General features: G+C 45.9%; 1 protein-coding gene and 1 pseudogene across 2 annotated transcripts; both read left to right on the forward strand.

The window, feature by feature from the left end:
• Positions 1 to 13,373: 13,373 nt before the first annotated feature.
• EIF3D (eukaryotic translation initiation factor 3 subunit D) lies at positions 13,374 to 47,728 on the forward strand (the record flags this gene model as incomplete). The annotated part of the gene is made up of 18 exons (XM_082265634.1): positions 13,374 to 13,512; positions 20,918 to 21,019; positions 24,549 to 24,681; positions 24,932 to 24,977; positions 25,173 to 25,309; positions 26,449 to 26,534; positions 26,623 to 26,695; positions 26,774 to 26,889; positions 30,082 to 30,214; positions 30,335 to 30,482; positions 33,677 to 33,807; positions 33,894 to 33,979; positions 35,031 to 35,160; positions 35,276 to 35,418; positions 35,623 to 35,819; positions 37,586 to 37,675; positions 44,726 to 44,763; positions 47,639 to 47,728. The coding sequence occupies exons 2-18, from the start codon at positions 20,964 to 20,966 to the stop codon at positions 47,726 to 47,728; spliced, it is 1,833 nt and encodes a 610-aa protein (XP_082121760.1). The 5' UTR covers positions 13,374 to 13,512; positions 20,918 to 20,963.
• A 12,250-nt stretch (positions 47,729 to 59,978) lies between these two features.
• On the forward strand, positions 59,979 to 60,875 carry LOC309561637 (lamina-associated polypeptide 2-like; annotated as a pseudogene). The gene has a single exon. The product of its transcript is annotated as a lamina-associated polypeptide 2-like (transcript).
• The last annotated feature ends 11,214 nt before the right edge of the window (positions 60,876 to 72,089 follow it).

Here is a 72,089-nt window from a genome sequence, read left to right on the forward strand (position 1 = left end):
TCATAAGCACGGTAAAAATTAGTCCATATAGCTTGTACACACACCTGGCCCCTTGCCCCTCGTGCCCTTGGCTGCCATTTTCTTCGTCTCTCCCTGGACCTTTCCCTGTTAAGCAGCTGCAGCTTTTATGTACTGATACCCTCTTCTTCCCTGCTTTTCAATGCCTGATAGCAGAGTACATATCATAATCAAGGTGGAAGGTTCCCATCATTTTACAGAACTGACTGGAAAACTTGCGTTGCCATGGGCAACCTTCCATGTGCACTTCAATCTTCATCCCACTCTCCCTGCCTCCCGCAGAGCTGACCTCACACTTGGCTTGAGATTTGAACAAACAGTTCTGGGCACAAAAATGGAGATTTTTGATATTTTCTTTGGCTGTTGCCAGGGGCAACCAACCCAGTAACCCATGGCATAATCCCAGACGAGCCCCCAAATGTAGCAAGATTCTCAGCCATTGTGCTGGATGTGGGTCTGCCAGGGTTACCGCTAGCAACAACAGCACGTTTAAGCATGTTCTCAAAGTGTGAGTACTGAGACAGGAAACAGTCTTGCATCTTTGGGTTTTGTATTTATTTAGGAACTTGGATGGTAAAATGGAATGAGTGGGATACTCCTCTGGCTCAACTATTCACACGGTAATGGGACAACTGAGAAAATACCTATGGAAGCTGGCTTGACGCTGGCTGAATGCCGGTCAACACCAGTTGGCGCTGCTTAACGCTGACTTGCTATCCGTTAACTCCGAACTGACTTTGTCACTCCCCATTGGCACAAAGTCCTTTGTACTGCTGCCTTTTGCCCTCCTGGCTGAGGTAGCTACTTGTAAGCACTGCTGCAACTCTTAACACTTCAGGGCCCACACTGGCACCCTCTCTCACAGACTTCTCTTCAGGGCTTAGATTCTGGCACCCCCTTCCCTAAGCCCTCTCTCCCAGTTGACTGGCTCCTGGATCCCTCTGACCTTCCGGAGTGGTCCCCTATCCTAGGGGACCCCTGGGCAGTTTACAGTACTCACGACACTGTTTTCCTGGAAACTCCCCCCCAACAGCTCCACTTGGTCCTCAGCACTCTGGATCAGTCTCTGCAGCTCAGCTCAACCTTTTGTCCTCTAGGCCGGCCGCCAAGGACACCGTTTTCCACACTGACAGGAGAAGAGATAGCCGTAAACCCCCCTCCTGGGACTCTGCTTCCTGCCAAAGATGCCCTGTCATGTGCTCCCCTCAGACTTATATCCCAGGATGCATTGGGGCATAGTCTGCCCTCTGGGATAGATACAAGCCCTGGTGTGCTATCGGTCAGGTTTCCTCCACTGTCCAATGAGAGCCCCCATTGGACACAGTGGGGAGACTCCCCTAAGCTCAACAGGCACACCTGGGAACACATGACAGCCTGCTGAACAATCAAGGCCCATCTGATAAGCAGACAAGGCCAAATAAATGCTTTTCCTAGCACCCACCTAGGAGGGTGCTACATATATATATATATATATATATATATATATATATATATATATATAAAACATGCAATATTAACCACTTGCCGACCGCCCCATGCAGATTTTCTGGGGCAGGCTGTGCATAATCACATAGTACTACGTGATTATGTGCACTCGCGCGCCGCCGAGACCACGCCCCTGCGATCGTCACAGAAACTGACAGAAGACCCGCCTGTTTATGTAAACAAAGCAGGCGAGTCTTCTGTCACACAGGCTGAGAGAGATTATGAGTTTCAGCTAAGCTGAAACCCCGATCTCTCTGTGCCTGTCACAGAGCCCTCCCCCCCCCCCCCCCCCCAGTCAGTAAGCATTATTAGGCATACATTAACCCCTTTGATCACCCCCGGTATTTAGCCCTTCTCTGCCAGTGTCATTTATACAGTAACAGTGCATAATATTTAGCACTGAATACTGTATTAATGTCACTGGTCCCCAAAAAGTGTCAAAAATGTCAGTTAGGTGTCAGATCTGTCCCCCGGCAATGTCGCAGTCTTGCAAAAAAATCGCTGTTCTCCACCATTACTAATAAAAACAGAACAATAAAAATAAAAAGTCCAAGAATCAATCCTATAGTTTGTAAACGCTATAACTTTTGCACAAACCAATTAAAATACACTTTTTGGAATTTTTTTTTTACCAAAAATATGTAGCAGAATACAAATTGGCCTAAACTGATAAAAAAAAAACCTTAGTTAGACTTACCAGTGACGGTATTTTTAAGAGCCTTTCAAGGACAGCACCTGGAGAGAGTGCAGCTCCACCCAAAATCAGGAAACACTGCAGACTTTAATTCCCTCCTCTTCCACCATGCCTTCAGTTATAAAGTATCCTCCGACATGCTGGAAAACAGAGCACATAACAGAACAACCAACACATAGGTTATAAGTTTTATAAAGCACAACATTCTAGGGAGGGTAGTAGGCTGCTGTCCTGAAAGGCTCTTAGAAATACCATCACTGGTAAGTCTAACTAAGGTTTTCTCAAATCGCTTTTCAGGACAGCACCTGGAGAGGATATCAGAGTAACTTACCCTAGGGCGGGACCACTGCCTGCAGGACCTTCCTCCTGAAGGATTGATCTGCAGTAGACAGTAAGTCCAGCCTATAGTGCTTGAGAAAAGTGAAATAACTGGACCAAGTAGCTGTCTTGCAAATTTGTTCAGGCAAAGCACCGGCCCTTGCAGCCCAGGACATAGCCACCGACCTGGTAGAATGGGGCACAATACCTTCAGGAGGAGTCTCTCCTTGAGCCACATAAGCTACCTCAATTACCCATTTGATTCACCTTCTAAGGTGCCATTTGATGCCTTTTCACCCTTACGAGGTCCTGTGAATATTATAAACACGGCATTTGACCTTCTGAACTCTTTGGTGACAGACAGGTAGTGTAGTAGACACCGTCTCACATCCAGGGAATGAAAGGCTTCCTTTTTAGCGTTAGCTGGTGTTGAGGTAAAAGTAGGCAGCACAATTTCTTGAGTGCAGTGAAAGGATGTAGCTATTTTAGGGAGAAAAGCTGGATCCGTCCGAAGAATAACCCGGTCTGGAAATATAACCAAAAAGGGGTCTGTAATAGACAGGGCCTAAATCTCACTCACTCTTCTGGCAGAAGTAATTGCCACCAAAAAAAGTGTCTTCAAGACCAAATGTTTCAGAGATGACTCTGCTAAAGATTCAAACGGAGCATTAGTAAGTCCTTGTAGAACTAAGGATAGATCCCATTTGGGAAAATTCTTAATAGTTGTTGGCCTGCTTCTAGCTAAAGCCTTAAAAAACCTTATGCTTTAAAGTCTCTTCTGATAAAGTCTTTTCAAAGAAAACCGAAAGAGCCGCCACCTGTGTTTTCAGGGTACTTGCAGCTAATCCTTTCTCCATTCCTTCATGGAGGAACTCTAAAACAGAAACAATATCTTTTACTTGAAATTTGTTAAAGGAACACCAGGAGTTATACTTTTTCCAAACTTTCATATAAATAGCCCTGGTCACTTTTTTCCTACTGGACATCAGTGTGGAAATTAGTTTTTCTGAAAGGCCTCAAGAGATCTTCCTCAGAAACCACGCCGTCAACTGAAGCCGCTCTGGCTCTGAATGATTCATGGTCCCTTGTGTCAGAAGATCCTCCCTGACCGGGAGTTTCTAGGGTGGTTTCACTGCCAAATTCAGGAGAGTCGCAAACCAAGGTCTTTTTGGCCAAAAGTGTGTGATCAGGATTAAGCTGGTAGATTCCTCCCTGAACTTCCTAAGAACCAGAGGAATCAGATGAAAGGGGGGAAACGCATAGCACAAGGGGAAGTCCCAAGGATGAGCAAATGCGTCCAGGCCCAGCGGTTGATCCTCCCTGTGGAGGGAAAAGAATACTGGCATCTTAGTTTTTTGTTGGTTTGCAAACAGGTCGATCTGGGAAAACCCCCAAGTCTCTGAAATCATAAGAAAAATTTCCTGATTCAGACTCTGATTCCAGAACCTTCTTCCTGCTCAGAAGATCTGCCAGCAGATTCTGGGAGCCCTTCAGGTGGAATGCCGTCAAGGATGCCACATTCTGTTTTGCCCAGTCCAGTAACTACATGGCCAGCTCTAAGAGGCTTCTGCTTCTTGTCCCCCCTTGCCTTGAGACATAGGCTACTGCCGTCTTGTTGTCTGACAGGATCTGAACATGCTGATCTCTTATGTTTTGATGGAAGGACACAAGAGCCAGAGATATGGCCTTTAGTTCTCACCAATTTGTAGACTTCCCGGCCTCTGCCTTGGACCAAGTGCCTTGAACTGTCTGACTGTCCAGGTGGGCTCCCCACCCCCAAGCACTTGCATCTGTGGTCAGTCTCTTGTTCAGAGGAAAGGACCAACCTAGGCCCTTTGTCAGATTGGCTGGGTTTCGCCACCACCAGAGGGCCCTTTTTACCCTTGCCGAGATCTTGATAGGCTTTACTAGTGGCTCTAGGTGAGACCACTTTTGCAGGATCTCCATCTGCAGAGGGTGAGAGTGTAACCTGGCCCACTGTACTGCTGGAATAGAGGAGGTGAGAAGGCCCAGGGCCGCCATTGCTGTCCAAACTGACAGTTTTAAGTTGGACTGCAACTGAGCTACTGCAGACTGAACTTATACCATTTTTTCTCGAGGCAGAAAAACTTTTTGGAGAACAGAATGGATGTTGTAACCCAGAAACCGAATCTCCTGCGAAGGAGTCAGATTGGACTTCTCCAGGTTTAGGAGCCACCCTAGGCTCTCGAGATGTAACCGAGTCTCCTGAAGATTCTCTAGCATCCTTGCCTCGGAATCTGTGAAAAGGAGCAAGTCGTCCAGATACGGAACCACAGAGATCCCCCTCAACTCAGAGGTTCCAGGGCTTCTGCCATCACTTTGGTGAACACCCTGGGGGAGGAGGACAGTCCGAAGGGGAGAGCTCTGAATTGAAGGTGCCAAACTGACTTTCCCAGATTGATTGTTAGTCTGAGAAACTTTTGGCCGGACCAAGGTATTGGGATATGTAGATAAGCATCCCTCAGATCTTTAGTCATCTTGAAACATCCCGGAGATAGCAGTTTAGTTACTGTATCAATGATGGCGTCCATCCGAAAACGCTTGTATCTTATTGATTTGTTCAAAACCTTGAAATTTAGGATCAACCAAAACTTTCCTGAAGGTTTCTTTACCAAGAAGACGTGAGAAAAAAAACCCCGGCCTTCTTGTTCCTCGGGGACCTGGATGACCACTTCTTGTTGCATCAGCTCCTGTAAAAGAGACATCATAACTGAAGCCATCTCCTGATCCTTTGGAAGCGGGGTGACAAAGAACCTGCTTGGAGGAGTTCTAGAGAATTCCAGGTTGTATTCTGACAACACTATGTTTCGGATAAAAGGACTCGCTGGTATTTGTTCCCATTGAGGGAGGAACAGATTTAACCTTCCTCCCACTGGAGGGGTACTGTCATTTGGCCTTATAGGGCTGCACTGGGGGCTTAAAAAGCACCCCCCTCTGCCTTTGGTTTTTTGACCAGACCATCTGGACTTGTTTCCTTGTTCCCTACCCCTGTGGGACTATGGAAAAAGAACAAAAATTACCCATGGCAGGTTGTTTTTTCTTTGAGGGGAAGGCCTTCTTTTTATCTGCTGTCTTATCTAGGACAGATTCAAGTTCTGGGCCGAACAAAAGATCCCCTGAAAATGGCAGCCCACACAATTTTGACTTAGAGGCAGAGTCCCCAGTCCAAGTCTTTAGCCAAATTGCCCACCTGGCAGAATTGACCAATGCTGAGGACCTTGCAAACATTTTAATTGACTCTGCCGAGGCATCAGCCATGTGCTTTACTGCTTTGAGCAGCAGAGGAAAGAATTCTAATAAGTCTTTTCTGGCAGTACCAGCTTCAACGTGTGTCTTTAACTGTTCCAACCAGCATTCCTGGTTTCTAGCTACTACCGTGGATGCCATAGCTGGTTTCAGGCTAGATGAGGTAGAATCCCAAGCCTTTTTAAGGAGTACATCCGCCCTTTTGTCCATGGCATCCTTTAGTACCGCCATGTCTTCAAAAGCTAGGTCTGTGTGGCGAGATACTTGGGAAAAGGCCGCATCCACTTTGGGCCTTTTGTTCCAGACCTGAGACTCCTAATCTTCAAAAGGAAACCTTCTTTGAAGACTATTAGCAAAAAAGGGAGCCTTTTCAGGATCTTTCCACCCTTTTTCACCCTCCCTGTAAGGGTATTGTGTACAGGAAAGACTCTATGTTTAGTCTCATCCAGGCCTTCATACATTTTGTCATGAACTGACAGTTGCACTTTTTCCTCCTGGATACCCAGGGTAGTATATATATTGCCTTGAGTAGATCTTGTACTTCTTCTAAGGACAATTTATACTTGGAAGGCCTTTCCAAATCTTCCTCTTCCTCCGAATCCCTGAGGGAGGGAAGTGCGCCTTGCTCCTTCACCTTCTGAGTCACTACACTCTGTAGACTTTGAGGTGGATGCATAGGAGCTTGACAAAGCACTCTGCTGGGAGTCTGTCTGTGCAGGTGGGGCTTTAACTAACAAGGATTTGACTGAACTCAGTGTATCTGTCAGCTCTTTCACTGAAGGAAATAAATCCTTGCACTGCTGCGCAGATTCTCCTTTTACTAAGTCTGCAATACAGATCTTGCATAATGGCTTAGGCCATGTATCCTTTAAACACTTCCCGCCCGCCCTATAAGCAAATGACGGCGGGAAGGTGGTTGCATTATCCTGACAGGACGTCATATGATGGTAGCAGGATAATGCGCTCTGCACGCCCCCGGGGGGGGGGGTGGGGGGGTCGGCGATCGGTGATGCGGCGTATCACTCTGACACACCGCATCTCCGATCTCGGTAAAGAGCCTACTGACTTAGGCTCTTTACAACGTGACCAGCTGTGTCCAATCACAGCTGGTCACATAGTAAATAGGCAGTGCCGTTGATCAGCTTTCCTCAGTTCGTGCCTGACAGGCACGAGTAGAGGAGAGCCGATCTGCAGCTCTCCTGACAGGGGGGGTCTGCACTGGTAATCAGAGCATTTATTACCAGTGCAGACCCTTAGGGGGGTGCCACTAGAACCACCAGGGATGCCCACCCATGACCCCAGGGATGCCCACCCATGACCCCAGGGATGCCCACCATGGCCACCAGGGATGGCAATCAGGGCTCAGGGAGCACGCCAGTGTCCTCCCATCAGTGCTGCCCACTAGTGCCCTCCCCATCAGTGCTGCCCACCAGTGCCCATCATTGCCATCTATCAGTGCCGCCCACCAGTGCTGCCTATCAATGCCACCTATCAGTGCCGCCTATCAGTGCCCAGCTTTCCCTTATATCAGTGCCCACCAATGCTGCATATCAGTGCTACCTATCAGTTCCACATGTCAGTACCGCCTATCAGTGCCGCAATTTAGTGCCACCCCATCAGTGCCACCCCATCTGTGCCTCCTCATCAGTGCCTCCTCATCAGTGCCTCCTCATCAGTGCCTGTCAGTGCGGCCTCATCAGTGCTCATCAGTGCAGGCAAATCTTATCTATTTACAAAATTGTATGCCATAAACAAAAAAAAAAAAACGTTTTTTTTTTTCACTTTTCGGCCATTTTTTATTTGTTTAGCAAAAAAGAAAAAACCTTGCAGTGATCAAATACCACCAAAATGAAGCTCTATTTGAGGGGAAAAAATTACCTAAATTTGGTTTAGGTACAGTGTTGCATGACCGCTCAATTGTCATTCAAAATGCAACAGCGCTAAAAGCTGAAAATTAGCCTGGGCAGGAAGGGGGTGAAAGTGCCCAGTATTGAAGTGGTTAAAGGAGACTCGCAGGAAGCACACTTCCTTTTCACTGAGGGGGACCTGGACTTAACTGTGGCTTTCCCCTGAAAACTAAACAAATACTCCTATTACCTACCTATCACACAAGTGAACAGCCCAAATAAACAGACACCTCTGTTACTTAATTAACACCCAGGTGAACTACTTGACCTAAAGGAAAAAAGGTGCACCCACCGCAGAAAAAACAACAGACTCCACAACATAACACTGTAAGGCTGGAGCATTTAGAAATCAACTTAAACAGTGGCAGGCTCAAATAGAGGCAAAGAAAACAACCACCATAGAAAGCCCAACAGTAAAGTTAGAGGGTCCCCTGCCCCCTCTTACCTGGGCCTGGCCGGTGCTCGAGGCGCCTGCATCCGCCGTTGCTGCCGACTTCTCTTCCATCCCTATGGAGAACACAGCGAGAGCAGTGAACCGATCAGATTCAAAAATACCGCCACTGGCGTCCTCAAGACCTGAGGACCAGAAGCGGAAGCACTAGCCCTTGACCCGCCACTGACCCCACGTTTTCAGCGGCCTGGAACCACGCCGCCCGCCCTCGCCAGAGGTAACGCCCACCATGCCTGCGCCCTCACAAGCGGGGACCCAGGACCAACATGCCGGGAAATTTAAATTAGAAAACCGGCCCAACTACTCACAAGCGGACCCTGGGCGCACAGATGGGACCACCAGCAAGGCCCAGCTCCCCTGAACTATAGGAAGGCCAGCGAAATCCTCGGTACCTCCCCCTGGGGAGGATTGGGACAGTCAGTATCATCACAACCTACTAAGGTGACCACCTTTCCCCCCACCTGGAGAGAGCGCAGCCACCCACAAGAGGTTCCTCGCAGTGCTTCCACCATGGAGGAGGAAACACAACAACTAAAGGCATGGTGGAAGAGGAGGGATTTAAAGTCTGCAGTGTTTCCTGATTTTTGGGTGGAGCTGCGCTCTCTCCAGGTGCTGTCCTGAAAGGCGATTTGAGAAAAATAGATTTTTAAATTTTTTATTGGGAATGTTTTATAGCAGAAAGTAAAAAATATTGTGTTTTTTTCAAAATTGTCTCTCTTTTTTGTTTATAGCGCAAAATCTAAAAACCACAGAGGTGATCAAATACCACCAAAAGAAATCTCTATTCTATTTGTGGGGAAAAAAAGGACATCAATTGTATTTGGGTACAGCGTCGCATGACCGCGCAAGTTTTCATTAAAGTAATGCAGTGCCGAATCGCAAAAAAAATGGACTGGTCATTAAGGGGGTAAAACCTTCCGGAGCATAAGTGGTTAATGGGATCCACATATGCATAGAGAATATAAGCTGCCTTCAAGTAACTGAAAAGAAAATAGAAAATAATTGTAGGTGTATGGTGTTATTATTGTCTTTTTATAGGAAAAATGTTGTGCACTTTAGTAGCATAACATTACTGAGCACACACGGTGATAGTTACTCTCTGGCACCATTCACACCTGAGTGTCACGCTAATGTGTTTTTTTTTTTCGTTGGCATATTTTTCATCATAGGGTAGCTCATTCACTTATGCATGACAAAAGCACCAAAAGAAGCTGCTGCACTATTTCAGGCGGTAAGTTTCACATGTTTTGTCATGTTTGGGGTGCCATTAACAATTAGGCTCCATTCCCACCTGCACACCATGTGTTTTTTCCCGGTTCACTTGAATGGGCTGCCCTATGTACAACAAACGTGGGAAACGAAGCTCCTGCACCTTTTCAGGCAGTAAACTTTGTTCGACAAAGCACACATTTCCTAGCTGCATTTGGCATGCCATTTACATTACAGTGGGGATCGAAAGTTTGGGCACCCCAGGTAAAAATTTGTATTGATGTGCATTAAGAAGCCAAGGAAAGATGGAAAAAAAAAGGCATCAAATTACAAATTAGACATTCGTATAATATGTCAACAAAAGTTAGATTTTATTTCCATCATTTACATTTTCAAAATAACAGAAAACAAAAAAATGCCCTCTGCAAATGTTTGGGCACCCTGCAGAGTTAATATCTTGTACTGCCCCCTTTGGCAAGTATCACAGCTTGTAAACGCTTTTTGCAGCCAGCCAAGAGTCTTTCAATTCTTGTTTGAGGTATCTTTGCCCATTCTTCCTTACAAAAGTCTTCCAGTTCTTTGGATTTCTGGACTGTCTGTCACACACTGCTATTTTAAGGTCTATCCATAGATTTGCAATTATGTTGAGGTCAGGAGATTGTGAAGGCCATGGCAAAACCTTCAATTTACGCCTCTTGATGTAATCCCCCGTGGATTTCGAGGTGTGTTTAGGATCATTATCCATTTGTAGAAGCCACCCTCTCTTTAACTTCAGCTTTTTCACAGATGGCATCAAGTTACCATCCAGAATTTGCTGCAATTTTATTGAATCAATTTTTCCTTCTACTCGTGAGATGTTCCCTGTGCCACTGGCTGCAATACAACCCCAAAGCATGATTGATCTACCCCCATGCTTAACAGTTGGACAGAGATTATTTTCATTAAATTGTGTGCCCCTTCTTCTCCAAACGTACCTTTGCTCATTCCGGCCAAAAAGTTAAATTTTAACCTCATCGGTCCACAGAACTTGTTTCCAAAATGCATCAGGCTTGTCTATATGTTCATTTGCAAAGTTCAAACGCTGATTTTTGTGGTGAGGAACGTAGAAGAGGTTTTCTTCTGATGACTCTTCCATGTAGACCATATTTGTACAAGTATCTCTTTATAGTGGAATAGTGTACCACAACTCCAGTGTCTGCCAGATCTTTCTGGAGGGATCGTGCAGTCAAACGTGGGTTTTGAATTGTTTTTCTCACAATCCTGCGAGCTATTCTGTCTGATATTTTTCTTGGTCTTCCAGATCTTGCTTTAACTTCCACTGTTCCTGATGACTGCCATTTCTTAATTACATTTCGAACAGAGGATATTGACATCTGAAAACGCTTTGCTATCTTCTTATAGCCTTCTCCAGCTTTGTGAGCGTCAACTATTTTCAGTTTCAGTTTTCTAGACAACTGCTTAGAAGATCCCATGGTGCTGATTGTTGGGGCAAGGTCAGATGAGTCTGGGCATTTAAAACCTTTGAGATTGACATCACCTGGTCTTCCCAAACGATGATTGAGAACAATCCATGACACTGGCAGGTCTCAGCCTTGCAAAGGGGGCAGTGCATACTATAAAATCTGCAGGGTGCCCAAACTTTTGCAGACGCCATTTTTTTGTTTTCTGTAATTTTGAAAGTGTCAATGATGGAAATAAAATCTAACTTTTGTTGACATATTATAAGAATGTCTAATCTGTAATTTGATGCCTTTTGGAGATTTTTCCATCTTTCCTTGGCTTCTTTATGCACATTAATACAAATCTTTACCTGGGGTGCCCAAACTTTCGATCCTCACTGTAAGGCCGCATTCATACTTTCGCAACGCATTGCCTTTTTTGCGCATTTAGCCCATTCACTTAAATAAGCTGCCCTATGCACATGCACCAAAGTAACTCCTGCACCTTTTTTTTTGGCAGTGAGCCAAGCGCGGGTTGCGAGGAAAATTTTAGCAATTTTTTCGTGCCACAAAATGTACGATTGCTGCCTGCATTTGGGGTGCCATTAAAGTGGATCTCCACCTGATTTCCCCCTTTTTGTTCCCCCTCGCCTACCTGAAGGTGGTATCTGCACATTTCAGATACTCACCCATCCAGCGGACCCATCGTTGTCCCACTGAGATCCACTCATGCCCTGCCACCGCTCTGTCCCTTGCCACCATGTTCTTTCTGACCTCATTGAGAGGCCCTTCGGCTATTCCAGGTCCAGCGGACAGGCGTCTCGATGACACGCTGATGGGCCCACCCGTGAATGAAAGGCTATGCCTCCTGGAATATGTAAAGAATTTAAAATATAAAAATATCCGTGCTATACAATTGAAAAAACCCTTTTAAGAACCATAAAGGTTCACAGAAAAAAGAGGCTCAAGCAGCCAGCTAAATGCATAGACAAGAGCATAAATAAAGTATAAAAGTTCATAAGCAGTGCTTGATAGAAGGGAAAATGCACCACCTTCAGTGCGTCTGATCGCACACACCACCAACATGTGATGTCTCAATCTCCTTAATAGAATGAAGATAAAAAAAGCATGTAGCCAGTGTCGGCAGAGATTCAACCCAATGATATGTAAGTCCCCAATTGCAGCTTTAAACCAATCAACAGGTATGGTGTAATCCGATATAACTCTCCAGCCAGTAACTCAGATGTAAACCAAGAGGGATAAAGGAGATCTCATAGTGCAGTATGTTCAATAACTTTTTACATTTATTTGCAAACATACTTACAAAAGCAGATAAAATCAAAGCCTTAAAACATTTCAGATGTTTTAATCAGGTGGGCACGCTCACACGCACATACTGAATGACCCAGATTTCTGAAATGTTTTAATGCTTGGATTTTATCTGCTTTTGTAAGTATGTTTGCAAATACATTTTAAAAGTTATTGAACATACTGCACTATGAGATCTCCTTTATCCCTCTTGGTTTACATCTGATTTGCTGGCTGGAGAGTTATATCAGATTACATCATCCCTGTTGATTGGTTTAAAGCTGCAATTGGGGACTGATATATCATTGGGTTGATCCTCTGCCGACACTGTCTACATGCTTTTTTCATCTTCATTCTGGTAAGGAGATTGAGAGATCACATGTTGGTGGTGTGTGCGATCTGACGCACTGAAGGTGGTGGATTTTCCCTTCTATCAAGTGCAGCTTATGAATACTCCTGGGATATGTGATGTGCATAGGCACAGCAGGTAGTGTGCACGTGATTCGCCTAAGGCAGTGATGGCGAACCTTGGCACCCCAGGTGTATTGGAACTACATTTCCCATGATGCTCATGCACTCTGCAGTCTAGATGAGCATCATGGGAAATGTAGTCCCAAAACATCTGGTGTGCCGAGGTTCGCCATCACTGGCCTAAGGCAACACAAGCACATGGCGCATTTCAGAAAACACAGCCAGAAATACACATTTCTGCCCACGTTCCCGGAAAGCTTAGGTGTGAACGCAGCCTAAGGCCCCATTCACACCTGCGTGGCACGCAAACGCCTGTTTTTCGCATGACAACATAGCACAGCCGTTTACTTGAGTAGGCTGCCCTGCGTGCGCCAAAAGCTGCAGCGCCTTTTCTGGTGGCGAGTTTCACGTTTGTAAAACAACAAAACACACATTTTCTAGCCATGTTTTTGCGGCACTATTACCAATTAATAGTGAATGTGAAACACGTTTTCATGCATTTCTGTGCGTGTCCCACAATGCCCCGATGTGAATAGGGCCTCAAAGCTTTTTTATTCCCTGGATCTCCCTGTCTCCTTTACACTGCCGCAATCCCTGTGCTATCGTGTCCAGGATCATTCCATGAAATACATTGTAATTGATCTCCTTCTATTGAACGCTCAGCTGACATCACACCAGCTCCTCCTCCTCCACACGATCCTCAAACTCGATGGTTCTCTCAGGCCGCTCTAGCACAGAGCTACGTTGTCTATTGTTGACACGTAACGTCGAGCGTAGCATTTTCTCACGACACTCCTGGCACGTTTTCCAATTGTGCGACAGTACTGGCACGTCTGCCGACGTAGAGCGGCCTCTTTTGGGACTTCCTGTGTAAAGTGCCCGGTATCAGGGACACCGGCCTAGGGAGAATCTACGGCCATCCGTGAGAGAGGACGGTGGGGAAAGGTAAAGGAGTCGGTAGGGAATGGTGGGGGAGGCTGGGGCAGTGCTCTGAGTGGATATTATTGTGATATGTGTGCTCTGAGGGGATATAGGGATACCGGAGGCCTGGTCCTCCTCACAGGGGCTAGAAGCAGCCATGTTTCCTCTGAAGTAACAGATGTGAGGGAAGGAGTCCGCATTGTGTGAGGACCGGTCTGGGCCATACGGTGTAGGTGCCTCAGATTTCTAGGGACGGGACTAGTAGATTTTGTAGGGATGGGCTGAGTTGTGTCTATATGGGGATCACTCTCTGCTCAGTCATTATTATCTGTATAGGAAGTGTGTACTTTAGGGGTGAATCTTTCAGATGCATGTGATAGTTTTATGTATCCAGGTTTACATTTTGTCCTTACTTTGGGAGCTTTGCTCTCCTGCACAGGCGGCCATGTTTTCACTGCCTCCTTTTTCCTGTCAAGTGGGCAGGGTCCTAGGGTGACACCTGTGTGTGGATGGGGTGCGATGGCACAGTGGTGCTTGGCATCATGGGACATGTAGCCCTGAGGAAGAGACATGCAGATTGTGCTAAACTTCCAGCCAAGAGCGCAAACATAGAGGTTGGGCTGGTGATCACTTGTAGGGCCAATTCACACATCTGTATGGAAATGTTCACAAAATGGATGTGCCTTGGTGTGCATTTTTATGTGCGTTGACACATTTTTATGCTCATTGCAATGGATCCTTGTAAGAAAATGTACTTTTCTCAGTAGATTTGTATTGAGTTGGTCATCTATGTGTTGCTTTAAAGTGGTATTAAACCCAAAAGAAAAAATTGTATTATATTGCAGCTCACGCAGGTGGCTGCGTTTTTGTTTTTTCTTTTAACCACATCCAGCCCGGCCTATAGCAGAATGATGGCTGGTCAGGAGATCAGTTATCCTGACTGGGCGTCTTATGACGCAGAGCAGGGATCAGTGGTGCGGTGTGACACGCTGCATCTGCCATCTCTGTATAGAGCCTATGATGTAGGCTCTTTACCACGTGATCAGCTGTTACAACCAGGAAGTATCGGTAATCGGCTTTCCTGAGTTTGCACTGACAAGGTGTGAGTAGAGGAGAGCAAATCAGCGGTGGTGCTGTGTTACATGCCACATCTCCGATCTCGGTATAGAGCCTATAATGTAGGCTCTATACCACCTGATCAGCTGTTACAACCAGGAAGTATCGGTAATCGGCTTTCCTGAGTTTGCACAGACAAGACAAGACAGGCGTGAGTAGAGGAGAGCCAATCAGCGCCTCTCCTGAACGGGAGGTCCCCATCAGAGGGGTTGACAACAGATGCAAATCAGTGCCTATCAGTCAAGGAGAAAAAAACTAATAAAAAGAAAAGCAGTTGCAAAATATGGCTCCAACAAAGGTGAGGTATTTTAAACAGCGCAAAACTTTATTAAAGAAAAATAATTGAATAAAAGATCAAGCAACAACATCAACACTATGTGAAATAGTATTAACAATAAACCCACTGACATGGAGATAAAATTCTGTATTGGGTCCTGTCTTGTGAGATGCCGCTACTACGCTATTATCAGACTCCACCCACCACCCAGATGGCACATGAGGAAATCAACCTAATTAAGATCAAGGGATTATCATGAGATTGACCACCCTACAGTTGGTAACTATATGTATGTATATGCAGGGACCACTTCTATGTATGTGGAGTTTCCCAGCTGGGAATAATGATCAACTTAGTGGTGTAAAGGTCTCAGTCCGTCATAATACAGGGATTTCCATAAATGACCGCTGGATGCAGGGTCCTCGCACCTATGTCGGTGTAAAAGGCAGTTGCTCTACCACAATCTCACTCTGGCAAATGGACATTTATATGGCTGCACTTTCCAAAGTCTTCCAACCTCATATAGACAGAGACACAGCAGTAGACACCATATAAAGCAGCACGGACATGGCGCAAAGCAGGCAGACAAATAGCTTGAGGCGATGATTCAGCATATACGATCTATTGAGTCTGTATCTGTGTCTGAGCGATCAGAGCACCTATAGAGTGGAATGTCCTCTGGTCTGTGGATATAACAGTCCGGGATAGGTGACTGTGCTCACTAATAGACACATGTGGTATATCTCAGATAATGCGATCAGCCTTTCGTGCAGTATTGCAGTATTGTCTGTTATGTGAGTACCACCAGGGCTGACAGGTACACAGACATATAGCGACAGGAACAGAGCTGATTACTGACCGTATGAGTCGTGTAAGTCCATATGGTTTGCGCTGCGCACAGTCTGTCAGTTGCTTAAGGATCAATCCATAGGCAGGTCCGGCCATGGTGGATCCGTTGAGGGAGCAAGCCGTAGTGTCCGCCAGAGGGTGTGGGAGCTTACCATCTACCAAGTAGGATTTGGGCGCCAAGCAGCCAGTCCGTGTAAGCGGTCGGTGTCCCAGGTAGGGTGGAGTCCGTGAGCGTAGCAGCGTGTGACGTTGACGCGTTTCGCGTGACGCAGCACGCTTCTTCAGGACGTGAAGGAGAAAACTTACTTACAAAATTTTATAACTGAATAGAAACGTGTTTTTTTTTTTTTTTTTAAAGTTAGGTCTTTTAATTTTGTTTAGAGTCGGTTCACACTACTTCAGGGGCGACTTGTGCATTACCATGCACCACGACTTCGGAACTTGCAGGGATTTCACATAATGGAAGTCTATGCAAGTCGCCCCGAAGTAGTACAGGGCCCTTTTTCTAAGTCGGAGTGACTTGTGTCGCTCCTATTAGAATGGGTCCTGTAGCAGTCAATGGACCGCGAGGGAGCGCAACTTGTCAGGCTGACAAGTCGCGCTAGTGTGGACCGGCTCTTGGCAGAAAATAAACCCAGTGGTGATCAAATACCACAAAAGGAGAGCTCTATTTGTGGAGAAAAAAAGTTATAAAATTGTATTATGGGCACAGTGTAGCATGACCGCACAATTGTCATTCAAAGTGACAGCGCTGAAAGCGGAAAATTGGCCTGGGCAAGAAGGGGGTGAAATGCCCTGTATTTTAAAGTGTTTCTAAAGGTAGATTAAAAAAAAAAAAAAGGGGGGGTGTTTAGTTAACCACTTCTGGACCGTAAGGATTTTTCCCCTTAGTGACCAGGCCATTTTTTTGCGATTCGACACTGCATTCCTTTAATGGAAAATTACTCAGTCGTACTAAAATAAAGTTGATGTCCTTTTTTTCCCACAAATGGAGCTTTCTTTTGGTGGTTTTGCGCTATAAACCAAAAAAGAGCGACAATTCTGGAAAAAAAAAAACATTTTTCAAATTCTGCTATATAACCTTCCCAAAAAAAAAATTAAAAACAATTTTTCATAATTTTAGGCCAGTTTGTATTCTGCTACATATTTTTGGTACCAAAAAAAAAAATCGCTATAAACGCAAAAGGGAAAGTCATGTGTTTTTTTAACTAGTAATGGCGGCGATCTGCCACTTTTAGGGGGACTGCAACATTGTGGCGGACAGATCGGACCCCTAAGGGCCCTTTCACACTGGCGCTCTGTATGTCCGCAAATCATCCTATTTTTTTGCGGATGATTTACGGACATAATGTAAGTCAATGGCATTGTGGATGTCAGCGGAATACCATCCGCTGACATCCGATTTCCTTCCTTTCAGTTCTGTTCTGTTTTTTGGAACGGAAGAGAACCCTATTTTTCCTCCTTTCAAAAAACGTAAAGGAAGGAAAATCGGATGTCAGCGGTGTCATCCGCTGACATCCGCAATGCCCATAGATTTACATTATATCCGCATATCATCCGCAAACGGATGGGATGATATGCAGACATACGGAGCGGATGACACCAATGTCATCCGCTCCGTGGAAAAAAAAAAAAAGTCCCGCAGCGGAGAAAAACAGCGGAGCGCCCGTGTGTAAGAGGCCTAACTGACATTTATTACACTTTGGGGGGGACCAGTGACATTACTTCGGTAATCAGTGCTAAATAATATGCACCGTTACTGTAATAATGACATTGGCAGGGAAGGGGTTAACCCAGTGGTGATCAAAGGGTTAGATGTGAGCCAATGGGGATTGTTTACTAACTGTGGGGGGAGGGGCTTGTGAAATGACCATAGAGATCTGTGATCCTATATAGAAGGATCACAGGCGCTCTGTGATCATTTCATAGAGAACGGTCAGCTGTGTTTACAATAGCTGACCGTTCTCTCTCAGCGGGGAGCGATCACAGGTGCCCGGCGGCAATTGCGGCTGCTGTCCCCATGCATCGGCACCCCCGCTGCCTAGTGGCGCCTCTCAGCACCAAGCACACGACCGACGTAGGTCTACGTCGGTTCACGCAGGACGGCCAGCCTGCCGCAGTAAATGTGCGGCCGGTGGTCCGGAACGTGTTATTATGTAAAGTTTAAAAAAAGGCAATTTATTCTTAAATCTCTATATGCAGTGGTCAATTTAAATAACCAGCTATATGGTTGGGGAGTAAAATCTCGACTCCATACTGTATATTAGTGGTGCACCGAAATTTTGGCAACCGAAAATGGGCCTATCCCATTTCGTCCGAAAACAGGTGATGTATGCCAAAAATCATAGCTGCCAACTCTCCCGCCAAATAGGACCTTGTCCCGGCTAACTTACTCTGCCAGGACCTCTTCTAAAAGCAATCTCAGCAGCTATCCCCCTCCTACCGCCTTCCACTGCGCTCTGTGCATCAGCCAGCTGGTTGGACAGCCAAACAAAGCCAGGATTGGCTTTGATCGGCTCTCCACTATGGTAACCCGGAAGCAATGACCTGACATTACTTCTTGTTCATTCAGATGTCAACGGCGCCACAAAAAAAAATCTAAAACATTTAAAAACTCAGATCTTGTTTGTGTGTTTTTTTTTTTTTTTTTTTTTTTTTTTAAGGGCAGAGGGGAGGGGTTTGGGTCTTATTAAAGAGGTTGTTACAACTTTTTTTTTTTTTTTTTTTTGCAACCTGTAAGAGAAACACATAATGAGCTAGTATGCATCGCATACTAGCTCATTATGAAATACCTTAGAACGAGCCCCCGCCGTGCCGCCCGCTTACCTGTATGACGGGCGACATGTCCAGTCGCCCGTCTTCCGGGATGGCGGCATCCGGCCATCTGATTGGCCGGAGCCGCGGTGACGTCACTCCTGCGCGCGCGGGAGCCGACAGTCACGGCACGGGGCTCTGAAGAAACGGCACTAGCGGCCGTTCCTTCAGAGCGCATGCGCCAGTGACGTCACTGGCTGCATGTAAGGTAAATATCTCCTAAACGGTACATGTTTAGGAGATATTTACAGTACCTATAGGTAAAAGTGTCAGGAGGGTTTACTTCCTCTTTAACCCCAGATCTCTAAACAAAGAGTACTTATCACATACATATTGCTGTCACAAAGATGTTTACATTTCTTGTGACAGCAATAAAAAAGTACCGTAATTCGACCATCGGTCCCACACTCAAACAGCGTTTGTCCCACTCATGTGAGGTATCAATGTGAACATCAGATCATGGCCAGGGGCCGCCTCTGTACGGCTAAAGTGGTAACCTTTTAAACATTGGCTATGGAGATAGTAAAATGTATGTTTGTAGCCATTGCACGGGCATGCGCAATTTTAAAGTGTGACAAGTTTGGTATCTATTTATTCAGCGTAACGTTATCTTTTATATTTTACAGAAAATTGGGTTATATATGATTTTTTGCAGTAAAATTTAAAAAGTGTATTTTTTCCAAAAAAAATTGTATTTGAAAAACCGCAGCACACTGTGCATACACACAGCAGCATACTGACATAAAAAAAGTTGCAATGACTGCCATTTTATTCTCTAGGGCCTCTGCTTTAAAAAAAAAATATATATATATATATATATATATATATATATATATATATATATAATGTTTGAGGCTAAGTAATTTTATAGCAACAAATACTGAATGTTACATGTAAACAAAAAGGTGCTTGAAAAGGCCTGGAGCTGAAATGAATTAAATTGGTTGTAAAGTCAGAATATTTTATCTTGATGCATTCTATGCATTAAAACAGAAGTAAACTCTCCCTCTCCTATGCTGACTTTCAATTGGGCCAGTGAATTAAATTCTTCTGACTTGTAACACAATATAATTTAGCCGCCATCGCATGTTCCTTGCTGTGTTTAAGATTTTTATCCATTTGTTTTTCCTGGGATAAGCCAGCACCATATTAAATGTCATTTACTGTGTCTGTAGTATAAAATACTTCTACACTTCATATAGACCTTGCTATGATCTCACATGCGCAATCGTTTCTCAGCCAAGCCTTCTAGTCCCCGAGGTTGAGAATGAATGTAGTGTCGTGGTATTGGAGCGCAGTGCTGCAGGGAGCGGATATGACGGTCACTGCACACTGCTCAATGGACTGACAGCACAAAGAGCATGCCGTGAATCGCACGAGAGATCCACATGCGCCGATGACGTCATTACAGATAATGGATTGGGTTACAACTTGAGCAAAAAGGTGACATCTGAGTGCAGCGATTAAAATCACTTTAATGCTGATTTATATGTGCTAAAGTGATGGGAGAGAGTTTACTTCCACCTTAAGATAAAAAAAAAAAACCTGTAGCAGCCCCCCCCCCCCCCCTCTCTATCCAGCGATGTCCACAAGTGCCTCAGCTGTCCGGGACTCTCTCTCCTGATTGGCTGAGACACTGGCCATTGGCTTCCGCTGCTGTCACTCAGTCAGTTAGCCAAGCATGAGAGGGGGACGGGGCTTAACCACGGCTCCATGTCTGAAATGAACACAGGGAGCCTCGACTCGGGTGCCACATAGCTAGCTGCTTGCTGTGGGGGAACTCAACAGGAGGGAGGGGCCAGAAGAGCTGAAGAGAAACCTGAAAAGAGGATCAGGGCTGCCCTGTGCAAAGCTACTCCACAGAGCAGGCGAATATAACATGTTTGCTTTTTTTAAGGGGGGGAAAAGACTTTACAATCACTTTAAATGCACATGAATTAAGACGAGATAAATTACATTAAAATGAGTGCGATAGGGACTGTTATCCCCTCAAGGAGCTAATTGGCTTCAAGTACACTGTAAAACAATATAATGGTGCAGTACAAATGCAAAATTGTCCCCATCTTTATTCAAAGCTGTGATCCCAAATGGAAGCAGAGAAATATTTCTTTGCACAAAGAAGCACGAGTTTGGGCCCTTGTGTGAGTATTGAACATTCTAATTATACACGTGGCAAAAAAATGTGGTGTAGAAGAGGTTTATGGGCAAAGCAGGTAAAGGGACCAGCAATTGAAAGGGATATAGGGACTGTTTACTGGTAATCGCTACAAACTATTATTGGTGAGATAAAAGGACAAGGAATAGAGTTGTGCTAATTGCTAACATTTTGGGAGACTTTTTAAAAAAAAAAAAAATCACATTTTCTGTCCTCAGATTGTCAGGTAAAGTAAGCTGCAGACTGTTGAAGTGACAGGCAAAAATGCATCATATCGAGGAGACAAGTCCTGATTTTGAGCTTAAAAGAGAAAGTGACAGGTGATTATTGTATTACACACGTTTAATGGGAAGTTTGACAGTGAACAGGATAGCACAGATGGAGAAAGATTTGCCAAAGTAGTATAGTGGAGTCTCATAGTGTCAGAAAGTGAGTGCAATTTCTGCAGGTTTTGTCATCATGTAAATACGATCATGTTTTCTTCGTTCATTAGCTAGATATTTCATTAATTGTTAAAGAATATTTTTAACCAATGGTTTGGCAAATTATTAATTTGTCCATCCTGTGAAAATATCTGTTGGTTTGTGTAGTTATTGGCTGACTTTGAGTCGATTTAGAAGCTTAACTCCATCCAGAGATAGATATATACAAGAGAGAGAGAGTGCCTTGCAAAAGTATTCACCCTCCTTGAGTTTTTACTTATTTTGTTAAATTACAGCCTTAAGTTCAATGTTTTGTTAATCTGAATTTTAAGTGATGGATAGACTAAGTCGGTGAAGTAAAATGAGAAAAATATATACATAAAACTTTTTAGAAATAGAAAACAGAAAATTGGCATGTGCGTATGTATTCACCCCTTTGTTATGAAGCCCATAAAAAGCCCTGGTGAATCCAATTACCTTCAGAAGTCACATAATTAGTCAAATGATGTCCAGCCGTGTAAGTGTCATTACATATACACACAGCTTTTTTGAAAGGCCCCAGAGGCTGCAACACCTAAGCAAGAGGCACCACTAACCAAACACTGCCATGAAGACCAAGGAACTCTCCAAACAAGTAAGGGACAATGTTGTTAGATTATAAAGTACAAGGGTTAGGTTATAATAAAAAAAAAAAAAAAAAAAAAAAAAAAGAAATATCCAAGTCTTTGATGATCCCCAGGAGCACCATCAAATCTATAATAACCAAACGGAAAGAACATGGCACAACAGCAAACCTGCCAAGAGACGGCCGCCGACCAAAACTCACGGACCGACCGGGCAAGGAGGGCATTAATCAGAGAGGCAGCACAGAGACCTAAGGGAACCCTGGAGGAGCTGCACAGCAGACTGGAGTATCTGTACATAGGACGACAACAAGCCGTACGCTCCATAGAGTTGGACTTTATGGCAGACTGGCCAGAAGAAAGCCATTACTTTAAGGAAAAAAACAAAATGGCACGTTTTGAGATTGCGAAAAGGCATATGGGAGACTCCAAAAATGTATGGAGGAAGGTGCTCTGGTCTGATGAGACTAAAATTTAACTTTTTGGCCATCAAAGAAAACGCTATGTCTGGCGCAAACCCAACATATCGCATAACCTAAAGAACACCATCCCCTCAGCAGCCGGAGCTGGGAAACTGGTCAGAGTTGAGGGAAAGATGGATGGTGCTAAATACAGGGCTATTCTTGAGCAAAACCTGTACCACTCTGTGCATGATTTGAGGCTAAGACAGAGGTTCACCTTCCAGCAGGGCAATGACCCCAAACGCACTTCTAAAGCAACACTTGACTGGTTTACGAGGAAACCTGTACATGTGTTGGAATGGCCTAGTCAAAGCCCAGACCTCAATCCAATAGAAAATCTGTGGTCAGACTTTAAGATTGTCGTTCACAAGCGCAAACAATCCAACTTGAAGGAGCTGGAGCAGTTTTGCAAGGAGAAATGGACAAAAATCCCAGTGGTAAGATGTGGCAAGCTCATAGAGACTTATCCAAAGTGACTTGGAGCTGTGATTGCTGCAAAAGGTGGCTCTACAAAGTATTGACTTTGGGGGGGGGGGGGGGGGGTGAATAGTTATGCACGTGACATTTTTCTGTTATGTCCTATTTGTTTGCTTCACAGGAAAAAAAAAAAAAATCTTCAAAGCTGTGGGCATGTTCTGTAAATTAAATGATGCAAGTACTCAAACAATCCGTGTTTAATTCCAGGTTGTGAGGCAACGAAACACGAAAAATGCCAAGGGGGTGAATACTTTAGCAAGGCTGTGTGTGTATATGTATGTATAATAAATACACATATATATATATATATATATTATATATATATATATATATATATATATATATATATATATATATATATATATATATATATATATATATATATATATATATATATATATATATATATATATATATATATATATATATATATATATATATATATATATATATTACAAAATTGTTTAAACCTGGGCTTGACAAATTTGCTTGAAATCTAGGAGCCAGTCTTTTTCCGCGCATGCCGAATGGCCGGCTCCTGTCGGACCGGCTGCCATATACACCCATACATGGACCCAATGGCGGTTTTTAATGAACAGGCAGATGTTGCCCAGCATTCGACCCGTGTGTATTTTGTTTACTTCTAAGAGAGATATTAAAGGAATACACCAACCACCGTGACCACTTCAGTGATTTGAAGTGGTCATGGTGGTAGGAGTCAGAAACACTGCACATGCTGGGATATTTACAATTATGGGCTTGGTGCTAGTTGCACCCCTAGCACATGTAACTTACTGCTGGTGGGAAATGCTGGCAGAGAGTGTGAGGAGAAAGCATGCAGAGCCAATGCTTCTGGTGTCTCTCCTCTCACAGGCGGAGTGCATTTGATACCACTCTGCCTGTGACATGACGGAGCCGGAACTATACAAGAAGCTTCTGCTCCATTCTGTCACAGCTGACACAGACATCCCAAGTCTCCTGCGAGGTGCGGGTGTCAGGAAGCCGCAGCCCGCATGCGGGAGACTCCCGCACCTCGCAGGAGACTTGAGATGTCTGGCGACAGGACATCTGCAGCAATGAAACCCTGGTGCCAGGCTGCTAATTCTAGTCGCAGATGTGACCTGGCACCTGGGGTTTGTCGAGCCCTGGTTTAAACCATGGTTTGAAATATTTCTCGTCATTTTATGATATTGGCAGATATCAGGTAATAATACAGGAAGTTATAAGGGTAGATCTCCCCAACAGGTACATGTCAATTAAAATTTTAAGTAGAGTGGGGAAGAAATAGATCCCTAATTTGGCTTAAAGCCCACACGCACAATCAGAAAATCATACGAAAAATACAGATTTCGAAGGGATCGTATGATAATCTGGTTGTTGGTACGCAGCTTTTGAGACCCAATCATGACAGTTCATCCAATATTATCCAAAGGGACAAATACATGTTTCTTGTAGAATTTTCATTTAATCAGTACAGTTGTCATCTGAAAATGCATTACATTATTTCCGAATTTTTATTCTGTACAGGAATTTTTGTAAGACTGTTGAGACTAGCATGCACAAAAAAAGACGATCGTTCGTCCGATAATATCAAACAATACCACCATTGTGCCACATTGACACAGAGGCGGGTGAGGAGCAGTAAAAACACAGCCGCTTTTTGCTGCACCGCCAAGCTGCCTAGGTGAGCAGGGTGGAAGTTGATTTCTCCACCCCCCCCCCAAATTTGTAACAGCTGACTTTTTTTTTTTTTCTTCAAACTAGAGATCCTCTTTAATTCGCTTAGCACAATAATGCAAGTTTGATGTGTTCATTCCTTTTATTGTTTCATGATCTATGTTAATGTATTTTGATTTACTTTTTCAGGTCTCTCACAATGGCTAAGTTTCAGGCTCCAGTAATAAATGATAACCCCTTGGGCTGGGGTCCTTGTGCTATACCTGACCAGTTTAAAGACATGCCTTATCAACCCTTCAGCAAAGGAGATCGTCTAGGAAAGGTACGTTTTCATTTGATCCTGTTTCTATTTGCCTTACATTGAGTTGGAACAATTCTATTATATGTGATGAATATAACTTATTGCTTACTCCTTTCAAAAAAATTATGCCAGGCAATTATATAAACAGTGAGAACTGCCTGTTCTCCATGTTCAGTTAACTGCTGCTTGAAACTGTACATGAAGTATATTAGTGTTTTGCAGCTGTTTAAACTCTAATAGGGAGTTTACTTTTTGTGCTTTCATTGATAAGGTTGCAGACTGGACAGGAGCCACCTATCAGGACAAGAGATACACCAGTAAGTATATGTTCTTTGTTATCAGTCGTCGTCTTGTGTGTGTATTTGCTGTTTGCAATGACTGTAACTTGAGATACTGCACCAATTGCAGGTTTGCAAGCTTTGTTATAAATGTTTTTTGTGCTTGTACTGCTGGAGTATTAGTGAATGTTTTGTTTGACATAACTAAAATCGAGGTAATATCTGTCTTCACAGATAAGTATTCTTCTCAGTTTGGTGGTGGCAGTCAGTATGCATATTTCCATGAAGAGGATGAAACCAGCTTCCAGCTGGTGGACACAACAAAGATGCAGAAGACTGCATACCAGAGGAATAGGCTGCGATTTGCCCAGGTAATTGAGCAGGAAAAGTGTTCATTGGGGGAGCTAATGTATAGGTGTGTTTTTAAGAGACTTTTCACCTCCTTCATTGTCCAAGCAGATTTAAGTGTTTTAAAGGTATTGCACTTCTTCATTAATATTTTTTTCTTTCAAGAAAATCTTTTATAGTACAGAGTAATTTATTTGGTTTACAATTGTAAAATGCTTGTTAGACAATTTTGCATCGGTTTTTAAATCTTCCACAGCTCTGCTGTATACTTCAGAACTTTTTTTAAAAATACTCATAACAGTGCAATGTTTAGTAGTATGGAGTATATAACACAGGGCACAGAATTTGGAGTGTTTGCGGTGTGGAGTATGTAAAAGTTCTGCACAATAATTAGAATGGGGCAACCTTTATTTTCCCTGGCTTCTGATATGAAGCTCAACCCACTTCCTTCAGATCACTTTCCTGCCCCTCTCAGTGCTAACCATTTTCACACTTAGGCTCCATTCACACTAGAGCGACTTGTCAGCCTGACCGTCGCGGTCCATTGACTGCTACAGGACCCGTTCTAATAGGAGCGACACAAGTCGCTCCGACTTAGAAAAAGGGTCCTGTACTACTTCGGGGCGACTTGCATAGACATTCATTATATGAAGTCCGTGCAAGTCGCGCCGAAGTTGCGGTGCACGGAACTTCACAAGTCGCCCCCGAAGTAGGACAGAGTCATGCCGCTCCAGTGTGAATGGGCTCTAAATTATGTGATGGGGTGAAGTTGTTACTTTTCTAGAGTGTTTTGTTTTTGTTTTTTTATTATTTTTTTTTATGTATTATTGGGATGTGTGCTACAAACTCTAGCCGTCCCTTACATGTTTAATCCTTTTATGACCGCCTAACGCATGCAGAAGCAAATGGTGGGCTTTTACGCCCAATTGACACACACATACGTTACTGGACAGCTAATGTTTGTTCTGAGTGTGCTGCCAGCACAAAGACTGAGCTGTCAAAGATTAGTAACTGGCAGATCCTGCCTCCAATTGTATGACAATTGTGAAAATGAATACCAACTCTTCCCGCCCTTGGGTGTTCACAACCATTTTAAGGAATAGTGGGGATGGAATGGATTAACGTCTGTTTAGGTGGTGATTTTCACTCCTTGTATTTACAGAGAAATTTGCGACGAGATAAAGACAGAAGGAATATGCTCCAATTCAACATGCAGACCTTACCCAAGAGTGCCAAGCAAAAGGAGAGGTGAGTGAAAATGGTAGCAAAATTAAATGGACTGAGGTGTCTTCTGGGTAAGACGTTTTGAGCCATAACACTTCATTTGTCATCTCAGGGATCGTCTGAGACTGCAGAAAAAATTCCAGAAACAATTTGGTGTACGTCAAAAGTGGGACCAAAAATCTCAGGTAACCATTCTCCATTTACATTTTACATTTTTTTCTATGTCTATCCTTGTAAATTGATACTTATGCTTATTGGCACAGCTTAAACCACGAGACTCCTCTGTGGAGGTGCGCAGTGACTGGGAAGTAAAAGAAGAGATGGATTTTCCCCGCCTGATGAAAATGCGTTATATGGAGGTTTCTGATCCAACGGACATGTAAGCTGCACTAACTTTTTTTTTTTTTTTTTTTTTTTTTGAGCCATAATTAATGTTTAAAAATAGACAGAATAGGTGCTCAGTTAATTGATATGTATGCCTTAATTTTGAATATTACTTTATTCTGGAGGCAAAGTGTGCAGCGGATCCGTCAAATTTGGTTTGGCATACTTGTATCTAGCAACCCGATACAAATGCATGGCCTTGCATGTGGCCTCATACAGGTGCATCTAATAAAATTAGAATATCTTGCAAAAAGTTAATCTTATTTCAGTAATTCAATTCAAAAAGTGAAACTCATATATTTTATATACAGGGTTCGTACGGTCATGAAAAACCTGGAAAAGTTATGGAATTTTAAAATGCCAATTTCCAGGCCTGGATAAATTTTGAAAAATAATTTTAACCCACGAAGTTTTGGAAAAGTCATGGAAATTTGAGAGAAAGGCGCCACTCAGTGTAGCAAATGCAAATTTTTATTGACACATATTAAGAAATTACATGGAGGTGTAAGCGTCTTATCTTGATAGCTCGGCGTCCTTCCGGGTCTACGGTGTTTCCGTCCCTGAGGCTGGCCAGCAGCTGGGAGATGACACTAGGGGAGAACCAATCAGGGGGACTCAGTCAGATCAAGGCAGCGGTGAAGCGCATACCTCACTGGAGGGCCGCACGAACGTGATGACGAGGGGGCGGTAACCAGTTTCGGAGCATGCATGAACCGCTCCTTCAAGGAGGGCTGGCCCTCTTGCGCGAACTGACGTAGGTATACGTTGGTCGCGCCTGCAGCTAGGGGCGAGCGCGCGCCGCCCCCCACTCGGCAGCGGGGACTTCAATGCACAGGGCTGGTGACTCCGATTGCCGCCAGCCATCCGCGATCGCTCCCCACCGAGAGAGAACAGTCAGCTGTTGTAAACACAGCTGACCTTTCTTCTCTCTGGAACGATCACAGAGCTCCTGTGATCCTTCTATATAGGATCACAGGTCTCTGTGATCATTTCAAAAGCCCCGCCCCCATACAGTTAGAATCATTACCCTAGGCTCACGTTTAACCCCTTTTCACCCACTGTTAACCCCTTTGCTGCCATTACTATTAAAAAAAAAAGATAAAAATTACAAATCTTTCTGAGAGTTAGACGCGATAACATTTGCGCAACCCAAAAATATTTTACTTTCTGCTATAAAACATTACCAATAAAAATGAAGAAAAAATTTCAGCATTTTTGGCCAATATATATTCTGCTACATATTTTTTCGTAAAAAAAAAATCCCAATAAGTGTATATTGATTTGGTTTGCGTTTTTTTTAAAGTTATCGCGCCTACAAACTAGGGGAAAGATACTTTGTATCTAATGTCAATTTTATTTATTTTACTAGTAAGCGGCATTCAGCAATTTTTTTAGCGGGACTGCGACATTGCGGTGGACAGTTCGGGCACCTAACTGACACTTTTGGGGGGGGGGGGGGGACCAGTGATATTACTACAGTGATCGATGCTTAAAATATGCACGGTTACTGTACTATTGACACTGGCAGGGAAGGGGTTAACACCAGGTGTGCCTAGGAGGTGCTTTCTGTGTGGGGATGGGCTCCCTGGATTAACTCAAAGACCCGTGTACCTAAATAGGAGGAACACAGGATCCCTGTGTTCATCACTGATAGAATGGCAGTCTGCTGTGTTTGTCGGCAGACCTCCATTCTGTCTCCATTGGGAGCGATCGTGCTCATCATGGCCGCTGGACACACTGGCTCCCCCTCTAGTCAGTCGGTGCGTATGCCCATACTAACTGCCACACAAAGCGACATACATATACTTCGTTTCTCGTAACAGAGCTGACCTGCAGCATTATAACTACGGCGGCTCGTCGGCAAGTGGTTAAAAGCAAAATGCTTGAAATGTATCACTGTGTTCATGCATCTATGTAAAAGAGTTTAACTTTTTGAATTGAATTATTGAAATATATTTAACTTTGTGTGCCAGTAATATTATGTTCAGTAGTTTACTGCTGCAAGCTCCTGTGCTATTATTTTTTATTTTATTTTTTTATTTTTTTTGCGCTATAAACAGCGAAAATTCTGGAAAAATTTTTTTTTAACATTCGCAAAAAAAAAAAAAAAAATTTAAAATCAAAAACTTTCATCCTTTTAGGCTAATTTGTATTCTGCTACATATTTTTGGTGAAAAACACAATAAGCGTATTTTTATTGACTTGCACAAAAGTTATCTCATCTACAAACTAGGGGAAAGATTTGTCATTTGTTTTTTTTACTAGTAATAGTGGCGATCTGCTGTTTTTAGTGGGACTCCGTCATTTAGGCGGACAGATCGGACCCCTAACTGACATTTTTGACGTTTGGGGGGGGGGGGGTACCAGTGACATTACTACAGTAATCAGTGCTAAAAAATATGCATTGTTAATGTAATAATTACATTGGCAGGGAAGGGGTTAACTTACTGGGTGATCAAAGGGTTAAATGTGAGCCTAGGGGAGTGTTTTATTAACCGTGGGGAGAGGGGCTTGTGAAATGACCATAGAGAGAGACCTGTGATCTTAAGGATCCCAGGCACTCTGTAGTCATTTCAGAGAGAACAACGGTCAGCTGTGTTTACAAGAGCTGACCGTCGTCCTATCTGTCGGGAGCGATCACGGATGCCCAGCAGCAATCGTGGCCGCCGGTGCCATGTATCGCCCCCAGCACCAAGTGCGCTACTGATGTAGGGCTATGTCGGTTCGTGCAGAAGGGCCAGCCTGCCACAGTACATTTGCAGCGGGCAGTCTGGAAGCTGTTAAGGAGAAAATGCCTTATTCTTCGCTCTAGCAGGCTTCCTCCACTGCTATAACTGGTTCCCACTGCTTTGTAATCTGCCACCATCTCTAGCCGCACTACAGCTCAACGTACAATACACTGTTAATGTCTGGAGCTTTGGGCAGAGTAGAGGAGTGCTGGAGCGAGGAATCAGGCAAGTCATCAAGCCTATTCTCCAATCCCAGCAAGCATTTGCTGTTCGGAATGGGGGGTAGTTTCATTTTCATGAAGTTGGGCTTTAAGCTCACGTTTTTAGGATGCTTTCTTTTTATAATTTTTGTGTTTTTTTTTTTTTTTTTTTTTTTTTAAACTTGTCATTTTGCATCTCAATGTAAAACATTTTGCTGTGTTGGTAATACTTAAGAATTATTTTTTTTTCTGTGCCAGAGAGTGCTGTGGTGGCCTGGAATATTATGACAAAGCCTTTGATCGAATCACCACAAGGAATGAGAGACCCTTAAAGAGTATTAAAAGGATTTTCCACACTGTAACTACCACAGATGACCCCATTATCCGAAAGGTAATACTTATTAATTTCAAACTTGCCAGTGGTTGTAAACAGTCCAAATCTGATTTACTGCCGCTTTATGTTTGGCTCATGGATGAGCTTTAATCTTATGACATGCTTGTCTGTCCACAGCTGGCTAAAACACAAGGCAATGTCTTTGCAACAGATGCTATTCTGGCAACCCTTATGTGCTGCACTCGGTCTGTCAATTCTTGGGACATTGTGGTTCAAAGAGTAGGATCCAAGATATTCTTTGACAAAAGAGACAACTCGGACTTTGGTAAGTATATAGCACTTCTTCCTTTTTTTTTTTCCCCTGTTTGATTGCAAAAAAAGCCCAATAAAAGTTATTGTAAGGCTGAACTCCAGACAACTTGAAAATTCTCCCCTGCAGGGGTTACCTGTTGGTTTAGTCCAATGAACAGTAAAAGTGGTTATACTTTCCTGATCCTCTGCCATGCTTTGGTATAGGACTGTCCCTCATTTCACCCATCTTATGCAGAGCTATGGGGCCTGCATTGGTCTTGACAACTTAGTCCACAGGAGCATAAGGGAGAAGAGGCTTCAAGGAGCAGTCTAGCAGCACAGAGGAGGACTAGGTAAGTAAATATACTTTCCCATGTCCCCTTGAACTAAAGAGCAGTTAATTCTGGGAGTGCGATTGATGTACCACTTCAAGGGAGCATTTTTCAAGTTTTCTGGAACTTGTAACTGTAAAGAAAAGCTCTGGGATAGTAATAAAATTTGCACATTAGCCGTGTGTACTTAAGGAAAACTGCTAATGTTTGGATTAAAATCCACTCTGTGTACAAAAAAAAAAATCAGGGATTTCCCCTCTTTACACAGAATCTTTTATATTCCTGGGCTCCAGGAGGAGGGATCTTGAAAGTGGCAACACCATTTCCTGTTAGGGTTGGTCACCACATACTACATACAGTCTAAATGGGTACATAAAAGTAAGCTGTGCTAAGCTATGACTGTTATATCCCTGATACTCAATCAGTGAAAAACATGTAAATCACAACAATTGATGCTAAGTCCCAACACAACTAAATGTGTTCTCAAAATGTGATATTAAATCTTTCAAATAATAAAAATATGAAAAAAAGTAAAAATGCAATAGGGTATATGCAAAACTTCCTAGTGGTAATAAAGAGTCAATAAAGTCCTTATAGGATCCAGGACAATCTCCCCTCTTGACTTGAAAAAAGGCCAATAGATGTATAGACTGCTTACCAGATCCACATATATTTGAGGCAAATTTGAGAGTAAAGATCTCCCGACTCCAAACCTGGATAATCTTCTTGCTAGTATGCTCATCAAACGATAAGGGAATCACGGACCAAGTGCATGTAAAAAAATGTTTCTCATAGCGTGATACTGTCTATGAGCTTAAGTGGTCAATATTACACCTTAACTACTTTACCACCGGAGGATTTTGCTGTCTTACGTCTGGGCCACTTTTTGCAATTCGGCACTGTGCGACTTTAACTGACAATTGCGCGGTCGTGCGACGCCGTACCCAAACAAAATTGACGTCCTTTTTTTCCCACAAATAGAGCTTTCTTTTGGTGGTATTTGATTACATGTGCGATTTTTACTTTTTGCACTAAAAACAAAGACCGTAAATTTTGAAAAAATTATATTTTTCACATTTTTTTTTATATGTATAAATGTAAAAATCAAAATTTTTTTAAAATTTTTGGCCAGTTTTTCTGCTACCTAGGTTTGGTTAAAAAAAATCGCAATAAGCTTATTTTGATTGGTTTGCGCAAAAGTTATTGCGTTTACTAACTAAGGGATAGATTTATGTCATTTTTGGTGTGTTTTTTTTTTTTTTTTTTTTTTTTTTTTTTTTTGCGGGACTGCGACATTGCGGCGGACAGATCGGACCCCTGACTGACATTTTTGACACTTTTGGGGGTACCAGTGACATAACTACAGTAATCAGTGCTATAAATACACTGTTACTGTAAAAATGACACTGGAGGGGGTTAATTTTATTGGAGAGGGAGGGGTTAATGTATGCCTGGTGCTTACTGACGTGTGGGGGGAGGCGACTGTGACACAAGGACAGATCGAGGGTTCAGCTATGCTGAACCCTGCAATCTGACCCTGCCTGTCACTTAGGAGATCCGCCCGCTTGTGTTTACACAAGCGGGCGGATCTCCACACTCGATTCCCCGACGATCGGGGAAGAGCAGCGGCGATCGCCGCTGCTCCTCCCCTGGCCCGACTCCCGCTGTGACTGAATACAGCGGCAGCGAGCCTCCGGCGGCGCGCCCGCCGCCTAGAAGGGGGAGTGTTTGCCGACGTAGTACTACGTCGTCAGACCTACAAGAGCCACTTTGCCGCAGTACAGCTCTAGTGAGCAAGACGGCAAGTGGTTAAGTGCAATCCACTGAAAGAAAAAACTGAAAGTGCTCTAAAAAAAAAACCTCCACCGACAGTAAGGCTGCTTACCAGATGCAAAATGTATAAATAGCCAAAGTGTGTAGGAATGACCGTCACCCTTAAGCCTAGTCTGCTTACCAGATGTAAAAAGATTGAATGCAGAAATAGATATCCCCAGATAAGGTTAGGGACAGGCTCCCTAATCCCCTTAACCAGCACTCAGAGGGGAAACCACCACCGATACCACAGCTGCTTACCAGAGGCAATTATTGAATGGGTGGCAATGTGGGCAGGACTGTTAGCGTGTATGGAATAAACCACACTACTAATCTGTACAGCATAGTTCGATGGACAAACCAGGAGTCTGATTCATCCAAAGCACGCCCACAAAAGTCATTCTGACACTTCTACTAGCAGATGACAATGTTTGTGAACTTGGCTGTCCAGAAAATTTAAGTTTTTGTGTGGGATTAGGGAAGCCTCTTATTACTTAAATGAGAAGTAGGGCCAAAGCTTATTTGGCCCTACTTCTTCTCCTAGGGACCACTTTGTTCTGCGCATCTGTGACCCGCATTCAGCCAACAGGCTAAAGCCTGCAACCTTACTTATCTGGCCTAGACAGTGTCGGCATCCACCTGAGAGCCTGAGCAAGCTTCCCCTGTCCCTTCCACAGTCCAACACTCCATTGAGCGCTGGAGGAGCAGAACAGGGAGCAGCTGACTTATTCGCCAGCTCTCTGCTCACTTGAGCCTGTGAACTGGGGGATCAGCGTTCTTTGATTGCTCAGTTCTCTGACAGAGATGGCGGGAGAGATTCAGCATTGGACCAGAACTGCATACACCTAGGTGAGTGTATGTATGTGTGTGTGTGTGTTTTTTTTTTTTTTTTTTTTTTAATATATGTCTAGAGAAGTGATAAAGAAAATTGCCCTTACGTTGAGCGCTGTGTAAAGTGTTGACGCTAAATAAATCCTGTATAATAATAATAATTACAGGTAACTACACTGACCCAATCCAAATTCTCCCCTTCAGTATGATTAAATTATGTTTTTGTCTTAACTGTTTAATTTTTCCTGTATAGATCTTCTGACAGTCAGTGAAACAGCCAATGAACCTCCTCAAGATGATGTAAATTCCCTGAACTCTCCAAGGAATTTAGCCATGGAGGCCACATATATCAACCACAACTTCTCCCAGCAGTGTTTGCAGATGGTGAGTGAAGTGGTGCACTTAAATTGCTGTTTTAACGGCGTACTGTAAAAGACCAACATTCTGACTATATTAAATTCATCCAACAGGGCAAGGAAAAGCACAAATTCCCCAATCCCAACCCCTTTATGGAAGATGATGCGGATAAAAATGAGGTGGCATCTGTAGCTTACAGGTTAGTGACTCCTTCCTTCTCTTCTCTCTACTAGAAAGTATGAAAATTCAAGTATGTGCTAATGAAAGCGGAGCTTCACCCAAACGGGGAAATTCTGTGTGTTTTCTTCCAGCCCCCCTCCGCTGGCACCTTTCGGGGGGGGGGGGGGGGGAGCAGATACCTGTCAAAAACCAGGTGCCCACTGCAAAACCCACCAATTTATTTGCTAGGGCCTCTTTGAAAACATGTTTGGGGGGTTCTAAGACATCTTCTAGCAAAATACTGATTGTTACATGTAAACAGTGCCAGAGCAGGCCTGGTCTTTAAGTGGTTAAAGCCGAGTTCCACACTTTTTTTTTTTTTTTTTTAACATAAAAATACCCCTAGAACAGTCAGGGCTAGTGCATTTAAGCAAGGATAGCCTCTGAACTGTCCCCTGTTTAGCTAACCTGCAGGATGAAATACTTACCTTGTAAATGTTTTGTCCAGCGCTGCCATCTGCGGTGTGGCAGCTGAAGCCGCAGTGTCCCTCTTCCTGGATTTCGGAGTCCCAGAATGCCTTGTCTCGTCGCTTCCAGTTCAGGCGCGTCATCCCACAGCTGGTTCTGCACATGCCCAGAGGCTGTTCTCATTCATTCAGCAGGGAATGACGCGCCTGAACTGGAAGTTCCAAGGGACAACGGTGCATGCGCATTGACTCCTGGGATTGATGACTCCTCTCCCAGGAGCCAATGCAAAGGAGGAAGTGGCAGCCGCAGAAGAAGGAAGTGGCAGGAAGGTAAGTTAATTTTCATAAGGTAAGTGAAACAAAAAAAAAAAATAATAATTATCCAATTCTTTTTTAGGATGTTTTAATGTAATTGATGGTGTAAACTTCAAAATTAGGTTAGGGTGGAACTCCGCTTTAATGATAAAATTCTAACACCCCAGACCCTTTAAAATTGGTACTCTTTGCTTGACAATATAAAGGTCAAGGCAGTAGTTTCTAATTCTGCTCATCTGAAAACATGGAGAGGCAGTATGTTTTATTCTCTGGCAGATCATAAAACTGGCTCTGGTGTTTGGTTTCCAGGTATCGACGCTGGAAACTTGGAGATGATATTGATCTGGTGGTGCGGTGTGAACACGATGGAGTAATGACAGGTGCAAACGGAGAAGTGTCATTTGTGAACATAAAGACCTTGAACGAGTGGGACTCTAGGGTAAGCAAAGCTACATTTTAAACTGTCTGTGCCAGCTGTGAAAAACCCATGATTTATGCACATCAGTAACATTGTGGTTATTTGATTTATTTATTTTTACCCCTAATATCTTTAGTATTGTAATGGTGTAGACTGGAGGCAGAAGCTGGACTCCCAAAGAGGGGCTGTGATCGCCACCGAACTGAAAAATAATAGCTACAAGCTTGCAAGGTGGACTTGCTGTGCCCTGCTGGCAGGATCAGAATACCTTAAACTGGGGTATGTATATGCATTTTTATTGAATTTTCTACTTCCCATATATTTATAGAATCGTATGGAACAAGTGGTAAGCTTTTATAGCTAACATGGAGTAGCAATTATCTCGGGTCTGGTTGCTAGCTGCTGCAAACCTTTTTTCTGGTTATCTGAAACTGTCAGTCTAAAGGATAACACCTTGTGTTTTTGTTTTTTTTTTCCTCCTAGATATGTGTCCCGTTATCATGTCAAGGATTCCTCTCGTCATGTTGTCCTCGGTACTCAGCAGTTCAAGCCTAATGAGTTTGCCAACCAGATTAACTTAAGCATGGAGAATGCCTGGGGTATCTTGCGGTGTGTGGTGGACATATGCATGAAGCTTGATGAAGGCAAATATCTCATCCTGAAGGACCCCAACAAGGCAAGTATAGATTCTAGCATATGGGCTATGCTTCATGGTTTGCCTATCCTGTTACTAACATGTTGGAGCTGATGTTTAAATGATAATTTAGCGTGGTTGCTGGTCTGTTTAGTAGCAGTAATATAAACCAGTGGTCCTCAACTCCGGTCCTCAGGGCCCACTAACAGGCCAGATTTTAAGTATTACCTTGGGCAGATGCAGACTAGAGTACTGCAATCACTGAGCAGCAAATTATATCACCTGGGATGGACAGGTCCCTCTCAAAAAATTAGCATATTGTGATAAAGTTCATTATTTTCTGTAATGTACTGATAAACATTAGACTTTCATATATTTTAGATTCATTACACACAACTGAAGTAGTGCAAGCCTTTTATTTTAATATTGATGATTTTGGCATACAGCTCATGAAAAACCAAAATTCCTATCTCAAAAAATTAGCATATTTCATCCGACCAATAAAAGAAAAGTGTTTTTAATACAAAAAAAGTCAACCTTCAAATAATTATGTTCAGTTATGCACTCAATACTTGGTCGGGAATCCTTTTGCAGAAATGACCGCTTTAATGCGGCGTGGCGTGGATGCAATCAGCCTGTGGCACTGCTGAGGTGTTATGGAGGCCCAGGATGCTTCGATAGCGGCCTTGAGCTCATCCAGAGTGTTGGGTCTTGCGTCTCTCAACTTTCTCCACAACATCCCACAGATTCTCTATGGGGTTCAGGTCAGGAGAGTTGGCAGGCCAATTGAGCACAGTAATACCATGGTCAATAAACCATTTACCAGTGGTTTTGGCACTGTGAGCAGGTGCCAGGTCGTGCTGAAAAATGAAATCTTCATCTCCATAAAGCTTTTCAGCAGATGGAAGCATGAAGTGCTCCAAAATCTCCTGATAGCTAGCTGCATTGACCCTGCCCTTGATAAAACACAGTGGACCAACACCAGCAGCTGACATGGCACCCCAGACCATCACTGACTGTGGGTACTTGACACTGGACTTCAGGCATTTTGGCATTTCCCTATCCCCAGTCTTCCTCCAAACTCTGGCACCTTGATTTCCGAATGACATGCAAAATTTGCTTTCATCCGAAAAAAAGTACTTTGGACCACTGAGCAACAGTCCAGTGCTGCTTCTCTGTAGCCCAGGTCAGGTGCTTCTGCCGCTGTTTCTGGTTCAAAAGTGGCTTGACCTGGGGAATGCGGCACCTGTAGCCCATTTCCTGTACACGGTGGCTCTAGATGTTTCTACTCCAGACTCAGTCCACTGCTTCCGCAGGTCCCCCAAGGTCTGGAATCGGTCCTTCTCCACAATCTTCCTCAGGGTCCGGTCACCTCTTCTCGTTGTGCAGAGTTTTCTGCCACACTTTTTCCTTCCCACAGACTTCCCACAATTTTAAATACACCACTCACTCTGCAATATTTTCCTGAGGGGAGGGGGGGGGGAGGTGTGTATGGTAGTGTCGGTTAGCAAAATGCCACTCACTACTGTAGTTCTGGAAATGTAGACATCATAACAAACGGTGCCAGAGTTCATTCAGTGCTGATATCATCCATGGGCTAGCACAAAATATTTGAAGAAGCCAACAACCGATTTATGTCTTCAATTTAAATAGCCTGAGCAGGAGAAAAGCATTAGCACTTGGGAACCCAAATGAGGCAAGAAATAATACTTCCATGTAGTTATTTTGCTGTACTAACTACATTATTGGGTGCGGTTTCATATAAAGAGTGGGGACTTTATTTTTTTTTTTTTTCTTCTCTTTTACAGCAAGTTATTAGGATATACAGCTTGCCTGATGGTACTTTCAGCTCAGACGAGGATGATGATGATGAAGATGAGGAAGAGGAGGAGGAAGTAGAAGGTGAGTACTGTGAAGTATGAGCATTTAATAGATTTATTTAAACCAGGATTCTTGCGACTAAACCTGAAAGTCTAAGCTGCACTGCATACTTTTCGTTCTTCTTTCGGGTCACAAGATTCGGGTTCCACTTCTGCCTGCAGGGGGATTTAGACACTGGTAGACAGTGAAGATTTTTTTTTTAATCAATTTCACATGCTGCTTGGGCTAGATCCTTTTTGCAGCTATCAGGATTGGTATATCCTCAGAAACCGTTTTTGAGGCTGTACCTAGACTCTGCTTTAATGGACATTAGCTAGGCCTGCCTGTAATGGAGCCTTTTTGGCTTTGGGCTCTCCATTGTGGCAATTTCCAGACTATTGTGTTGCCCCAGTTCCAGGCCTACAGCTGTAGCACAACCTGTGGTATGACCCGTTCTCTGAAGACTCAATGGATATAGGCCCTTATGGACGTGACAATGGGAGCTCCTTATTTTATTAGAACTATTGGGAGCTGCTGTGATCCAATTTTTTTTTTTTTTTTGCCCCTTGTTGGTTTTCGACAGTTAAAATGCTGAGGAAGTGAGTGCTGTGCCATTAGGTGGAGTGTCTTGCACAACACTATATCCTGTAATTTAGTGTGAAGTAACACCTTACCACCCGTGCTTTTATTTACAAGAGGTGTGGTTCTACCTTAGATAGTCCTTGCTAAAGTGACCTAGCCACCTCCAGCCTTCTGATCCTTTTTGTGCTTTTAGCAGCTGGTTTGTAAATACTGAGGTTTTTCTCCTGAGCCAAGTATACTTTTTGAGTGTGACTCGCCTCCTGGGATCCCTTAGAGCCCTCAAGACTTTCTGGCCTTTGTAGACATCAAGGATGCACACTTGCATGCCCCTATTTTTCCAGCACATCAGTGATTCCTTTGTCCTGGGCCCCCCCAACACTTTCAGTATGTGGCCCTGTTGTTTAGTTTCTCTTCCACATGCTATGTGATTACCAAGTTTAGCCACTGTTCTTGCCTTGTTACATTCCAATGGCTTCCCTATTTTGTGATATCTGAACAAAGTCCTGGTGAGGGAGCAGCCAGCATAAGTCTTGACCAACTATGTGACAAGGACAATTTAAACCTTAAAGGTTTGGTTGCATCCTAAACCTGCAGAAGTGTTGGATGACTGATTGCTTGGGAGTATCTGGGTGTTATTTTAGCCATAGCTTGGCTTCAGACTCCCAGCTCCCAAACTCTTCTATCCAAGAGTTGACCAACTGTTCGGTTTTGCAAGAGTAATTGGACTGATGGTAGCTTCATTTAAGGCATTTCCATTGACTTGGTTCCCTCCCAGACCCTCCTATCTGAAAACACTGTGTTCTTGGGGACATATTGGTTCAGTCTCTGGATAATTTGTTTTGTCTGACATCGAGGTCCATGATGTCTGGGCCTGGTGGCTTACAAATCCAGTGCTGGGAAATCCTTCCAATCTCTTGGAGAGGATCCTCACAACGGATGCCAATCTGTCAGGTTGGGTAGGAGTCACAGGCACCTTGCTCTTGGGCATGGGAGGAGTACAGTCTCTTAACATTTTTGGGGCGCCAAGTACGTTTCTGCAACACTGAACATCCTGACTGGTGGACCATCCACAGCAGTGGCGCACATACTAAGTGGGAGAATCCAGACTTCTAGCAGTGGCAAGAGAGCAAGGAAGGGTTGTGTTCTGGGTGGAATTTCAAGCGTTAACAAAGAACTAACATAGTGAAGCCAAACTCCTGTTAACACTTTATAAGCAGTTACAGGAGGTTTTTTTTTGGGGTTATAGGTTTTACATAAATACAAGCTGTAGGGATAAATGGTGTAGCGCTTATATAATAAAGATTAAATGAACTCCACAGTCCATATAAAAATATATCAATCATTGGAAGGAAAGTCCATATCAGAAAGACGTGCTCCCAAAGGTGTAGCCAATCACTTCACACTCCAACAACTCTGTGCAGAGAGACCGCCACCAAGAGAAAAGATGGCCCCTTACCGCAATGAATGGATCCCCACTACAGAGATCAGATCCAGCTCTGTTCATACATCTATACGACCATTGCAGACAGTGCCCGGCTCATAGTGACATCCACATCAGCTCCAATGGTTACAGACACAGGTATAGGTGCATATGTGAAGAAAGAGGGACAACTCCCATAGTGAAGTACAGTAATAAGTGTGTTTATTTGATGCACTAGCATAAAAATGGCAACTCACATTTAGTAGCAGATATTACAGCATGTCTCTCAGATATCGCCTTTTGGGTCCGGTTTCCAACCAAGAAAATGGCCGCCGCGTCCCTCGTGTGTCCCAGCGTGGCGTGCCGCAGGCTCCTACGCGTTTCGTCAGTAGATGTCGTCGTCAGGGGATGTGGCCTGCGGTAAACCAATCACTTTTATACGCTGGACGGGACGGAAGAGGCGGAACTTTGCATAACCACCCGAAACCGGAAGTCGGGTATATGCGCTCCAACAACCGGAACTTCCGGGTCAGAGTACCATAGCTCTACATCCTGGCGCCCGACGCTTGCATTCCAGCTCCCCGGAAACATGCGCTTCAGCGGTCGGAACCAGGAAGTCATTCAACCCACATTAATCCACAGCGGATGTCAGTCTAATAAAAGAATAACACTCCGAACACAAATCAGAATGTGTGGATTGCGGATTGCGATACATGTATGTACTCAATCTAATAATAATGGGGATGCCATAAAATCACATGATAACGCGACATGGCAAATTCCCCAGTTATGGGTAACATTGATACTAATGGGAATAAATACTTCACTCTTGGCTTCCAAAATACCAATAGTCCCCATACTTGGTAACCAAATAGTGCTATGACGCACAAAAACAGCGCCACCACAATGGATCCACCAGGGTGCGCAGCGCCACTTACCGGTCGCGAAAACAGACCCCAAAGGCTAAATACAGTGCCAATATTAAAAACAAAAATCAAAGGTACAATATAAATAAACAATAAAAACAACAAAAAGGATATAAAAATCTTATGGGCATCTCTTACTAAAACAATAAATATACCCCAAATGAATGCACGATTCTTAAAATTAATTGTGACAAGTGATCTGACCATGGGACATCGAGAGGGCACATCAACTATGCATTATTAATGAACGCATTGATGTCCCAATCGATGTTTAACCCATGGGGGGCATACGTTTTCAATCGATAAATCCAGCTGGTTTCCAACTGGGAAACGCCTCTTGTGCGATTAGCACCCCTCCAACTGCCAGAAAATTTGTCAATTCCCAAAAACACAGTGCCTTTAGGGTCTCCCCCGTGGCAAAGATCATAATGGCACGAGACACTGTGCTTTGGGAATTTCTTAATAATATTTGCCACGTGCTCCTGCAAGCGCACATGCAGCACACGAATCGTATGGCCCACATATTCGCGGCCACATGGGCAGCGCAACAAGTAGACCACTTGTCGCGTGGTACATGTTATGAACGGCTCAATTTTAATGTCTAATTGGGTGGAATTAGAGAAAAACGACTCAACCCTCCTTGTCCTACAGGCATTGATTTTGCAAACGGCACAACATCTGCAGGGGTAAAACCCCCCTCTCTGCTGGAAGAATGAAACAGTTTTGGGCGGATCTATGATCTCAGGGGTAATCCTACTGTGGCTTATAAAAAGGAGCTTATTGCACTAGTGGAGGAGGGGTTTGAAAGAAAACTCCTAACGAAGAAAGAAAAGTTATTTTTGGTGCCTTCTGCTCCTAGGGTACCCATTATGTACTACCTGCCCAAGGTGCATAAAGATGCGGTGAACCCACCCGGGAGGCCAATCATTAGTGGCATTGATTCGGTCACTCGGGGAAATACGTTGATTTCTTTTTGCAGCCATTGGTGATGAAAACACCCTCCTTCCTAAGAGACTCTATGCAGGTAATTAACATTCTTAAGGACATAGAGTGGAAGGATAGCTATATTTTAGCTACTGCCGATGTCTCGTCACTCTACACGGTGATTTCGCATCGGCACGGGAGAGATGCTGTTGAGCACTTTTTGGGACAAAGTAGTATGCTGAACTTTCAAAGTCAATATATTCTGGCCCTTCTCGACTATGCCATGGCCCACAACTTCTTCTGGTTTGGGGGTACCTTCTACAGACAGAACAAGGGTGTGGCCATGGGTGCGAAATTTGCGCCGAGTATGGCCAACTTGTTCATGGCCAAGTGGGAGGAGGATGTCATCGGTGACGTTCCGAGACCGGAGGTTGTCCTCTGGCGGAGGTACATTGATGACATCCTCCTCCTGTGGGATGGTGACTCTGAATCCTTGAATGTATTTATCTCGGAGCTCAATACCAACGATAGAGGTATCAGACTTACCCATGAATTTAGCAGTTCTGAGATCCATTTTTTGGACCTCAGGATCAGGGTTGCGGGTAATGTCCTAGAAACCTCTACCTTTTTCAAAGAGACTGACAGGAACGGATTTATTTGACCCATCTAGTTGCCACCATGTGTCGTGGCTTAAGTCCGTTCCTGTCAGTCAATTTCTCAGACTGAAGAGAAATTGCTCTAATAGGTCTGACTTTCTGCGGGAGGCAGATACCCTAAAATCCAAGTTTTTGGAAAAAGGGTACAAGGAAGAGGACCTTGACAGGGCTCTTGTGCAGGCAGATGACCGTAACAGGGAGGATCTGTTGCAACCGAGGGTGCGAGATGCGAATGAGGATTTTCAATATGCCTTTTTTTCCTCCTATTCTATTCAGCACTTCTCGGTCAAAAAGATCATCCGTAGGCATTGGCATGTCTTGAGGAATGACAGTATATTGGGATCTGTATTGCCGGAAGCCCCTAAGCTCATCTTTAGGGGTGTTCCCCCTTTACGGCTACAAGTGGCTCCCAACATCATAGATCCGCCCAAAACTGTTTCATTCTTCCAGCAGAGAGGGGGGTTTTACCCTTGCAGACGTTGTGCCGTTTTCAAAATCAATGCCTGTAGGACAAGGAGGGTTGAGTCGTTTTTCTCTAATTCCACCCAATTAGACATTAAAATTGAGCCGTTCATAACATGTACCACGCGACATGTGGTCTACTTGTTGCGCTGCCCATGTGGCCGCAAATATGTGGGCCGTACGATTCGTATGCTGCATGTGCGCTTGCAGGAGCACGTGGCAAATATTATTAAGAAATTCCCAAAGCACAGTGTCTCGCGCCATTATGATCTTTGCCACGGGGGAGACCCTGAAGGCACTGTGTTTTTGGGAATTGACAAATTTTCTGGCAGTTGGAGGGGTGCTAATCGCACAAGAGGCGTTTCCCAGTTGGAAACCAGCTGGATTTATCGATTGAAAACGTATGCCCCCCATGGGTTAAACATCGATTGGGACATCAATGCGTTCATTAATAATGCATAGTTGATGTGCCCTCTCAATGTCCCATGGTCAGATCACTTGTCACAATTAATTTTAAGAATTGTGCATTAATTTGGGGTATATTTATTGTTTTAGTAAGAGATGCCCATAAGATTTTTATATCCTTTTTGTTGTTTTTATTGTTTTATGTATTTATATTGTACCTTTTGATTTTTGTTTTTAATATTGGCACTGTATTTAGTATGTAGCCTTTGGGGTCTGTTTTCGCGACTGGTAAATGGCGCTGCGCACCCTGGTGGATCCATTGTGGTGGCGCTGTTTTTGTGCGTCATAGCACTATTTGGTTACTAAGTATGGGGACTATTGGTATTTTGAAAGCCAAGAGTGAAGTATTCCCATTAGTATCAATGTTACCCATAACTGGGGAATTTGCCATGTCGCGTTATCATGTGATTTTATGGCATCCCCATTATTATTAGATTAAGTACATACATGTATCGCAATCCGCAATCCACACATTCTGATTTGTGTTTGGAGTGTTATTCTCTATTAGACTGACATCCGCTGTGGATTAATGTGGGTTGTATGACTTCCTGGTTCCGACCGCTGAAGCGCATGTTTCCGGGGAGCTGGAATGCAAGCGTCGGGCGCCAGGATGTAGAGCTATGGTACTCTGACCCGGAAGTTCCGGTTGTTGGAGCGCATATACCCGACTTCCGGTTTCGGGTGGTTATGCAACGTTCCGCCTCTTCCGTCCCGTCCAGCGTATACAAGTGATTGGTTTACTGCAGGCCACACCCCCTGACGACTTCATCTACTGACGAAACGCGTAGGAGGAGCCTGCTGCACGCCACGCTGGGACACACGAGGGAAGCGGCGGCCATTTTCTTGGTTGGAAACCGGACCCAAAAGGCGATATCTGAGAGAGACCTGCTGTAATATCTGCTACTAAATGTGAGTTGCCATTTTTATGCTAGTGCATCAAATAAACACACTTATTACTGTACTTCACTATGGGAGTTGTCCCTCTTTCTTCACATATGCACCTATACCGGTGTCTGTAACCATTGGAGCTGATGTGGATGTCACTATGAGCCGGGCACTGTCTGCAATGGTCGTATAGATGTATGAACAGAGCTGGATCTGATCTCTGTAGTGGGGATCCATTCATTGCGGTAAGGGGCCATCTTTTCTCTTGGTGGTGGTCTCTCTGCACAGAGTTGTTGGAGTGTGAAGTGATTGGCTACACCTTTGGGAGCACGTCTTTCTGATATGGACTTTCCTTCCAATGATTGATATATTTTTATATGGACTGTGGAGTTCATTTATTTAATCTTTATTATATAAGCGCTACACCATTTATCCCTACAATTTTCTATGATCTGTGTTTTCTAATTCATGATCGGGTGTTGGCAGCTTTTACTCAGAAAGGTTGAGCTTTTATTCATTGTTGAGTGTGTAAGCTTATTTAATCTTGTTTTAGCGCAGCAATACCCCTATTTTTTATAAATACAAGCTGAACATTGAATTCACCCCTGTGAGTGTAACTGTTTTTTGTCTCAATCCTCTAACTGCTACATCTGCAGATAACCAGATACAAATAAAAAGCCTAAAAAAGAAAGCAAATGCAGCCATCGCATCTAAGAATTGATAAGCTGCAATCTGATATAGGTTTTCTTTTGGGTTTAATACTGCTTTCCAGCTTTGTCAAGCTACGTTTTAGGCATGGACAATTGGCAGGTAAATTTCCTTTAACACCACCTGGATCAAGAGTAATGAGCCCTAAACATGTAGGTGTTTCAGGACCTATTTCACAGGTGGGGAATGCCTGCATATAGACCTCCCAGGTTCAACCACAAACTAGACAGATTTGTGCCAAGTACAGGGATTCTTTAGTGGAAGCTCTGTGGGATCAGTACAGGCTGATCTACAGTTTTCCTCCATGAATACTTCCCTTGTCTGTCTGATCTACATGATCAGAGATGGTGAGCATTCATGTTCTCCTTTATATCTCCTGAATGACCCAGGCAGATGTGTGGTACTTGACCTAATAGGAGTCCTGGCCATCGCTCCATGGGCTCTTCCAGATCGTCGGGACCTTCTATTTCAAGAATCTATTTACCATTCTGCTTCGCAGTCGCTTGCTTTAACAACATGGCTGTTGAAGCAGAGGTCTTTATTAGGGATAGAGACCTCTCTTAATCTGTGGTTCCATCGGTGCTAAGAACTAGGAAGTCAATTTCCCAAAAGAACTTCTAATGCCCATGATTGACCTACTTAGCTTGGTACAAGAAAACTAATTTCTGTTCTAGAACGTATTCTATAGGGCATATCCTGACCTTTTCTACAGTTAGGTGTGGGCCAGAATTTGGCCCTGAGTACCGTCAAGAGTCAAATATTGCCACTTGTGATCTTGTTCCAGAGACTGCTAGCCTGCCATTCGTAAAGACTTTTCTATGGTGTTTCACTGTTGTACAGTGCCTTGAAAAAGTATTCATACCCCTTGAAATTTTGTCATATTACAACCAAAAACATAAATGACCAACACAAAGTGGCATAAGTGGAAGAAAAATAATAAACAGTTTAATTTTTTTTTTTTTTTTTTTTTTTTTTTTACCCAAATTTCTGAAAAGTGTCGTGCATTTGTATTCAGCCCCCTTTTTACTCGGATACCCCTAAAATCTAGTGGAACCAATTGCCTTCAGAAGTCACCTAATTAGTAAACAGTCCACTTGTGTTTAATTTAATCTCAGTACTGTTCTGTGGAGCCCTCAGAGGTTTGGTAGAGAACCTTGGTGAACAAACCTCATCATAAAGGCTAAGGCACACCAGGCAGGTCAGGGATAAAGTTGTGGAGAAGTTTAATGCAGGGTTTAGTTATAAAAAAAAAAAATATCCAAAGCTTTGAACGTCTCAGGTAGCTGTTCAATCCATCATCCGAAAATGGTAAGAGTATGGCACAACTGTAAACCTACCAAGACATGGCTGTCCACTTAAACCGACAGGATGGGCAAGGAGAGCATTAATCAGAGAAGCAGCCAGGAGGCCCATTGTAAACCCGGTAGAGGCTGCAGAGATCAACCGCTCAGGTTGGAGAATCTGTCCACATGACTATTAGTCATGCACTCCACAAATCTGGCCTTTATGGAAGAGTGGCAAGACTAAAGCGATTGTTGAAAGAAAGCCATAAGAAGTCCAGTTTGCGAGAAGCCATGTGGAGACACAGCAAACATGTAGAAGAAGGTGCTCTGATCAGATGAGACCAAAATTGAACTTTTTGACCTAAAAGCAAAACACTGTGTGGTGAACGAACACTGCACATTACCTTGAACACACCACCCCCACTGTGAAATGTGGTGGCAGCATCGTGTTGTGGGGATGCTTTTCTTCAGGAGGGACAGGGTAGCTGGTCAGAGTTGATGGGAAGATGGATGGAGCGAAATATAGGACAATCTTAGAAGAAAAGCTGTTAGTCTGCAAAAGACTTGAGACTGGGGAGGAGGTTCACCTTCCAGCAGGACAAGGACCCTAAACATACAACCAAAACTACAATGGAATGGTTTAAATCAAAGCATATTCATGTGTTAGAATGGCCCAAAGTCCAAACCTAAATCCAATTGAGAATCTGTGGCAAGACTTGAAAATTGCTGTTCAGACGCTCTCCATCCAATATGACAGAGCTTGAGCTATTTTGCAAAGAAGATGGGCAAAAATGTCACTCTAGATGTGCAAAGCTGGTAGAGACATCCTCAAAAACAATCGCAGCTGTAATTGCAGCGAAAGGTGGTTCTACAAGTATTGACTCGGGGACTGAATACAAATATATACACCACACTTTTCAGGTATTGTTTTGGCATGCCTCATGCACACTGGGCGTTTTTACAGCTGCTGTTTTTTTGGCTACAGACATTTTTTTTTTTTTTTTTTTTTTTTCTGCGGCCAGTAAACTTGCCAGCATGTTATATTTCCATACACACAGGCTGTTGTCAGCATTTTTTGGCAGAGGCATTTTCTGGAAAAAAAAAGTGGGTTTTAAGAGGAGGAGTTCAGTTGCAAAAACGCTCCCACTCTGCTAAAAGCTGAAAAACACGGCTAGTCGGTGTTTGAGGCATAAGCTTTTGTGGGAGTATAGTTTTTCTAAAAAAAAAAAGCTAAGAATGCAAAAAATGCTGCAGAACTCATTCTACAGCTAACACTAATGGCAATTTTATAATGTCCAGTGTGAATGAGGCCTAAAACATTAAAAAAAAAAAACCTTTTATAATTTTCCTTCCACTTAACAATTATGTGCCACTTTGTGTCAGTCGAGCTGATCAGCAGGTTCTGGCCATGAATCATTTGCCGGGATCCGCTTAAGATTTCTGCTGTGTACGATTGCAGTGGGGGTAGTACGTCGCTTTGCCCGTCTGCAGTTCATGGCAAGCGGCCCTTAAGTGGTTTAACATCCCAGGGAACGGGCAACTGGATATGCATGTATTTTTATGCTATTCTTTCGTAGAGGACTTTTAAGTGCCAGGTTCACTTTTAAGCAGTGGTATGTAGATTTTAGGAAAAAATTACATGTGGACTACTTCATAGATAAAGAAGAGAATCTAACCTTTCTTTCTCATTACAGAGGAAGAGACCTGAGTTTATGGGTGAATCTGAGCAATTCCCTCTTCAGTATGTTTCATCTACCTTTTTGGACCTTCAAGAAGACCTATAATGAAATAAAGATTGTACACAGACCAAACCTTTATCACTTGTCCTGTGTGTTTCTTATGCTCCTTGGTGTATCCACTTATAGAAGGCCCTGTTGGTCGTGATCATGTGTGGGTGATATCTAAGCATAGCAGACAGAGCTAGGAAACAAAACTATATTGGGTTTAGGTTTAATAGGGACTTTGGCTAAGATTAATATTTAATGAAGAAATCAAAATAATAACTTTCTTGACCTGATCTATGATGAGATTAAACAATCAAAGGTGGATGAGAGGAGTTTTGTAGAAGTTGTGACAGCAGTGCTTTTGTCTAAGAAGCAAAAAACCTAAGGTTTTTTTTGTTTTGTTTTTTGACCTGTTGCAGTCCGTGTAAAGTGGCGGCAAAAGGGTGGGCATGTGTCATCGGGCGGCCAGAGTTTGTGCTGCTAAGACCTTCTTGGCACAGAGGCCGAGCTGTAAAAGACAGCTCTCGGACCCAACTAATAGCAAGCAGGACTGCCTCCTGATCATGTGACCACTGTTCTTTATTGAAGAGATGCTGTGGCTGGGCAGAAAGGGATTAAAGAAAAGGAGAGTAAGTGTAAACCTTCTAAGCTTAAGGGCAAATGCTAAGGATGTTCCCCCACTTAGCTATAAGAGCATCCTTAGTAATTGCGCTTAAGCTTGGAAGGTTTACTCGTACTCCTTTCCTAGATCACAACCTTCCCATATCTTTAACGCCCTCTGCCCAGCCACGGAAGCCCTTCGATAGGGTCTGTACAATGGGGGGGGGGGGAACCATAAGGACTGGCCGTCGCATGATCAGGAGCCGGTCCTGCTTGCTACTGATCGTTAGTGGGGTCCGAGAGCTGTCTTTTACAGCTCAGTCCCTGTGCTAAGAATGTTTTCTCAGCACAGGAACTTTGGCCACCCAGTGACAAACATGCATCGTGTGGGCATTAGAGTTACTGGCATCTACAGCTTTTTGTAGAATTCATGATGTTCAAGGGACGTTAAGGAGACTGGTCATGTCTTAAACTATGGAAAATATCAGCATGGGTGGCATTTAATCCCTATTTGAGGAAGATTACCCCTAATGTGGTTCTAATGACAGATCAATATTATGAGACTGAAGTAAAGATGGGAAGGACTGGGGGAAAAAAAATGAAAAATTGGGGGGGGGGGGGGTATTTCTCTTCTGTTCATAGACAGACACAGCTCCTGATCTTCTTAACCATTGTTATACTGCCCCCTACAGGAGTAGGACACTAGGCAGAAAAAAGTCTGGATACGCCTATGGGCAGTCCCGGGGGGGGATGCTCTCTCCCTGTTATAGGTACTCAGTTTTTTCTGCCTAGTGAGGAGTAAGGACCTAGTTCCTTGCTGGGATCTCTGGTCCTTCCAATTTTTTCTTTAAATATCATCTTTTTTTTTTTTTTCCTGTGAGATCTACAGTCAACTGCCAGACTGAGCAGCAGGCTTTATAATATAGATCCAGTGGTCACCCTAGTCTGGCCAGCGAGCCCGTGCAGACAAGAGCTCCGCGCTAGGTCGGCTGCGACGTAGCCCCTCCGGACGGTGGCTGGCCTGCGAGTTAAGTGCCTCGCGAGGTCGCATACGACTGGGTCTTGGCCCAAGTCATTTCGATGGAGAGGAGGCTCTGTCTGGAGCAGTGCCCTCCTGGTATGGTGAGTAGCTGTACTCCCCCACTCCCCCTGGAGGGTTTTGGGGTGAACGTGGGACCCCCGAGGTTCACCTCCCTCCCGTCAGGCACCCCCTTCATCTGTCCCCCACATCCTACCTCCCTTCCACTTATGCTAGGGCTGTGTGGGTGGTCTCGTCCACCTCCTGGGGTGGGGGCAAGGTGCTATGCTGGGGGGTGTGTGCGCCGGCGGCGGCCCGACAATCGGCTGACCCTCCCGTCCTGTCTTTGAGGACTAGAGATCCCTGGGAGCCTCGTGGTGTTGCCATTTTCTTGTAGCCTGTGGGCTCAATGCATAGTAGCCATGTTTGTTTAGTGTCCGGCTGCCATTTGGCAGTGGTTTTCCATTGAAAAATGTGACTGTCAACAGGTTGGTGCTGCCAGAGGGGGGGGGGGGGAGGGATTGGGAGGGATTGTCCCTTAGCTGTGTTTTTACACTTCTTTTTTTTTTTTTTTTTTTTTTTTTTTTTTTTTGTGAGGTCCCCCTGGTGACTCGTGGAGTCTTGGAGCACAGCCGATCCCTTATCTGGGGCCGCGGGGCCCTCTGGGTCCCATCTATCCATCAATGCACTGACTGCGGACCTGGATCCCTTGCCTCCCCGGTGGAGGTGGCTTTTGGGCTACGGGCTGGCATAAAGAGACCCACGCCTTCCCCTTTCGCAGGGACGTCCTTGGCAAATATTCTGCTCAGGGGCTCTGAACACTGGAACAGTCGACTACTAATCAATGGCTTGAAACTCCAAGCGATCAGACCTTGAACATTGGACAGATGGTCTTCAGGGATGTTCAGTGCGCATTCAATCGGACATTGCAATGGCCGTGGCTTATGTCAATCACCGGGGGGGGTACAAGAAGTGCCCTATCGGCTCTGGAGGTAGTGGGCATTCAAAGGTGGGAAGAGCGCTTTGTTCCGGCCCTCTCCACCGTACACGTTCCCAGGGGGAAAAACTGGCAGGCAGATTACCACAGACGTTGGACCAAGGGGAGTGGTCCCTTCATCCGGGGGTGTTCCGTTAGTGGCCCCGTGGGGGTCAGTATTGTCTGATTTACGCCTTCCCTCCTCTCAAGCTTCTGCCAAGACTTCTACGCAGGATCAAGACAGAAGGGGTTCCGGTCATTTTAGTGACCCTGGACTGGCCTCGCCGGGCTTGGTATGCCGATCTGGTGCGGCGTTCCTTGGAAGCTTTCTCTCAGGGAGTAACGGCTGTCCCAAGGACCAATCTTGTATCCTGCTTTAGTCGCTAGCTTTGACGGCTTGGCTGTTGAACGCCAGGCGCTGGTGGATAGAGGTTTGTCTGAGTCAGTGTTTCCAACGCTGATAAAATCTAGGAAACCTACTTATAGGAAGATCTACCATCATATGTGGAAGACATGCATTGCGTGGTGTGAGTCTCTTGGGGTTCATCCTCGCTCTTGTTCGGTGGCTCGGATCGTGACCGTTCTTTAACGGGGCATTGAGCAGAAACTAGCCTTGAGTACTATCAAGGGTCAGGTGTCGGCCTTGGCAGTCTTTCAACGACCCCTGGCCACATTCTCCCTGGTGTGTACTTTTCTTCAGGGGGTTAGGCATTTGACACCTCCAGTGCGGTCTCTGTTGCCGCCTTGGCACCTCAATTTGGTGCTCTGTCCTCCAGAAGCCTCTTTTTGAGAATCTTTGGGAGATTCTCCTGCTTACATTGTCCCAGGTGGTGGCCTTCACCTATGCGTGCAGGGTGTCGGAATTGGCGGCGTTATCCTGTAGTTCACCTTGCTGGTGGTTCACGGTAATAAGGTGTTTTTTTGGCCCCCCCCCCCTGTCTGTCGTTCCTTCCTCAGGTTGTCTCTGTTTTTAATTTGAATGAAGATGTGTTGCTTTTGCTGTGTCCCAGGCTAACGCATCCAAAGAAAATTGCTTTGCCGCATGCCTTGAATGTGAACTGGGCAATTAGGGTGTACCTGGCAGCTACGGAGTCTTTTAGGAAGTCATACTTACCATTTGTGCTCACGGAGGGGCATCAGAAAGGATTGTCCGTTTCCTCTGCAACCATTTCTGAATTTTTCAGGCAGACGGTGGTTCAGGTCTATTCCATCTAGGATTAGGTTCCTCCTTTCCCTTTTTAAGGTGCATTCTACTCCTGCTCTCAGTGCCTCCTGGGCTTTCTGTCAGGCGTCGGTGACGCAGGTTTGCAAGACGGCGTCCTGGTCGTCAGTGCACACTTTCACTAAGTTCTATGAAGTGGATGTGTTGGCATCTGCGCATGCTTCCTTTTGGCCACACGTTTTTTTTTTTTTTTTCCAGATGAGCTACTGTTTACCTGGTTGGCTATAATAGTTAGCCTTGGGAATTTCTTTTTTGCTGTTCCCATCCTTCATGGTTAACACTGCTTTGGGACGTCCTAATGATTAAGATCAGGAGCTGTGTCCTTCAATAAACAAATGAGAAAATGGGATTTTGGACTTGCTGTAAAAAATCAATTTCTCTAATGTTAATTGACGAACACAGCACCCAACCGTGTAATTCTTCTGACACTGCTTGTAACTAAACTGAGTACCTATAGCAGAGAGAGGGAATATACCCCATAACTGTAGTCAGACTTTTTTCTGCCTAGTGTTCTACTCCTGTCGGGGGTAGTATAACCCAGTGGTTAAGAAGAACAGGAGCTGTGTCCGTCAATGAACATCAGAGACCTGGATTTTATAGTAAGTCAAAAATACCATTTTTGTTTCAAGATGAATTTCTCTGACCCCCCCCCCCCCCCCCCCCCCCTGATAATTTTTATTGTAATGTATTCTCTGCCTTAAGATAAAAAGCCTTCTATGTGTAGAAGTAGTATATGTGTGCTATGGACTAGTTGATAGGAAAAAGGTGTATACTAAAGCTGCTGTCTCCATTTAAACAACTACCTGGGTCGATGATGGTGTATGATAGGAAATGTTAGTGGGTGTGGGCGCTGCTTATGCTGGGTATTTTGCAATACTCAGTGTGTGGCTCTTAGTAATAAAATATGTGATATATATATATATATATATATATATATATGTGTGTGTATGTATGTGCATACATACAGGTCCCTCTCAAAAAATTAGCATATTGTGATAAAGTTCATTCTTTTCTGTAATGTACTGATAAACATTAGACTTTCATATATTTTAGATTCATTACACACAACTGAAGTAGTGCAAGCCTTTTATTGTTTTAATATTGATGATTTTGGCATACAGCTCATGAAAAACCAAAATTCCTATCTCAAAAAATTAGCATATTTCATCCGACCAATAAAAGAAAAGGGATTTTAATACAAAAAAAGTCAACCTTCAAAAAATTATGTTCAGTTATGCACTCAATACTTGGTCGGGAATCCGTTTGCAGAAATGACTGCTTCAATGCGGCGTGGCATGGAGGCAATCAGCCTGTGGCACTGCTGAGGTGTTAAGGAGGCCCAGGATGCTTCGATAGCGGCCTTGAGCTCATCCAGAGTGTTGGGTCTTGTGTCTCTCAACTTTCTCTTCAACATCCCACAGATTCTCTATGGGGTTCAGGTCAGGATAGTTGGCAGGCCAATTGAGCACAGTAATACCATGGTCGGTAAACCATTTACCAGTGGTTTTGGCACTGTGAGCAGGTGCCAGGTCGTGCTGAAAAATGAAATCTTCATCTCCATAAAGCATTTCAGCAGATGGAAGCATGAAGTGCTCCAAAATCTCCTCATAGCTAGCTGCATTGACCCTGCCCTTGATAAAACACAGTGGACCAACACCAGCAGCTGACATGGCACCCCAGACCATCACTGACTGTGGGTACTTGACACTGGACTTCAGGCATTTTGGCATTTCCCTCTCCCCAGTCTTCCTCAGGGTCCGGTCATCTCTTCTCGTTGTGCAGCGTTTTCTGACACACACTTTTTCCTTCCCAAAGACTTCCCACTGAGGTGCCTTGATACAGCACTCTGGGAACAGCCAATTCGTTCAGAAATTTCTTTGTGTCTTACCCTCTTGCTTGAGGGTGTCAATGATGGCCTTCTGGACAGCAGTCAGGTCGGCACTCTTACCCATGATTGCGGTTTTGAGTAATGAACCAGGCTGGGAGTTTTTAAAAGCCTCAGGAATCTTTTGCAGGTGTTTATAGTTAATAAGTTGATTGAGATGATTAGGTTAATAGCTCGTTTACAGAACCTTTTCATGATATGCTAATTTTTTGAGATAGGAATTTTGGGTTTTCATGAGCTGTATGCCAAAATCATCACTATTAAAACAATAAAAGTCTTGCACTACAGTTGTGTGTAATGAATTTAAAATATATGAAAGTCTAATGTTTATAAGTACATTACAGAAAATAATGAACTTTATCACAATATGCTAATTTTTGAGAGGGACCTGTGTGTATATATATATATATATATATATATATATATATATATAATAAAACGTATGCCAAAAATCAACAAATCACAAAAATTCAGTGCATAAGTGATGTAAACCACTAATGGTGACTCAGGGCAAAAGTGGCGTGTGCATACACATAATATAATAAAAGTCCTTCAGTTTAGTATTGCAGAAAAAAAAAAAAAAATGTGCAATCACGAAGTCTCTAATCATGTTGGTAGCTTCACTCATTCTCCCTCTTACATAGTTGCATAGTAGTTGAGGTTGAATAAAGACAATAGTCCATCAAGTTCACCTGTGTAGGTGTGTATGGCCGTAATCATCTCTCATACCCCTGAATGTTCTGATCCTTGAGATGTACGTCCAAGAGTCTTTTGAAAGTAGCCCTACTTCACGCAGAAACTACCTCTTGTGGTAGAGAATTCCACAATCTTGTAGCCCTAAAAGTAAAGAACCCCCTGCGTTGCCTGAGGTTAAAACGCTTCTCCTCTAATCGCATTGTATGCCCTCGAGTCCTCATGCAATCCTTTCAACTGAATAGCTTTTTTTCTATGCTGAGATCACCATTGAGGTATTTATAAATTGCTATCATGTCCCCTCTCAGGCGTCTATTCTCCAGGGAGAAAAAAATCAAGCGATTGCAGACGCTCTTCATAATTAAGGTCCTCCAATCCCCTAATTAGTTTAGTTGCCCTTCTCTGGACTCTCTTCAGCTCCAACACATCCCTCCTTCCTGAGGACTGGCGACCAGAACTGGACAGAATACTCCAGATGCGGTCGCACCAGAGTTTTTTTTATAAAGTTGTAGGATTATAGTTTTATTTCTTGAATACATCCCTTCTTTATGTATGCTAATATTCTGCCGGCTTTGGCAGCTGCCGCTTGACATTGCATGCTATTGCTTAGTCTGTCCTCTACCAAGACTCCCAGATCTTTCTCCATTTTTGATTCCCCCCAAAAGGTTCCCCTCCAAGTACAAAACCTTACACTTCTCCACATTAACAGAGTGGGCAACGACATGGCAAATTAGGTTTATTTTGTTCAGGTCATTCTGTAGGATATCTGCTTCATGCTGTGCAGTTATTGCCCTGCCCAATTTTGTGTCCTCTGCAAAAACTGATATAGAACTACTGATCCTGTCCTCAATGCTGTTTATGAATAAATTGAACAAGGTTGGTCCCAGGACTGAGCCTTGGGGGACCCCACTTACCACCCCAGACCAATAGAAGATATGGAAGTTGCCCGCACTCCACCTTTTGGCTCAGTGACCGCCGCTTTGTGCAAGACGAGCGGCGGACCGCTGAAGGTGTCATGCGGCCAGGGGGCGGGGCTGGTCATGGATGAAGATGCCAGTCTGTGGCTCGGTGCATGTGCACCACCGCTTCCGGAGTCTCCCCCTGCTGTCCGGGCCGGCCACCGACATGCTGTCTCAACCCCTCCTCGAGTCTCCAGTGTATTGGCACAGAACAAGGTAAGTGATGTCTTGACTGCCCCCAGGGAAGTGGGGGGGGGGTGTCAGTGTAGGGGGGTCAGCATAGGTGTCAGTGTAGGGGAAGTGGAAATGGGAGGGAGGGGGGGGTCAGTGAAGGGGGTGTCAGGGTCAGTGTAGAGGAGGGTGTGTCAGTGTAGGAGGGTCAGCATAGGTGTCAGTGTAGGTGTCAGTGTATGGGGGGATCAGTGTATGTGGAAATGTAGGGGGGTCAGTATAGGTGTCAGTGTATGTGGGGGTCAGTATAGGTGTCAGTGTATGGGGGAGGTCAGTGTAGGGGGGTCAGTATAGGTGTCAGTGTATGGGGGGTCAGTATAGGTGTCAGTGTATGGGGGGTCAGTATAGCTATTAGTGTAGGGGTCAGTGTAGTGGGGGTCAGTGTATGTGGAAATGTAGGGGGGAGTCAGTGTAGGGGTCAGTGTATGTGGGAATGTAAGGGGGTCAGTGTACGGGGGGGTCAGTATAGGTGTCAGTGTATGGGGGGGTCAGTATAGCTATTAGTGTAGGGGTCAGTGTATGTGGAAATGTAGGGGGGAGTCAGTGTATGGGGGGGTCAGTGTATGTGGGAATGCAAGGGGGTCAGTATAGGTGTCAGTGTATGGGGGGGTCTTAGTATGCGCTATTTATTACCACCCTTTGGACACGCCCTTTTAGCCAGTTCATATCCAAGAGCAAACCTTGCGGTCGATGCCTGCAGACCTTGTTTTATAAATTAAGCGCTTGTGGGGAACTGTATCAAACGCCTTCGCGAAATCCAGGTACACCACATCCAATGGTTTCCCCCTATCTAGCTCACAGCTCACCTCCTCGTTGAATGTTAAAAGATTGGTTTGACAAGAACGCCCATTTGTAAACCCCTGCTGATTACTGCTTATGTTGTTGTCCCTAGCAAACTCTACGATATAGTGCCTGATCATCCCCTCCAGAAGTTTACATACTATCAATGTCAGACTGACAGGCCTATAATTTCCCGGGACATGCCTCTGCCCTTTTTTGAATATCGCTATCACGTTAGCCTTCCTCCAAGCTTTTTCTCTTCTAAATTTATTTCCCATATGAGTGCACTGCGAGATGCATTTGTTTAATATGTTCCTAAAGCATTCCGATTTTTCCTCAGTGGTCAGTGTTCCTAGGGTTTGGTGCCAGTTTACCCTTTCCATCATTGAGCACAATTTGGGAAAGTTTGTCCTTCTGAAGTTTAGGGTTCTTATGTTCCCCTCTTGCCTTGTTATATTATTTACGCTAAATGTGATCATCCTGTGATCGCTAGAGCCCAGGTTGTCCTGGACTCCAACTTCTGAGATTAGGTCTGGGTTATTAGTGATCAATAGATCCAGCACTGCATTTTCTCTAGTAGGAGAATCCACGAACTGAGACATGTAGTTGTCCTGTAAGGTTTCCATGAAGAGACGGGCCTTCTGTGAGTGTGTAGTCCCCTCTTCCCAGTCAATGTCGGGATAATTGAAGTCCCCTAATATGATGACTGATCCCAGTGTTGCCACTTTACCCAACAGTGATATAAATTCCAGTTCTACCTCCTCCCTTTGCTTGGGTGGCCTATAGCAAACCCCCACAATTACTTTTCTCTTGCGTCCTCTGACAGTCGTCGCCGCTCTAAATTCATTACGATTGGGTAATGGCTGTGCACTCTAGGAGTAAGCTAGGCAGTTATTAAACAGTTAATAACAGGTTTTTTAACCAGACACATCTCTAGGGGGCTGTCCCACAGACATTCTCACCCAACTACTTCCTGTATCTTATCAGTTTTCTGCTGCCTAGCTCAGGAGTAGGCTGGGTTTCCCTGGCTGAGACTTGGGTCTCAGCTTTTTTTCTTATGTTTTCTCTCTTAAAAAAAAAAAAAAGTGTTTTCTTTTAAAAGATAGCTTTTTATTTTCTCCTTCGCTTAGTTGGTCATACTTTAGACTACAGCGTTTGCAGAGCTGGTTGTTCTAGAACCTTACGGACTCCCAGCCTGCCATTGAGCGTTTAGCAGGTTATTGGTACGCCCAGGCCTCGCAAACGGCAGTGTCCCTGGCGTCAGGGACTAGCCTGCGAAGTTGCTATCTTCGCTGGGATGTCTCAACTGCGGTACGCCCGCGTGTTGCTAGCGTCCCCTTTGGCTGACGGCACTCTCACTCAGGGTGGGAGGTTTCCTGTCGCAGAGCGGTGCCCATGACTACCCCTCTATCTCTGGACCATGTTTATTGGGGTATGTATGTGGGCCCTCTGGGGATGACAGTTCAGGTATGGGTTCTGTGATATCCCCCTCATGGCTGTAGGTGCGGCTCCTGTGTGTCCCTTCCCTGTCCCTGCAGGGGGCGCTGTCGCGGTTTGACCGAGGTGTGGGGGGTCTCCTACGTCCCAGGGGTGCTTGTGGTGCTCTGTGGGGACCAGTGCATGGTGTTTTGGGGCCGCAATTAGCGATATTCCACATGGCCGTCATTTTGGGTGTGGGCAGGCTGTTCTGCCTCATAGTGTGGGCAGTAGCCATTTTCTGTCATCCTTTTGGCGCCGATCGGGCACCATCTTTAGTGTGGGCATGATGTCCTTTGTGGGCAGCGGCCATTTTCCCAGGGCTTTTCTCCCCATTGACTTCTATTGACAACCATTTTCTTTTGGCTCAGGGCTGGGTTTGCCTCTGGGGGCGTGAGGTCACTTCCTCCTTCTCTTCAGATCCTCAGCAGCGTGGCAAGTATAACACACTGTAGGGGGCTTTTTACTGGTTTCTCTGGCCTGCATTCCTGCTAGCACTCATTTTTACAGATTCCTGTAGCAAGGGACAAGGTCTCCATTTGCGGTGCAGTTTTGTGGTGGGGGCCGTGGGAATCGCCGATTTAAAGGGCCAGCGTCACAAAATTTGTGTATTGCTATTATGGAGTCCCAGGATAGCAAATTCCCCACAGGCCTGGTGGGTGGTTCAGATGCTCCTGCATCCGCTTCCATAGCCTCTCTATCTGCTGCACTTGTGACTTTAGCGTCAAAAGTGGATTTGCTGATGTCTGACTGGGTTTTCTAAAAAACGACCTATGCCCTCTCACTCTTCTGATTCAGAGCCAGATTTGGTTGCCACAGACAACTTCCCCTGTGGTCCCTTTCCTCTGTCGGATGTGGAGGAGGATTCGTCCTCTGGACCGCGCTGCGGTGGACGCGCTTATCAGCTCTGTTAAGGAAACTTAAAATTTGGATGATGAGCCCCCCCCCCCCTGTCGGGTAAGCGTGTTTCCTTCGGGACACGCAAAGCCCATAAAATCGGGTCCGGTTTTTCCTTGTCCCGAGGAGTTTCACGAAACCGTGAATGATCAATGGCGCTGTATCAAACATATGTTTGTGGTGCCCAAGAGATTCCAGTACCGTTATCCCTTCGGTGGATCCGGTGGATTCTCACTGGACTGTGGCTCCTAAGGTGGACCACACTGTGTCCAGGTTAAAAAAAGCCACTTTCTCTAATCGCCTTCCAGGACGGCCCAAACTTGAGATGATAGGCTCCTCCTACCGGAAACACAATCAATCAACATAGTTAAAAGGCCCCACCCTTCCCTCTGCCCCTCAGTTTAGATTGTGTTTCTTCCTCCGAAACGTTTATTTTCACTGACCTGCAGACTTTTGTAGTCCTATGGTCCCTCTGTGAGCCAGGTTCTGCAAAGCTGTGAGAGTGGAGCTCTACCTGCCACCTTCCTTGGGTTTCTCATAGGTCGTCCCCCGCATCGGTAAAACCGTCGGTCACCCTCTAGGTTTTTTCCGTTTCCCGGCGCCAGCAGCTCTCCTCCACAGGACTCGGTTTCAAATTTCCCATCGGAGGTGACGTCAGACGCGGGCGCGTCAAGCCTCGCTATCGGAGCGGAAGGAGCTCGGCAGCATCCAGTGACATCAGTTCCTGTCGCACAATGCGGAAGAGGAAGGTGGAGGAGACGCCGGAACTACTGTCATGCGGTAGTGCAGACTCCCAGGCCGCAGGAGCTCGGACCGCTGCCAGGGAGATGAAGCCTTCTACTCACCCACCGTGGAAGGAAGAAGGGCTGGGCCAAGCAACGGCAGCCAAACCCAGGTTGGACCCGGGTAAGTGCTGCAGTGCATCTGGTTTAGGCAACCGTTTTCTAAGTCTGCTGATGTTTTTTTCTGACATAGAAATGCTTGATGTTCCCTCTCCCTGACCATAGTCGGACTGATTGAGTGTCCTTTCTATGATTCTTTATATTTTACAAACTTGGAAGAGTGATACTAATGTTGTATCCGGTCTTCCATAGTCCCAGAGCGGTGCTCAGGAAACCTCTACTGCCTCACCAGTGTTATTAGGTTCTGTTGCCTCAAGAAAGTGTGGTAATTGTGCAGACAGACTGCCTAGCTCCCACACAAATCCATTCTGCTACAAATGTATTTATAAGATAGCAGGGAAAGAATCGTCAGCCCTAATGAAGGATTTCATAAAGACTGTCCAAGAGGAAATGCTGACGACAATTCAGACTGTGAGGTCGTCATTAGGTAATTCAGGATCCACCGTGTCTCCTGCAGGGGAGGGTACCTCCTCACAGGAGAGTCTTTCTGTTAGGCCAGGACAGTCCAGCCAGTTACTTTCACAGAGTCTACCTTCAGGGTTACAGAGGAGTAGACAGAAGAGGATAGAGACTGCTCAGCCTCCCAATCCAGCTCAGAGGGAGAAGGAGAAAGGGACTCAGAGAAACCAGAGGAGACAGAACCAACCAGAAATCTGTTTTGGCTAGATAACATGCAAGGGCTCCTTCAAGCAGTGTATGCTTCTGAAGAGATACCCGATTTACCAAAAGAGACTTCAGCCCAGGATAGACTCTAGAAGGGTCTAGGTAAGACTCCTTCTAGAGTTTTTTTTCCTATCCACCAATCCCTCAAGGGGTTGGTTCTCCAACAATGGCAACGGCCGGAGACTAAGTTTAGCAGACCAGTTTCCTGGAAACGCAGATTTCACTTTAAGGAAGAGGATATCGAACAGCTGATAAGTCCTAAACTAGATGCACCTTTGGCACAAGTAACCAAAAAGTCTGACCTCTCCTTTGCTGATACAGGCAGTATTAAGGATGTCATGAATAGAAAAGCGGAGTCCCTTCTGAGGAAGGCCTGGGAGGCTAATGCTTCTACTATGGCTCCAGCATTAGCTGCCTCCTGTGTGGCAAGGAATACTTTTTGTTGGCTTGACAGGCTGAACAAAAACTTACCGCAAGAGAAAACTCAAGACCTACAGGACTCCCTTTCACTAATAGGGAAAGCAGTAGCTTACTTGGCTGATGCAGCGGTGGAGTCTGTTGTAGCCTCTGCCAAAACAGGTGCCCTCTTAAATTCGGCCAGAAGAGCCATTTGGCTAAAAGAATGGGAGGGAGACCTTACCTCAAAAACAAAGCTCTGCGCTTTGCCTTTTGAGGGATCTCTACTCTTTGGATCTGGTTTGGATGAGGTCTTAGCCAGGTCCTCAGAAAGGGGGAAGAAATTCCCGGTGAAGAGGAAGGAGGTTCCCAGGAAATTTTTTCGAGGCCCCCAGGAACAAAGTCAAAATAGACGTAAAAGAGAACCTAACAAAAGATGGCGTTTCAGGAAGGGAAGACAAAGGAACAATTTGCTCTTTCCTTCCACTGCAGGCTCAAGAGACAAGTGACACCAGCGTCAAGGTGGGGGGCAGACTGAATCAATTTCTCACCCATTGGAAAGAAATTTCAGTCTCCCCATATATTTACACCCTCATTCAGGAAGGTTATTGCCTTCAATTCACTTTGATACCTCCTATTACAATAACCCTGACCCAAATCCCCAAAAAACCCCTAACAAAAGAAGCCCTACTACAAGGAATTCAAGAACTGGCAGAGCAGCTAGTAATTCTAGTTCCAGTAGATCAACCTCTTCAAGGTTTCTACTCCCATGTGTTTGTGGTCCCAAAGGCATCAGGCAAGTTCCGCCTGATAATAAACCTAAAAAAGCTCAACCGGTTCCTGAGGTACAAAAATTTTTCGATGGAAACTATTTATTCAGTACGGAAAAACGTACTAAAAGACGTTTCTCTTACGTCCTCCGACAGTCGCCGCCCACTCAAGTCTTCACCAATGGGTATTGACCTTTGCTCCGCAGGAGTAGCTAGGCACAAGATTTGTTAATAACAAAAGCTTTTAGCATAGACACACCCCTAGGGGCTGTCCCCTTAGTCAATACCTCCCTGCACCAGCATTCCCAACTCAGTTTGATCTTGCCTAGCTTAGGAGTAGCAGGCTTTCCTGTGCTGGGGCTTCAGTTTCAGCCTTCTACCCTTTTTTTGATTTTATTTCAGATGTTTTCTCTTTACTTTACTAGCTGTTTTTTTGTCAGCTCTTAGTTAGGGATCTTCGGATGAAGATACATCGTGCGGAGCTGGGTCTCGGACTGGCCGCCCTGGATCCCAGGGCTGAGGGCCAGATGGATCCCCAGCCTGCCATCGAGCGTTCAGCTATGGCTCGCCCTGGCGCCATGAACGACCCATCCCTGCTCGCTGCAGGGATGCTGCCTGTGAGGTGGCTACCTCACTGGACGCCATTCTGCGGTCTTGTGCTGCGGCACCCTGGTAGCTGATTCGGCTCCGCCGACCACGCTGGCTATGGTGGATCAGATCCATCAGGGAGTCATGTACGTGTGTAATGCTGACTTGAATTTAGCTCCTTTGGCTGCACGCCTGTCTAGTGTGGCAGTGCTCAACCATCGCCTGATATGGCTGAAAAGTTGATCGGCCGACCAATCTTCTCGCAAAACGTTGGCGGATTTTCCCTACGCGGGATCTCGCCTTTTCGGTGAGGCATTGGATAATCTGGTGAAAGGTGTTACTGGGGGCGAGAGTACTCTCTTACCCCAGAATCCCAAGCACAAGTCCTTCCGTGGCAAGCGGAACTCCTCGTTCAGGCCCTCTTAGGGGTCCTTTCGTGCCTTTCGGTCGCAATCCAAGGGCAAGCCCTTCAAAGGCCAAGGCTCCCAGAAGAAGCCGTGGGCGGGTAAGCAGAAATCCGGTCAAGCCGGCTCTGCAACCCATGCCAATTCCGCCTGAAGGGACGCCCTCACCCGCTTCAGGGGTGGGGGGGCATTTGCGCGGTTTCCTCCAACCTTGGCTGGTCCGCATTCAGGACAGATGGGTTCAGGAAATCGTTCGATCAGGTTACAAGATCGAATTTCTTTCTCGGCCGGCGGGCAGATTTTTTCCCTCAAATCTTCAGCTGTCTCCGGAGCGCTTGCAGGATCTGCACCTGGCGGTGCGGGACCTGCAGGCCCAGGGGGTGGTGGTTCCGGTGCCTCATCGGGACAGATTTCGGGGGTTTTACTCCAATCTGTTCACTGTGCCCAGAAAGGAGGGCAAGGTGCGTTCGATTCTGGACTTGAAAGCTCTGAACCGCTTTGTGCGGGTTCGGAAGTTCCGCATGGAATCCCTGCGCTAAGTGGTGGCCGCCCTGAGTCCGGGGGAGTTCATGGCCTCCATCGATCTGAAGGATGCGTACCTACACATCCCTATTTTTGAGGGTCACCAAAGGTACCTTCGATTCGCCATTGCGGAGGACCACTACCAATTCGTGGCGTTACCTTTCGGTCTCGCTTCGGCTCCGCGGGTTTTTACCAAGGTGCTGGCGCCGGTCCTTGCCCTGTTGCGAGCACAGGGCATTGCTGTCTTGGGGTATCTGGACGATCTCCTGATAAGGTCGAATGCCAGCCAGAGCCTGTTGACAGACCTGTCCACCACGGTGCAGACACTGCAAGAGTTCGGTTGGACCATAAACATTCCGAAGTCGACTCTGTGCCCTTCGGTTCGCCTTCCCTATCTGGGGATGGTTCTGGACTCTGTCCAGGCGAAGGTTTTTCTACCGGAGGACAAGCTCCGGACGCTTCAGGACGAGGTCAGGTCCCTCAGGGACAACGACAGCTCGTCTCTCCGGACATGCATGAGGTGTCTGGGGTTGATGGTCTCGGCCTTCGAGGCGATCCCCTTTGCCCAGTTTCACATGTGGGGTCTCCAGGCGGAGATTCTTGCCAAGTGGGACGGGCGACCGCAGTCCCTGGGTCTGCGGGTCTCTCTGAGCCACCGCACCAGAGGGAATCTTCTGTGGTGGCTCCAGTCCCCGGCGGTATCGGGGGGCAAGTCTTTTCGTCCATTGTTGTGGACGGTGGTCACCACGGATGCCAGCCTGTCAGGCTGGGGTGGTGTCCTGGGCGTTCTGTCCGCCCAGGGAACTTGGTCGGAGGTGGAGTCCTCCCTTCCGATCAACATTCTGGAATTACGAGCGATAAAGCTTTGCCTTCTGCGATGGTCGGAACGGCTTCAGGGCCGTCCAGTTCTGGTTCAGACGGACAATGCCACCGCGGTGGCTTACATCAACCATCAAGGGGGCACCAGGAGTGCCCGAGCGGCTCGGGAAGTGGCCGACATTCTGTCTTGGGCCGAGACGCACGTCCCAGCGATAACGGCAGTTCACATTCCGGGGGTGGAGAACTGGCAGGCGGATTATCTGAGTCGCCAAACCCTGGACCAGGGGGAATGGTCCCTTCACCCGGATGTCTTCCAGATGTTGTGCGCGAAGTGGGGTTCACCGGATGTGGACCTGTTCACGTCTCGCCTAAACAACAAGGTGGAAAGGTTCGTGGCAAGAACGCGCGATCCTTGGGCGGACGCCTCGGTGGCGCCTTGGCATCAGTATCGTTTGATGTATGCCTTTCCCCCGATTCAGCTGCTGTCTAGGCTCCTTCGCAGGTTAGCCTCGGAACCGCATACGGTAATTCTGGTGGCACCGGACTGGCCTCGCCGGTCTTGGTACGCAGACCTCGTCAATCTGGCAGTCGACACTCCATGGTGCTTGCCGCTTCGGGAAGACCTTCTGTCTCCAAGGGCCGATATTCCATCCTGCTTTACAGTCGCTGGCTTTAACGGCCTGGCTGTTGAAAGCCAGGTCCTGAAGGATAGGGGTCTCTTCCCCTGAGGTCATCCCCACTTTGATGAAGGCTAGGAAAGCCTCTTCGGGGAAGATTTACTACCGTACTTGGAAAGCATACTTTGCCTGGTGTGAGTCCAGGGGGTATTCCCCTCGCTCATACTCGGTGTCGAGAGTGTTGGCTTGAGTACGTCTTGGGCTTTCCGGCATCAGGCTTCTGTGGCCCAGGTGTGTAAGGCGGCGACTTGGTCGTCCGTTCACACCTTCTCAAAGTTTTATAAGGTGGATGTTCAGGCATCGGCCGATGCCTCCTTTGGCCGTAAAGTTCTCAGTGCGTTAGTGCCTTAGGGACCCTTGTTTTTGGGTCCTTGGCTGTTGGGGTGTTTTACCCCTGGGTTACTTGTTTTCCTGGGTTGTTGCTCCTGTTGAGCATATTTTCCTGTTGCCCAGTTGGTTCTCTTACTATGGTAAGGTTCCTTTCTCTGATGTGGGTACTGCGTTGCTTGATATGCGGCTGCGTCTCCCACCCCTTATGTCTACACTGCTTTGGGACATCCCATTGGGGAAGACTTGTGAGTGGGCGGCGACTGTCGGAGGACGTAAGAGAAAACTGAATTTTTGTAAAATCTTACCGTAAAATTCCTTTCTCTGAGTCCTCCGACAGTCGCCGCCCCCCGCCCCTCTTTTGGGGTTTTTGTGTACTCTTACTGCTATGCTACCAAACTGAGTTGGGAATGCTGGTGCAGGGAGGTATTGACTAAGGGGACAGCCCCTAGGGGTGTGTCTATGCTAAAAGCTTTTGTTATTAACAAATCTTGTGCCTAGCTACTCCTGCAGAGCAAAGGTCAATACCCATTAGTGAAGACTTGTGAGTGGGCGGCGACTGTCGGAGGACTCAGAGAGGAATTTTATGGTAAGATTTTACAAAAATTCAGTTTTTCATGACCACCTTGGATCTCAGAGATTCTTATCTGCATGTTCCCATCCATCCAGAACATCAGAAATTCCTGAGATTTGCTATAGAAACCAAAGGAAAGACAACGCATTGGCAGTTCAGGGCACTACCATTCGGACTGGCTGCCAGTCCAAGGATTTTCACAAAGGTTCTTGCGGAGGCAGTGACTCACCTACACCTGTTAGGGATTGCCCTGATCCCTTACTTGGATGATCTACTGATTTTTGGGAAATCGGAGGCCCAAGTAAACCTAGATACCCACCTGGTGATAGTCTGCCTGGAGAGTCTGGGATGGCTCATCAACCTGAAAAAATCAGCCTTGGTACCTTCCCAGATGCGGAATTTTCTGGGTTTCCAGGTAGACTCGAGGGCTCAAAAACTGTTTTTACCCCTAGAAAAAAGGGAAAAAATAAGTACCGCAGTCCAGACACTGGGGATTCTCCATCCTGTTCCAGGAGAGAGATTCTAAGGGTGTTGGGGCTAATGTCAGCCAGTATACCAGCACTGATGTGGGTGCAACTGCAAGCAAGGGAACTTCTGTTTCTACCATCTGTCGTCTTGGGACAAAAAGACAGAATCACTAAACGAGCACGTCATCCTCACTCCACAAGTACAGACATCCCTGAAATGGTGGAAAGACCAAACCAACTTGGGGAAGGGCAGACCCTGGGGACAGTGGAATCCTATAGAGATTACCACGGACGCCAGCACAAAGGGTTGGGGAGCCCACATGGATGGAGTTCATACACAAGGGATCTGGGACAAGAGAACAGCTCAAGCCTCCTCAAATTTCAGAGAGTTGAAGGCAGTGGGGGAGGCCCTGAAAGCCTTCAGAGAAAACATCCTCAACAGAAGTTCTCGTCCTTTCAGACAATACTACAACAGTGGTATATCTGAACAGGCAAGGAGGAACCAGATCCAGACCCCTCTTGGATTTGGCTACAGAAATCCTGAGTTGGGCAGAGGAAAGGGTAGTTTCCCTGGTAGCAGTTCACATCAGGGGGAAAAACAACCTACAAGCAGACTTCCTCAGTCGTCATCTTATCCAAGAGGGAGAATGGGAGTTAGATCCCAAAGTCTTTCAAATGATAATTCAAAGATTTGGTACCCCAGAGATAGACCTGTTCGCCACGGCTCAGAACAAGAAGGTGGACAGCTTCTTCTCCCTTACTCGGAACAGAGGGATGACAGGGTTGGATGCACTAGCTCAACCTTGGCAGTTCCACCTGGCATATCCCTTCCCCCATCTGATGTTGATTCCGAGAGTCCTTCAAAAATTAAACCAGTCGGGAGCTTCGGTTGATTCTAATTGCCCCATGGTGGCCAAGGAGGCCTTGGTTTGCCACAATGAAAGCCATGGCAGTAGCCTGCCCATGGCGTCTTCCAGTCTCTCAACCTACTGTCACAAGGTCCTGTTCTGTGTCCGGACCCGGAATTTTTTCAGTTGGCAGCTTGACTACTGAAAGCCAACTCCTAATTTCGAAAGGTTGCTCACAGAGAGTGGTAGATACACTCTTGTTGAGCAGAAAACCTGTTACAAAAAAGATCTACACTAAGGTATGGAAAAGTTTTTGTACCTGGGGTAGGCAAAAAGGTTTTGCCGCCTCCTCTACCCCTGTAATCCTAGAGTTTCTACAGGATGGGGTGGATAAGGGTGTGGCCATTAACACCCTTAGGGTACAAGTGGCGGCTCTCTCAGTGTTCCTAGACATCCGTCTGGCGAAAGAGCCACTGATAAAAAGATTTTTGTTAGCCAGACAAAGGGTTACCCCTATTGTGAAAGACAGGTTCCCACCTTGGGACCTGACAAGGGTCCTAGGGGCATTATCTAGGGTTCCCTTCGAACCATTGGAAGAAATTTCCCTTAAAATGTTGTCCCTAAAATTGACTTTCTTACTGGCCATCACGACAGCTAGAAGAGTAGGAGACCTTCAAGCCCTCTCTATCAAAGAACCATTTATGATAGTCTTTCCAGGCAGGATAGTCTTAAGACCAGATCCTCTGTATCTTCCAAAGGTAGCATCTCCTTTTCACAGAACACAGGAAATAAACCTGCCATCCTTCTGTGATAACCCAAAGAATAGTAAGGAAAGAAGTTTCCATTGCATTGATGTAAGAAGAGCCTTGCTCACTTATTTAGATAGGACAAGACCCTTTAGGAGGTCAAACTATCTATGTTGTTCACACTGGACCTAGAAAAGGGCTGCAGGCCTCTAAGCCTTCAGTATCTAGATGGATCCGACAGGCAATTACCACCGCTTATGAGGCATCAGGTATCCCTGCTCCTATTAAAATAAAAGCGTACTCTACAAGAGCCCTAGCAACATCCTGGGCCGAGAAGGCGGGAGCATCTTGGGAACAGATCCGCAAGGCAGCTACTTGGTCCAGCCACGACACATTCCTGAAACATTACAGGATAGAAGTACTGTCTCAGCAGGACCTAACCTTTGGACGGAAGGTCTTACAGGCAGTAGTCCCACCCTGAGGTAGGCCAGGGGTAATCTAGTATTCTCTCATAATTGGGCTGTCCTGGAAGGCGTTTAGAGAAAACTTACCGTTAGCTTACCGGTAACGGCTTTTCTGATCAGCCTTCCAGGACGGCCGGCCTACCCGCCCTATTAAAAGGGTGCAAACAAATTAAGGGGTAAGTACCTATGGAATTAATTTGAGCACTTCCCTTGAAAAATTGGTTGTGGACAGGGCCGGCGCTCCCGCTAGGCGAACTAGGCAGTCGCCTAGGGCGCAGCCGAAGCTCTTCAGCTTCACTCACTGAGGAGGAGGGGGGAGATAACAGTCACTCAATCGTTCTCCTCTCCTCCACCATCCCGGGGATCTGAGCGGGGTGTGTCCAGGGCCGGTGCTAGACCGTGTGTCGATGTACAGCAGCACTGTCAGCTCTCTGCCTGCCTCCCTGGGCAATTTGCAGCCATTGGAGGAGCCTCCGGGCGGGCGGCATTGTTGGCGGGGACAGCCGGGATGGATCCACCTATGGTACACGCCGGGCCACTTGTCCAGATGGAGCCCAAAGCTAAGCGGCTCCGAGTCCTGCAGCCCTCCCTGCTCACACAGCTTCTCTGCGGCCGGTGTCGGCCGCCTATTTAGTTCACGGCCGGCGGAGCGGAACACAGACATCAGCTGACCTGTCTGCTGTCTTAGGGAAGTTGTGACTCACAGCCAGTAGGAGACCTCATCTCGGGACAGATGATGCAGGCTGCTGCCTGACACGTGGAAGGAGCCGGGAAAAAGTGCCAGTAATGTTATCCCTCAAGGTAAGAACCTCCCCTCCTATCCACCTGGCTGCATCCCCCTCCTCTCCACCTGGCTGCATCCCCCTCCTCTCCACCTGGCTGCATCCCCCTCCTCTCCACCTGGCTGCATCCCCCACCTCTCCACCTGGCTGCATCCCCCCTCCTCTCCACCTGGCTGCATCCCCCCTCCTCTCCACCTGGCTGCATCCCCCCTCCTCTCCACCTGGCTGCATCCCCCCTCCTCTCCACCTGGCTGCATCCCCCCTCCTCTCCACCTGGCTGCATCCCCCTCCTCTCCACCTGGCTGCATCCCCCTCCTCTCCACCTGGCTGCATCCCCCCTCCTCTCCACCTGGCTGCATCCCCCCTCCTCTCCACCTGGCTGCATCCCCCCCTCCTCTCCACCTGGCTGCATCCCCCCCTCCTCTCCACCTGGCTGCATCCCCCCTCCTCTCCACCTGGCTGCATCCCCCTCCTCTCCACCTGGCTGCATCCCCCACCTCTCCACCTGGCTGCATCCCCCACCTCTCCACCTGGCTGCATCCCCCTCCTCTCCACCTGGTTGCATCCCCCTCCTCTCCACCTGGCTGCATCCCCCTCCTCTCCACCTGGCTGCAATCCCCCCTCCTCTCCACCTGGCTGCAATCCCCCCTCCTCTCCACCTGGCTGCAATCCCCCCTCCTCTCCACCTGGCTGCAATCCCCCCTCCTCTCCACCTGGCTGCAATCCCCCCTCCCCTCCTCTCTACCTCCACCTGGCTGCACCTTCCCCCCTCTCCTGTCCACCTGGCTGCACACCCCCCTCCTCTCCACCGGTCTCCTCCCACCTGGCTGCACCCCCCTCTCCTGTCCACCGGTCTCCTCCCACCTGGCTGCACCCCCCTCTCCTGTCCACCGGTCTCCTCCCACCTGGCTGCACCCCCCTCTCCTGTCCACCGGTCTCCTCCCACCTGGCTGCACCCCCCTCTCCTGTCCACCGGTCTCCTCCCACCTGGCTGCACCCCCTCTCCTGTCCACCAGTCTCCTTCCACCTGGCTACACCCCCCTCCACTCCTGTCCAACTGGCTGAATCCCCTCCCCCCTCCTGTCCACCTGGATGTCCCCCTCTCATCCACCTGGCTCTGCCCTCCCACTACCTGGCTGCACCTCCCCTCTCCTGTCCACCTGGTTCCATCCTTCCCCCACCTGGCTGCACCCCCTTCTCCTGTCCACTGGTTTCCTCCTACCTGCACCCCCTCTCCTGTCCACCTGGCTTTGTCCTCCCCCCCCCCCCAACCTAGCTGCACCCCCTCTCCTGTCCACATCTCCACCTGGCTGCACCCCCACTCTCCTGTCCATCTGGCCCTGTCCTCCCACCACCTGGCTGCACCCCCCTTTCCTGTCCACCTGGCTGCACCCCCCCTCTCCTGTCCACCGGTCTCCTCCCACCTGGCTGCACCCCCTCTCCTGTCCACCAGTCTCCTTCCACCTGGCTACACCCCCCTCCACTCCTGTCCAACTGGCTGAATCCCCTCCCCCCTCCTGTCCACCTGGATGTCCCCCTCCCATCCACCTGGCTCTGCCCTCCCACTATCTGGCTGCACCTCCCCTCTCCTGTCCACCTGGTTCCATCCTTCCCCCACCTGGCTGCACCCCTTCTCCCGTCCACTGGTTTCCTGCCACCTTGCTGCACCCCCTCTCCTGTCCACTGGTCTCTGTCCTACTCCCCCCCCCCCCCCCACCTGGCTGCACTCCTCTCTCCTGTCCACCGGTCTCCTCTCACCTGGCTGCACCCCGCTCATCTCCTGTCCAACTGTCTGAATGCCCCTCTCCTCCTGGCTCTGCCCTCCCACTACTTGGCTGCACCCCCCCTCTCCTGTCCATCTGGCTGCATCCTTCCCGCCCCCCCCCCCACCAGGCTGTACCCCACCAGTCCACCTGGCTCCATCCATCCCCCACCTGGCTGCACTCCCTTCTCCTGTCCACCGGTCTCCTTCCATCTGGCTGCACCCCTCCTCTCCTGTCCACCTGGCTGCATCCCCCCCCTCCACCTGGCTGCACCTCCCATCTCCTGTCCACCTCCCACCCCCCAGCTGCACCCCCCTCTCCTCTCCACTGGTCTCCTCTCACCTGACTGCACCCCCTCCTCTCCTGTCAACCTGGCTGCACCCCCCCCCCTCTCCTGTCCACCTGGCTCTGCCCTCCCTATACCTGGCTGCATCCCCACCCTCTCCTGTCCACCTGGCTGCATTCCCCCTCCTTCTGGCTGCATCCCCCCTGTCCTGTCCACCGGTTTCTGTCCTCCCCCCTACCTGGCTGTACCCTCCTCTATCCTGTCCACCTGTCACCCTCCTGTCCCCTGGAAAGGATGGCGGACATCCATCCGCTGAGCCTCCCTCGTCAGCAAAGACCAGGAAGTTATGTGTATGATGTCACTTACTGGCCCGGCACTGCCATTCTACAGGAGCTGTGCTTAGGGAAGCAGCTGATGAAACACCATCTGTGTTCCATCAGCTGTAGCTGGGTACAGAGAAGACATCCAGGGTCTAATAGACCCTAAATGTTTAATAAAGAGTACCTGTCACCTATATGCTATCACATAGGGGGCTATTGGTCCCCTTCGTAATGGCAATAAAAGTTGTGTAAAAAAAAAAAAAAAAAAAATATCAAATTTATAAAAAGTTTTAAACATTTAAAGAGACAGATAAAAAACAAAACGATGTGATTGCCCTACACATGTTATGTACCCCTGTGCTTGCCAGAGTGAGAGCAATAATTCTAGCATCAGAACTACTGCATAACACTAATCTTTTGATCTTTTGAAATGTTGCCTATAAATAAAATAAAGGGACCTGAAGTTTTTCACTGTTTCATGGGTGCACACATGCAAAGGCCCTATAGGTCATCAGTTTAGTGTATTGCAGGAGTTCTGGTGCTAGAATTATTGAATTAATTTTGATTTTTCTTTTTTTTGGGGGGGGGAGGGGGGGGGGCGCAAGTAGCTGGTCTTGCCTAGGGCGCAAAATAGTCTAGCACCGGCCCTGGTTGTGGAAGATACTTTTTTACAACTGAGGGGCAGAGGGAAGGGTGGGGCCTTTTAACCACTTGCCTACAGTGCACTTTCACCCCCTTCCTGCCCAGACCGATTTTCTGCTTTCAGCGCTCTCACACTTTGAATGACAATTACTCAGTCATGCAACACTACCCATAAAAAATTTGTGTCCTTTTTTTCACACAAATAGAGCTTTCTTTTGATGGTATTTAATCACTACTGGGTTTTTTATTTTTTGTGCTATAAATAAAAAGACAGAAAATATTGTGAAAAAACGCATTTTTCTTTGTTTCTGTCATAAAATTTTGCAAATTAGTAATTTTTCTTCACAAATTTTGGCCAAAATTTATACTGCTACTTATCTTTGGTAAAAATAACCCAAATAAGTATATATTATTTTGTCTTTGTGAAAGTTCTAGAGTCCACAAGTTATGATGCTAATCATTGAAAATTGACCTTACTTGATCACACCTGATGTACTGAAGGCCTATCTCATTTCTTGAGACACTAAAAAGTCAGTAAAGTACAAATACCCCCCAAATGACCGTTTTGTGTGTAGAGAGTGTAGGCTCGTGCTGGTCTGCACAACAAAGTGATGCAGGCCAGCTACAGAGCCTGGGGGTTTAAATGTGCCACATATACTGAAAAAATATTTCCACACTTACAAACATTATTTAAAACCATGTATACAAATTTTATTGATTTATG

This window comes from Pelophylax lessonae (genome assembly GCF_965119305.1).
Source record: "Pelophylax lessonae genome assembly, chromosome: 8".
Lineage (NCBI taxonomy): Eukaryota > Metazoa > Chordata > Amphibia > Anura > Ranidae > Pelophylax > Pelophylax lessonae.